Source organism: Sander lucioperca, chromosome 20 (genome assembly GCF_008315115.2).
Source record: "Sander lucioperca isolate FBNREF2018 chromosome 20, SLUC_FBN_1.2, whole genome shotgun sequence".
Classification (NCBI taxonomy): Eukaryota; Metazoa; Chordata; class Actinopteri; order Perciformes; family Percidae; genus Sander; species Sander lucioperca.
This window is the reverse complement of record NC_050192.1, coordinates 26716614-26788702: the sequence shown is the minus strand read 5'-3', so window position 1 is coordinate 26788702 and position 72089 is coordinate 26716614.

Genomic DNA, 72089 nt, shown 5'->3' with positions numbered 1-72089 from the left:
CACGTGTTACTGCGCGCTGCACGGAGAGAACATGCTGTGCGGAGAGCACATGCTGTGCGGAGAAGGCTGACATCAGATGCTTGTTTAAAGCATCAACAGCAAAAAGGTATTTATACAGTACATTTTGTCATATCATTATAAAGTTATTAATTTGTTGAATAGATGCTGCATTAGTAGAGAAAGAACAGCACAACAGTATGTTTGTTTGCTTTCGAGGCTGAGATGATGCTAAACATTAGTAGTAGGCTAACTTACCTCAAGCGGTTAAAACACGGACGTCCGACCCAAATGTCAGAATCAGAACCCTAAAGGCTCGTCCACGATCCCAAACGGCACCTCTGATTCATATTTAGATAATTTAATAACAGTTAAACGTAGAGACTTACTGATTGCTGCAGCTAAAAGCTAACGAGTTAGCCGTCACGGGGGTGTCTTTGGTGTCTTTCTAGCCTTTACAGGTGATTTTCTATCCAGCCTGGAACTTGTGCCTTTTTTCGGGGTTGTTGAGCATTAAATCCAAACTGTTACATCCAAGATTTATCCACTTGATGTCCATAATTCATCACGTTTTCGGTCATTTCTGCCGTAACTCCGTGCTACCCATAGCCGGTAGGTGCTACCGACAAGGGGATCTCCCATGATGCCTTTATTTATGTTTTCAACCAATGGGAAGGCAGGTCCGTCACACATTACGCCTTATATGGGCATCCAAGCAAGAACAAAGAGTATAAAGTGGGAAAGATAGATCCCTCCAGGTCAGAGATCATCTGTTACCGTTCTAAACCGTTCTACAGAGAAGAATGGCGTCACTGTTTTGAAATTTGGCATACATTTGGGCCTTTTTTGAAGAAATGTAAATAGTTTGTCCTTTATATGAATTATAATGCTCATTATGTTTATTTTTGCACTGGATGACTCCAAATATGTAGGAGAACTGTTTTAGACAACACACATGCTTGTGTAGCATTGCTGTACAGTTAAACAGTTACATGTTGAGTTTAACTGTTTTTATTTGTTATGTATTACTTTTTGTTTCAGTTTGAATGAATGTCTTATTGACTTCAATATTTATTTATATTTATATATTTATTTCATTTAGCATGTTTTCATGGTTCAATACAGTTTTTTTATTTTTATAATAAAGTTCAGCACTGTTTTACTTGGAGTGTCATGTTTGTTTTTATCCATTATCAATTCTAAATACTATCGGTCGATTAATCGGTTATCGGCAAATACGGCCCAACCTAGCTATCAGTATCGGTAAAATCCACTATCGGTCGACCTCTAATTAAGATCTTCTTATGTAAAAGTGTTTTAGAGAATCAATTTTAGACATTGCAATCTTTGCGTTTACATGCACACTAATAATGTAATTAGAATTGGATTAAGGCTTTTTTCCACCCATGAAAATTGTCATGTAAAAACTAGTCTGACTAAATCACTTAATTAAGCCTTAATTAGTATGTGCATAAGCCAGTTAACACACCTAGAGATTTGTGCATTCATGCAATTTTATTAAGGCATGGAAAAGCAAAGTTGAATTTCCTTTATCCATCTGTTCATTTTCTATATAGACTAATCCTGTGCAGGGTTGCAGAGGGATGGATCCTATATATCACGGCATACTTGGCACAGACAGATCACATGTCTCTTACAGGGCTGACACACAGACCACCACAAACCACCATCTTTTTCCTAAACTTAGTTTCTTAAACTAGTTGTTTTGGTGCCTAACCTTCACTAAACGCCATAGCTGTGGCCATAGCGGACATAGACTGTAGGCTTCATTCAGCCCACCTCTGCTCCATCCGCCCACTTTGAGAAACATATGGGTAATATGGATTTTATACAGTCTGTGAATGCATCAGAAAAATTGGGAGGCAAACTGGATGCAAGACAGTATTTCTATGCACCAACACCTTCATGTCTGTTATAAAATGGAGTAAGTGAAATGATCAATGAAATATTATCCACAACCAAATTTACCCTATTTTCCTTATCTTAGTTTGTGGGCCTAAAATAATGTCTCTTGTAGGCTATGATGCATCCTTCCAAATGTAAACCCAACTATGAAACACATCAAGTCAACTGAGATACTGTCAACTCATATATGATTTATTTCCAATATAAGTTATAGTGTGCATTGAATGTAGTCAGTGTTAGTTTAGAGCATTAGCCGGTTACTTGTTTTGCATTGTATGTTTCTCTGCAGTACAAAGGTATTAAAGAACTGTAAACGTTTTAAGGGTTTGTTTGCCAGATAAGATCAGTCCATACAGTGACATCCAAATTGAAGCAATTGAAAAACTGCATCTGAACCATGGCTGAACTGATCTAACTTGCCTCTTAAAAGCACAATGATGAAGCACCTCTGCTAGCCTGAAGTTGTTTCAAGTGGATTGGACTTGCCTCGCAGGGGCGTGTAGCTATATCCTGCCTTCCCTTTATCAGATTTTCCCCAGGTACCACAAGCTGACCTGTAGCTGAACCTGCCACCAATCAATAAGCATTAATCCTTCCTCTGGCTTCATTGTCCCATCTTCACAAGTCCTAACTTCATCCCCTGCAAGTCAAAACCTTATTAATTACCCTGGGAGAGTCCTCGCTTCAACATGTCCTCTGATTAATTCCTCTCTTTTTTCTTCACCCTGGGAGTCATTCATTTGAAAAGCTCAATCCCAGATCCTGCCAGTTTAGAAGCAAGACCTTGGGTAAACGGTTTGGTTTGAAAGTGGATTTTTGGAGTGATCCCAAGACTGGTGGTGAGAAGTCATCAGTCTTCTCCTCAGTGCAGTTCATTAGCAACAGAGCTTGTCAAGGTTAAAGCGTGATGTGGCAGTGAATAGACTTCGCCCTTACTCTTAATTACCTTGTCACATATATTAGTAAATCCATAGGAGTAGTTACTCCTCTGTGAGACATAGGATTAGTCCCAATAGTCAGCAAGTGTACTGTTGACCTGCATACGTGTCTTGTGGTCACATCCTTGTAAGGTCCACGTGTTGGAATGACTCAATAAAAGGATTATTTATGGACTATCCTCAAGTATGATAAGTAACAAGGTTGATCTGCGAGTTTATGTGCCAAATAGAGTCCTTGCAGTTACTATAGCTGGTACATTAAATTGGTCATTCGGACTGTTGGTCAGTCGATGTGTCGGGTCAGTATTAGAGATGCACCAAACTAATATGTAGGATTGGTACTGATGCGAATACTGACCTTATTAAGTGAATTGGGATTTGGTCAAGGCGTGACTGATCCATATTAAATACCTTCTTTTTCAATGTCATAAGAATTCCTCCCCCCAACAGTTAACATTAATTCAGTCACAGCGGGACACTGATTTCGTTTTAGTGCCACAGCAATCCCTGGACTCATGTTTTCTTACATGAAATGTATACCCATATAGTCTTTTGGGGAATTTGGGAAAGAAAACACCAGATACCCAGTTGAAGAATTGGAATCGTTATCAGGAGATAAATAGTTGGATCAGTGCATCCCTGTTTAGCACCTTGGTTTAGAGCAAGTCATCTCAACGATTACTGTCCACATTACCGTGACATTTAATGTAATATTCAGGGTCCCCAGAGGATGCCAAATATCCAGTTGTAAAAAAAACTAACTTTTTTTTCAATATCTTATGAGCAGAGCAACTGAAATGCCAAGCACACTTATGTATAGTGGATGAACCCTGGCCTTTCTGTGAAGAGAGAAATTACATTTTTAGCCCCCGAGCTAGTAAGGATCCAAGGACACTTGCTGGTTTTGTCTTACACTCTTTTACTATGGAAATAAATGGAAATTGTAGCCTGGTGCAACTGGATCTGAAGACTAGATGATTAGATTTGCTCTCGAGGTAAATATACATAGCTATTAGTGATGTATCTAGCACTTGTAATGGCCTTGGGTTAAGTGTTGGATTCAAAACATTGTCATTGAGAAAGAAATGGCTGCTTCTAGGGCTGCCATATTTGAAGGTTAACGTTATAAACCGTCATTCAGGAGGAATCCATCATAGAAGAAGAGATAGCAGCCTCAGCAGACCATACTTCTATGCCACATATGGAAATAGATGAAACCACTAAATCTGTGTTGGTGCCTGCTTTTCCTCTCGAGCGACACCAAACCTGATGGCAACGTACATTAACCATGATTTAGCATGACTGCATGCAACATGCCAGCTGACAACAAACACTTTGCAGCCTTTGCTGCAATCGGACTACTGGGTAGACTGACAGAGTATAGAAAATTGAAATGTGATTCAGCGTAGTGGATCGGATGGTGCGCCGAGGGACTGGCTGCTTCTGTCAGAATGAGTTTATGATGGCTTTTCTTCAGACAAAATGTCAAGTGCACATCACCTGTAGGCAGCATGAAGGTGAGCCACCTTGGCATTTACTCTATTTGTTGTGCTTGTGTGTAGTCATGTGTGCAGTGTGTGTCAGAGCAAAATAAAAAGGCACAAGTAGACATAGACAGAAAAGAGACGGTGGATAGATAGATAGACAGACCGACAGACGGATGCAAAAAGAAAGAAATTCAAGCCCAAGCCCACTAGGCTCAAAGTCTATTCCCTACACTGATGGCTATTCACTCCATGTCTCCCTCTGCCAGAGGGTGTCCATTGGTCCTTACAAAAACTGAAGCAGTAATTGAAAACATTCATTCATTTACTGAAATGTAAAAAAAACAGCTTGACTCATTATAGGACTTATTTCTTCACCATGCCATGAATCTTTCCTGTACAACTCCCACTGGCATTTGCGAGCTCATTTTAATAGTCTTAGCTGTTAAAGTGGCCTTAACTTCAATCCCTTGTGGCATTAAAAGTATTAACATGGCTCAGACATGGCTCCTTGAAACTTGAAGATACCCTGTGTCACAGAGGAGTTCATTCTCCATGTACAAGTGCCCCCCCCCCCTCCTCTCCTCGCTCCACCCTTGGACCAAATGAGAGTTAGTGGTTCTGACAGGGTCATTGCTTCCCCCTGGTTGCCCTGCTGTCTGCATCTCTTGATCTGTAGAGACAGGGCCAAAGTGAGACAAGCTCCTCACTTCAACCCCACCAACTCTTTATCTCTCACCCTGCTTTACCATCACATCACACCTATTCTGCCTAGTATGTCAAACACTGTAGACAATTACATTGTCGACTCAGAAGTAGAGATTTGGAGTTTGTGTGTGCATGCAGAGATGTGGGTTTTTATTAAAGAGTGTGTATGCAAAAGAGACACTGTGAGACTTCATTTAGATTTTAAGTTATTCTATCTGTGTGTGTGTGTGTGTGTGTGTGTGTGTGTGTGTGTACTTGGATTATTCATATTGTGGAGTTGTAAATATGTACACACTATCATTGCCATTTGGAGACAAAAAGCGGTTAAACCACTAAATGTCAGGGTTACGACTTGGTTTTTGTTTAGGGTTAAAGTTAGGGTTAGCCATGTAGCGGTTATTGTTTAGTTCAAGTTAAGTCTTTAGGGAATTCATGCACGTCAATGCATTGGCTCCAAAGTGACAATAACAAGTTTGTTTGTTTGTGTGTGAACATGCAGAGAGTGATTTGGATTTTCCTCGTAGATGTGGAAGCTTATTGCTATGTTGCAAAAGTGTTATACATACACATATGCACACTAAGTAAGCTGTTCTTCCTCTTTTGTATAATTTGACCTCTTCTTTTTTGACTCACATTTATTTCACACACATCGGTTGTCCGTTGTCTCTGTGTCTCTCAAAACTCCAGCCTCTCAATCCTCCATCCTTCCTTTACATCTCCTCCTCTCCAGTTTGTAATGAGTAAGTATCAACAGCTCCACTGACTCCCTGTTCTCTGATCTGATATGAGCTCGCTAAAGCCTCTCGCACGGCTGCTGTGAATGGTAGATTTGCTCGTTGTGACAAACACAGACACATTTACAAACGTAATGTAATTTTTTTACCCTCTCCCTGCTGTAGCCTGTAGGACAGCAGCTACCAGTTGATTCATCTAGCTGTCATACAGTACAAGTCCTTTGTTGGGGAAATTGTGTGTCGTACTATTGGTTGCTTTAAACCCATTGATTGGCGCTCACTGTGCCAGGGTTAGTGGTTTGATTCCTGTTGGGACCCATACATGTTTCCATTGTGTGTTCTTCTCACAGCCTCTTAAGCCTCAATGGAGGAATTTATTTTTTCATTTTTAAACATTCAGATGTCACTCCAAACCAGACATCTGTTATGTGATATATACGATATCTTTATGGGTTGTAATTTTCTTCTAATCACTCATCTGCTCTAGGTCAAATTTTTTTGTGATCTTTTGGGGGATTCAGTCCCAGGCCTTGAGGCTGACATTTGAGTCCAAGGGTCTGCCAAAGTTCTACAACATGTCTTGGCATGATGGGAACTAACACAAAGTAGAGACTAAAATGCTACTCACAATTGATAGATTGACAGATTTGATCGCTTTAGCTGCAGAGGCCATCAGGGTCAATCTAAAGGTGCCAGTCTTTATCTTAATCTTTCAGTGTCGCGTATGAAGCCAATCTTTTTTTTCAAAGATTCCATCAACCACTGTCTGCATTTTCTACATGGCATGCTGTTTTGCGAGAGAGACTTGGAGAATCTATGACAAGGAGCATTTAAGGCACGAGGTGAAACAGTATAGTATATAATTTAGTATAGTCAAGGTCACGTCGTCACTTGGTTTGATTGTGATGCACATTAGCAATTCTTTTGTCTAAGAGTGGGAAAATGTGTGGTTCTGCAGTTTTGACATGACATGTTTAATAGGGATGCACTGATCCAGCTTCTCGCCTTACCGATTCCACTAGCTCAACTCAGGTTATCCACCAATATGGACTCCTGATTTGATTCCTGTTTTCTTTTTACCATACCTCACTTCATGGAACTTTACTGTTATGTAAGGTAATATGAGGCCATGGATTTCTGTGGCACTAAAATCTGAGTCGGCAGCCTGCCTGAATGAATGCTATTGAGAGCGGAAACACTGAATGTTATAGTGTGATTCATGTGGATCCGTCACGTCAGACCAACATCTGTTCACTTCAGGTCAGGTCAGTATCGGTCCAAAATTGGTTTATCCCGAATCATCTTCTTCAAGTACCATGACAAGTGCCACCTGTCTTAGTCAGCAAAGTCAAACTGATCTGAACAGGCTGCAGAGATGCAGGTACACTATTGACTGATATTAGTCTCCATCAACCAGCAGATGTTGAATTGAAAATGAAGGTCCTGGCTGGCCACAGATTGTTTTGGCCATGGCAGATTCGGATGTTAGCCTAATTTGTATATGTTTGTGTGGATAACCAGAGGCGGCATGAGAGATAAGTGTATGCTTCATGCTGACGTGTCACTGAAATTGCTTGACAATTCTCTCTGAACAATTATTGGTCTGCAGTGTTTGAACTCGACCCTCTAGTATCGGCTCAGCTCGCTTGGAACCTTGACCAAGGTGGTACCAAAAAATGTAGGTACTATCCAAAACTTTGGCTAATGGAAAACCAAAACGGAGTGAGTCGAATCGAGTCGTATCATGCAGTGGATTAGCGGCATAAGTGGCTAAATGACTCATTCACACACACAGGACCCCATGTGCGCAAATACACTGTCCACAGACAGGCAACAATGTAGTAAATTGACATACAAATGCATACTGTAGGTACAAAAACACACTTGTTGTAACCTGACACACTCGGAAAGAAAGACAATATAATTCATTGCCAAGATTCACATTAGGTAATTTATCACACACACACACACACACACACACACACACACACACACACACACACACACACACACACACATACACACACACACACACACACATACACACACACACACACACACGCGCGCGCACACACACACACACACACACACACACACACACACACACACAGTGTCCCTCTGTTGGGGGTACACTCTCTGACAGCAGCATATTTCATGGAATGTAGCTTCAATGGGCCTTTTCAGTCCAGTCAGGGGCTGTGCAAACTGCCGCTGCAGGTATGCTGTCTGGGGAGGCAGCAATAAATAAGGCCACATAGTGTTTAATGAAACAATATGAAAATATTGTCTTACCGTTAATAGTCCTGCAGAAAGGAGAGAGGGATAAATCAGGGGTAGGACGGGGCTGCGGTCGGGCGTTTCCTGCAGCTCACTCCCTCTAACCTCCCACTTATTTTTGCCCCCTTTCCCCTCACGGGAACACAGTGTAAAACGATCAGTCATTCCTCATTTTCTGTCTCGCCGGACAAAGTCGGCGTGGATAATGGATACACTATTGGTGACCACTTGAACCTTGTACTTTATTTCTTGTCTTTGCAGCAAACCTGACATTGGAAAGATCTACTTTATGTTCCCAGCACATGAGTTAGTATCCCCACCTCAGATAAAATATCTCAAAGTGGACTTCAGTCTTTGCAGTTTGGGGAACACTTTCACAGTAGTTTATATCGGATAATCCTAACCAGCAAAACCAAATGAAATGAGTAAAATGAAACCTTGATACCTACCGTGATTTTTCCAGACCTGCTCTCAGGAATGAAGCTGCAGTTCACTGAGTCATACTGATACTGATGGATATATGCTGTGGGATGTGTTATTTCAACTTATTTCATCTGCAATCGTGGTGAATTAACAATGAAGACAACAACTCCTGTGATCCCACGCTACTTCACGACTTCATCGAAGTTCGTCGTTTGTTATTGTTTTGATTGAGAAACCCTTAGCGGCAGAAATGACATACTGTGCTTTTAAAGCTACTTCGTTATTTAGTTCCTGCTTCTCAGAGCTTGGACCCAATCTGGCTGCATCATGCATCCCTGTAAGGCCAGTGCAAAAATAGCCTGATGCTCATCCTGAATATAGATATCACTTTGATTAATTGTTCACCTCATCCCTTGGAAAAAAAGAGCTTTCAGTGGTGTTTGAACAGAAGGTGTTGTGTAAGTTGAAACCACATGCATTTTGGATGTTTGCTAACCATTTACAGAAGTTCAGACTTTGCTGCTACACAGAGGTTAGCTCTTTGTTTCTGAACATACTGATGTATTTTGTAACTGCATCGCTCTTCACATTCATTCTGTTAGTTGCTGGTCACTGATGAGCTCAGGTGGAGTAACTGCCTTCCTCAGGCACCTCAAGATGTCGCTTGAGGCAATTTTCTAGCTTGGTTGTCCTAGTTAGTTCCAGGATGCTTACCACCAACTACCATGCATGTATAACCTCTACAAAGTCAGCCACAGCTTTCTGATGATGTTTTCTTGAGGTTTTGTGTACCACTCGCTGCCATCTTCAGCCAGCACGTTGTCGGACACTGCAGCTTTGTGCAATATGAACTCGGGCACTTTGTGTGTGAAACGTCCGTTTCCCAAAAATAACGGCGTCGGAGGGAAATAAAGAGCCTCCATCCTGTACCTGACGTAATGTAGATCTGGAATCGATTCTCCCTGCAGCAATAATAAACTTGTAGCTGCAGTACAGTAGTTTCTTCAAGTGCATCTGTGTTAAGTTATACTGCTTTATTCTGCATGCGGTTCATAACAGAACCATGGTAGTGTAGTCTCTCAGCAGGCTATTTGTTCTCACTTCTAGCAGCAGAAAAGAACTATTGAGCTATAGTTATATGTGCTGTCCATATGAAAGATTTCTTATGAATGAATTAGAGATCCCTTCCCCTTCTATTGCAAAAATATCACGAGGTCAACATGAATCAATGAACTAAAGGAGTGTGCCAGCTCAATGGCATCCCATCTGTGCCACGCAGTGGGTGGCTTCTTTCTCAAGGTGGGTCCCGTGACAGGGCCCAGATTGGCAATGCCAGTTGCCAAATGATGGCGCCAAGCGTCACGTGGGGCGGCGGTCTGTCGCTTTCCCCTAAGGCAGTCTTTTTCTAGGAAATCGGAAGCAAGCAGGTTGGCGCTTGAGCAGAGGCACTGGAAACAAAAAGCGTATATCTGTCCCTCTGCTTGTGTTGAATTCAAAATGTGGATGCGGGTATACACAGCTGCTGAGGTAGCCTTGGTTCCATGCCTTCAGGCCATGGTCCAGCTCCAAACAGCAGACTGCTGTTCTCGGTGTTCTTTCACCACTTAGCTCTTCTTTCCTGCCATGTCCTGACATTTCAACTGGACTTCACTATTTTACTCCTTCCTTGTATTTGTGCAGCACTTTTCTCTTTAACAATCATTTCAATTGCCCAAGAATGGTGTCAAGCCTTTATGAAACTGATCCAGAGCAGGAATGAGAACTATGTAAATTATGATTGTGTTGAACACCATGGAGTACTTTTTGAAGATCATTCTTAAGCCTTGGATTTGTTCAGGCTATCAATCGGTCGGTTTTTAACACATCTGGATAGTCCAGATGTGTGCCAGGTACAGTGGTGGAATGTAACTAAGTACATTTACTCAAGTACTGTACTTAAGTACAAATGTTGAGGTACTTGTACTTTACTTGAGTCTTTTCTTTTCATGCCACTTTCTACTTCTACTCTGCTACATTTCAGAGAGAAATATTGTACTTTTTACTCCACTACATTCACCTGACAGCTTCAGTTACTAGTTACTCTACAAATTAAGATTGGTGCACACAAAACATGCACACATGCAGTTTGTAAAATACGATATATAGGCCTACAAGTCCAGCTGAAGTGATTAGACGATTAAAGACTAGAGTTGATTGGTACGCTGTCAGTCTGAAGCTAAACAGACGATGAAATAGACTCGTGAATACTAATTAACGGATACTTTGTTTGGACAGAAAAATGTGAATCTGTGTCAGCACTTTGCACATACTCATTTAAAGATACACAAGCAAAGTGAAACTCCCAGAAACACAAACAAACATACAGTAAAGCGAGTCTGAGAATAAGCGCTGCAGGAAGCGAGGCTGCCCTACACAAAGTAACCCGAGACGTCAGCGGTCACGAGGACCAAACGAGAGGATCTCCATGCCTCGGCCTGAGGTGGGCCTCCAGGCCAAACCAGAACAGGCCTCCCTGCACCTCCTCTATCCCAAATAATCACTGGGCCTCCAAAAACCAGAGAAAATAACTTAATTGGTATGCTATTTGAGATTTTTTTTTTTTCCAATGGCATGGAGCTGCTATAAATTATACTGTACATACTGAATTTCTCGTCTCTCCTACCAGGCAGCTCTATGCAATCTTAATCAAACTGCACTGTTCACAATTTTCCGCATTTCTTTCTTGATAGTAGCTGTGAAAGCCTCATAATATTGACAAGTTAACTATGTGTTTTCCTGGCTCTCCGTTGCAATAGAACTACTGAAATAACAGCAGAAAGAAAAGCTCAAAGCGATGCCAAACAGTAGGGGGAAAACACAGGGCCTGTCAAATTAGAGGCAACACAAAGGCCTGCTTGTTGAGAAGGGAGGGGGTCATGAACTTGGGACCACATAGTAAATTCTACTTGTGTAAACCCCCCCCCCCTCGCTGCCTCCACTACCACCTTCCTAAAACACCAAGACGTCAAAGAAAACCAGAGAAATTCACCTGGGTCTTTCCTCAGCCTGTCAGCGGCAATCCGTCTCTCTTATGTGTCCTTAATAGCATCTGACCACAGCAGCCAGAGGAGGAGCAGCAGCGGTTCAGCCGCAGGCTCACATCTGACCGGACTGGAAAACTCTGTATTACTTCTAACGCTTTCTGTCCCTTTTCTCCTCGGTCTCCCTCTGTGTAATACCTCCAGGGCAACGGGGATTCAGCCGTCAGTCTCCAGGCCGTCTGTAATGGAGCGACTCTTAAGCTATTGTAACCTCTGACCTCTCACCCAGCATGCAGCGAAACACTTTGCTGTAGGAGACGAGTGGAGCTGCGCTTTTTGTCATGCATTTGCGTTCATAACCTTGTGCGTCTCCTTGACGACGGAGAGGTCATCTGGTTGTGACCCTGGCGTAGCAGAGCAGTTAAAAGTCTCATTAGCAACATGAGTCAGATATGAGACATTCAGACCGCTCACCTCTCAGGGTTAATTACATGAAGGGTTCACTTTCAACCCTTTGTGCTCCTTTTCATTAGCAGTGTGTGTACATATGTATTATATTTATGATACCCTTCATGTGGAGGTTCGGTGTGTGTTGCAACAAGACATGATGTATGGGGATGTATGCCTGAGGATTATGAGCGAGTGTCTCTCTCTCTCTTCCCCACACACACACACACACACACACACACACACACACACACACACACACACACACACACAGTCATTAGCCTGGCTGCGCAGAAGATCTGGGAATATGTGAGGTCACTCTGAGCCTCCTGGGAGGCGGGGTCTGGCTCAAGGGGTCAGCATGGTTTAATGGCAGGTCTGTGCTCAGTGTACCCCCAATTAAAACAATTCAGCATGTGTTTTCCTTCGAGATTAAAAAAAAAGATCTAACTTTAGGCATGAAGGTTCTGGTTAGCGTAGGTGGAAACCAGTATGGCGACAGCCCTGGTTTGGCTTTCCCAGAGTGATGAAGGGTTTCAATTCATTTTGGGAACATGCGCCTTTCTCAAATTTGTCACTCAATACATCAAAACGTAGAGGGAGACAGAAGTGGAAAAGAGCATGTGATCGCTCCCAGTACCTTTTTTCCCTTGAAAAGGTTTTCAGACAATCTTGTGACTGACGTTGTGTGTTAGGGCTCCTCAATTCCTCTCCTTTCATTCTACTGTTTAGATGAGTTCACGAGATAGTAATTGCTCTCTCAATAATTAATTCATATCCAATTCATGTCCACAATGGGTTAACATGTAATCTGGGTTTAGGTGTCACATAAAGCTTTACACCTACACAATACTTAATTAAAACACTTTCCCAATTTCCAAGAGAAAAAGCTAACTGCCATTATTTGTTTGAAGTTACAATCTCAAAGATCTTTTCTTTTATTCTCTTTGGCTGCACCTATAGCAATAAATGGTAATGGCATTTGTGTTTTTGGATCTCACTTCCCAGAGCCAAACAGTAAACCGCTTATTCTCGACCTTCCTCCACAGCGCTGCGGTGGAGGGTCTGTCTAGTCCACACAGCATTCTGTGATGGGAGAAAAACGTGATCTGGTTTATTGGCATTTCTTTAAACCAATCACAATCGTCTTGGGTGGTGCTAAGCTCCGCACGGTGCCTCTGCAAAATATCCTCAGGAAGGAACTTGTTTTGGTGGAACAAGTACGTTCTAGGGCTGCACAATTAATCAAATTTTAATCACGATCACGATTTTGGCTTCCCACGATCAAATTCACGTGATCGAGCGATATTTAAAATGCTTCATTCGGTTCATAGAACGTTCCGTATCAAAGGTTTTTTCTTCCAAAGCTCTGTAAACCACTCTCTGATCACGTGCCTCCATGAGCCAATCAGAGTTGTTCCCTGCACTGCGCAGCTTAGTTTAGATGTAGACAATCACAGAGGACCGAGGACAGAGTAACGTGAGGAAAATTCCACAACAGATAGTAGTCGGTCATAAGTCGTCACGAGGTTTACCAGTTTACCATTAAACGCAACATGTAGTCCCGTCTGTGTTGTTTTTCAGACAGCAGCAGTGACCAGTGCTAGTTTGAGTCTTTTAGCTCATAGCTTTAGCGGCAGACTGTTGTACGTCCCGCTACACGCTCACACTACACCGTTTAGCTGTCAGTATTTTAGCCGTGTTTACCACTGTAGCTAATGGTAGGCTAACGTTAGCTGCTGTGTAACGTGTTATTAGTGTTTACTAGCGTGACGTGAGGCGATGTTTCTGTTGCCTCTAACGTCTGTTTTGGAGCATCAGAGCGCAACACAGACATTTAAGTGGCACCGTAATCCGCGTTGCTATTTCGTCCGGTAGATAACAGGCACCGGTGCCATATTGGTACCGGATTTTAACATGCACCGTTAATATGAACATAAAATTGCATTGCCTGTATCTTTTCACGGCAAACGCGCATGTTTGGAAAGCGGTTGCTTAACAGCTGAAATGGCATACTCCTTCATAGTATCCTTCAACAAAGGAGGAATGTAGCACAATGTGGATGTGAAAGCAGTTATAATTAGCCTATGTGACAATGAAATTGGTTTTGGTTAAAATCAACAAATAATCGTGATAATTAATCGTGATCAATATATTGATCAAAATAATCGTAATTATCATTTTGGCCATAATCGTGCAGCCCTAGTACGTTCAAAGGTTGTTTTAGTCGTGCAACAGAAAACTCAGATTGGACAGATAGTACAGGTACAGGTCTCTCTTGAGAATGAGACCATGTGTCTCAATGAGATTACCTGTATAAATAAAGGTTCAATAAAAAAATAATAGTCTAGCTAGCTGTCTGGATTTACCCTGCAGAGATCTGAGAAGCAGTTAACCATAGTCCTCAGAAATCCACCAGAGTTTAAAATGCCAAGACAATGAAAGAGGGAGGTGACGGACATCTGCTGAAATGAAAGACTTCCCGCAGAATTTCCGTCTGTACCTGAACAATCCCAGAAGTGGAACGTCGTGGATGTACTGTAGACTATACACCGCTTAACACACAAGTGATTTGAAGAGCGAGTGTGTTGCGTTAGCTCCGCCTACCCTCTCTGGCTGACCAACCACTGCTGGGTGATGGAAAACACGTCACTAACTGTGCGGCAAATATGATGTTTCTTGGGAATGTCGCCACAGACTCCTTAATACTGTAAATGGAAGGGCTTTCATTAGCAGGCCGTAGGCTCCATCACCATTTGGTGATTGATAGCGACTTAACAGACATTTGTTTATGAAAATCTCCGAGATTATTACTTTGAGTCACAATTTTGGGAAACGATGGATTCGGTAAAAAAGTATGTGTAGGGTACAAAAACACACGCATCAGTTGTCACATAAAGGGTCTGAGTAGTTATTTCCTTTTTCACACAGCGTCAGATTCATCCACCAATTGTATTCCCATATTTAGTGTTGGAAGCAGTCGCTGCTTTGCCTCAAAGTTAAGTCAACAATGCTCTTGTTAATGTTTTCTTATTGGACCATCATGTTTTAGTTTTGCTTAATTATAGTAATATACAGTAATTCAAAATATATTCCTGATTTTACCATTAGAAACTGTTTGTCGGCATCATCTCAGGAACATACAGTAAACATTTGCAACGAAAACATCTTTTGAAATATACTTTTCTTGCTCAATTTCCACCCATTCTCTAATGTTCAATTTAAGGAAGACACTTTAACTCAGTAGTTTGTAAAAAGTGTTATTTTCGTAAATGTCTAAATGACAAGCAGACATAAGCGAGATTTAATCACTTAAATCCCTGTCCAGTCATGCAACAGTCTTAACATGCTGATGTACTGAGACATAGACCCCAGCGTGTTTGCTTTCTAATCTGTTTTGATGGATGAGGTTATTTGTTGACCAAGTGAACACCCATCCACAGTAACATGCAGAGAAGAGCACAAGTGTCTCCTTCTCAGGCCCTTTCTCACCTTTTTATGACAGATGATAGTTATGAAATTGTTCCGAAATGGAAAGTCAGCAGAAAAGCTCTTAGAAAACTTAGTGCAAGCCACATTTTCTATGCCAAGGTTGGAGTGTGTGGTTTTGGCACGGGGAAGCTGAGCCACAAGGATACCCTATCATAAGCATTTTTCAGCATTATGTTATCTTATTGGGGGGACTGGACTGTGGTTACCCAAATATTTACTATCAGCTTTCAGTATGTGGTGAGTGGGTGCTGCTGATAGTGGGAGGTAATGTTAGTTTGAGCAGCAGGAGGAGAGCTAGTGAGTCGTGAAGGAGGATAAGGAAGTGCAGAGGAATGAGGTGTGCTCAGTAATTGATTCAAATGAGCTTAACTGCTCCAAAGGACACACTTTTTGTGAATAAATGGTGAATTATTCTTGCAAATGTATAATATAAAATTGAAATAAAACATTGTTGCGGAAAGTTTGCATTATCCCTTAAAGTTTTGTCTTGCCCCGAGAATCCTTCTGAACAAAAGCATCATACTGACAAAGCAGCATACCTGAAGTCTCACTTGTTGCCTGGCAACCTCACAGTGACGACAAGACTCCAGATGGTCACTGCGCCCAGTTAAACCTAATTGTTATTTTTACACTTCCATTTCTGTACGGATCAAACAAACAAGACTAAGTTTTAATTATTGACATTTAGAATTATACTAAAAGTCTCTACGTTAAGGGGAAGTGAACAGCTGTCACTCTCCGCCTTCATCTACGCCTTGCCTTTTCAGCTGTTTAATTATGTATAGTCTGTTAGTATTTAAATTGGTCGTACGTGAATTTGACTACCTGGCACCTGCAGATAACCCCTACCTAAAATCTGGAAAGGTAAGCACTGCTGAAGCACCAGCTGTCTGCACGCACGCACGCACGCACACACACACACACACACACACACACACACACACACACACACACACACACACACACACACACACACACACCCGCTCTCTCTGCTGAGTTACTCTGCTGTTTCCAGTTCTGCCCCACAGGAGCCCATTTATAGAGCCAGCGATGAAATGCTCGACATCTCAGTAAATAAAGACAAAAGGGGATTTATCCAGGCCACAGTTTCCCTCAGTTTATCAAGGAGAAGTGCTGAAGAGGCAGCTAACCTTTTCCCTGGCATTCCCAATCGTCCGCATCCTCCTCGCTTCTCCCTGTCTTTCTTTCTCTTCTGCTCCCATTTCCTCCTCATTTCCCCTCCTCTTTTTTTCTCCTGGCCCCTACCTCTTCACCCTCCCACCTCTGTTCTCTTTTCCTCAAAACCCTTCTTTTCCTCCCTCCTCTCTCGTTCATCTTCTCTCTTCCAGGAGCCACATGCAGAGATGTTAACAAGGTCAATTTGTGTTGCCTACTTATGAATAGATGAAATACGAGCAATGGACAAAAAACATAAAGTAGATGACTTACACAAACCAACTGCCAGCCAACTGTTTGCCACTGTCTGAGTGTGATGGTGTCCACATTTTTACTCTATTAGATGTTGAACTAGCAGCCGAAGCTTACCCTACTACACTTGTCATAGAGGATGAAAGTATCTGCTAAACGGTTGCAATATAAATGTAAAATGATGTTAATCTTCAGTTCTGTGGGGGGAAGGCTGCTCCGCCCAATTTCTACCTCGGCAGCTCATTTGCAGCCTAACAATCGTCTCCCAAGGTTAGAGGCATCATTACGGCAGCCTCCCTCTATGCAGGGGTCTGCTGTGCAGCTGCTGCCTGCCTCTCTTCCCCTCAGCATCACAGACAGAACACTGCCATCTGTTGATGGGTGGGGATATTACATGTCTGGGGTTACTTAGCAGATAAGTTTAGGCTGATGGACACAAGGCTTCTGAAAGAGACAAGAACTGTGTTTAAAGGGTCAGTTCACCCAAATTACTAAAACATATTTCTCATTTACTCATCACACTGTTTGCACTGCTCAACTCAACATGAGCGAAAGCAATGTCTCTTTTACCCGAGATATACCACAGACCCTCCACCGACATTCTTTATAAGCAACGTTTCTTTGGTGGAAGGTAGTTCAGATTTTTTCTACGTCCACTTGACATTTTTTCTTTACAACCCCAAAACATCCATTTATTGCCCTTATTTCCCCTTAACTAGCAGTAACAGTAAGTAAAAGTTGTGTAATGTCTTCAGTGGCTTTGGCGGGAACTTTCCAAAGCTTGAAAAAAATGCCCTTGGTGATGTCATCAGGGCTATCTCATCTTGGGTTTGGGCGTGCTAAACTGGGGGTGTGGAGACACTATTAAGTTACATTATGGCAATCGTAAGATCTAACATTTGGAGCTTGACCCATACCAGGGACTAAAAGTCAGGATATCTCTGCCTCTGCTGCAACGGCGGTCACAAAGCGATCCTGCTCCTCTACACTCTACAGAACATCTCTCTCTCTCTCTCTCTCTCTCTCTCTCTCTCTCTCTCTCTCTCTCTCTCTCTCTCTCTCTCTCTCTCCCGTAAAAGCAATGGAAATGAAAATTGCGATACTCTATTGTGGGCTTAAAAGTAACCTCTTGTAGTGACTTATGGCTGGATAATGCTAGAAAAGAGTTTCCCATTTTCTAACGGTCTCCCCCTGGAAGGCATTCATAGTGTTTCACACTTCAGTTGTAAACAGGAAATGTGACAGCAGTTGTTGTGCAACAAATAAAAAAGAGAGAGAGAGAAGCCCTGCTTACTTGTTTTGTAGGTTTCGGAAAGGTGTGGGGTGGTTCTCTCCTCTAAGACTCACAGCAAATGCGTTGCATATGTTTTTCAGGCAGTGTGAGTCATAACTCCTCTTAGTCTGACTTCTTATGCCTCGTCTACTCTAAGAATCTTTGCAAGTTGCTGTGAATAAGCGCGTCAGCGAAATCCTTTCATGTAAACCATGGGCTGTTGATATTAAAAGACTTTGGCAGGAGACAAATGTTGTAATTCCAGGCTGATAATGGGCTGCGAGCAGCTTTGGCAGCCCTGCGGCCTCTGTTTGATGGTCCCTGGTGCTTTGTCCTGGGTGCTGCTCAGGCCACACAGAGGTAGGGCGGGTGGGTGGGTGTATCAGTTTGGCCGGTGCCGAGCCGATCAGTCAGACACCTCGTTAAAGACCCGGCTTCCGAACCCACACACCGTCCCCTGCTGAGCTGCTGCTTCAGCTGCCGATCCGGTTTCACTCAGCCTCCACCGCAGCGCAAGCGTTCAGGGTTTTTTTCATGCCATGGCTAGAGGAATAAAGCTCCAGAGAGGCTTGACTCACAAGTTTTATTTATTCTACCCAAGTTTTTTAAAACTCGTAGCTCCAGAGTGATGCCACCACTGACGTACAATCCAGCCTTTTTATTCAGTGGCCCTGACCTTCCTGCTTGTCGGTTTGTGTGCCGACATATGAGAGAGTGTGTGTGTGTGTGTGTTTTAGCTTTTACTTTAGTAAAGTGCTGTATATTCACACAGAGAGATAATTCGCATCCCTGTCTGCCTACACTTGTTCTGTTCTGGATCTCGTCACTCTCACTGGCCATGGCTACCATTCATGCCTCTCTCTCTCTCTCTCTCTCTCTCTCTCTCTCTCTCTCTCTCTCTCTCTCTCTCTCTCCCTGCCTCTCCATTTGTCTCTCTACCTCGCTCTACCACCCCGCACTCCCTGCTCTTCTGTTTTCCCTCACATGAAGCCTTGATCCGTCTCTTTTCCCCTGACTGTGGCCTCTGGTGATCTCTCACTGGTTACGTCCCTACCTCTCCTGCTCTCCCAGCCCTGACGGTGGCCCCAGCCATGTTCGGGTCAGGTTAGGTTCACCCACGGTAGGCTGGCACTTTGTCAAGTCCGTTATAGACTATACCTCTGGTGTGCAGGGAAACCAGCATCACTGCTGAATAAGTATTATGGCAGTTAGTTGAAGCTTTAGCAAATTTCCAAATGCATGTCTCTGTTTTTTAGTCTCAGTACAATAATGGTACATCAGATCATTAGTTAATCTGAGTTTTTCAAGTTGATATGGTTTGTTTTAAGACATTTTTCCTTGAGCCTTCCCAGTGTTTTCCATCTGGGTAGATGGGACAAATTTAAAATTAGTGTTCTGTGACAATAAAAAATGTCAAACGTATAAGTTTTCCTGACAGTTGGATGGAAACACAGCTCCTGTCTTAGTTTCACTCTGTCTCTGTTTCCCCTTGTTTCTCCTCCTTACGCTTTGTTATCCTGTCACTCTTCACACAGAACAAAATGCATGCTTGATAATACTCTCTCCTTCCCTCTGTGCATTTACCTCCTTTGTTCAATGTTATTTTATTTCGGGTCACACCGACTGAGAGTAGTATTACAAAGAGGGCAGAGGGGCTATCGTAATCTTTGGTCATCTGAGAACCGGAGCGATTGCTGTGCTCTTTGATCCCAACTCTTGCGACATTGATGTTATTAGCACTGATGTTTCAATATTCAGAATTCAGAATCAGATTTATTGCCAAAGTATTTTTTTTTCAGTTGAATGGAATTTGCCTTGGTGTATTTAGTGCATACAATAAACATATGTAAAAGACACGCAACTATGTACAATATAACATAGTATAATAGTTTTAAGGCTGTACGCTTTTGTGCAGGGTGTGCATAATATTAATGGATGTGCAAACGTTCACATTATATAAAATATGCCTGTGATGTGATGGTTTATAGACAATGTCATACTTTGCAGGTACATTGATACATTTAAAAATGAGCAAAGTTGGATGGCCTCTGTGACCAAACTTTTATCAAACTGGGATCTGTGTCTTACGCATCTTCACATGGGGCTGCAAAGGTTTGTCAGCCCCTGCTTTAGGAAGCCCTGTGGGCTGCATTAAGGTACACAAGTTATTGAGGCTTGTGAGCAGACAGCAGTCTAGCTTAATGTTTACCTCCAGCATTGGGGTCAAATGCAGGTCTGGAAAACGCTTTTTTGCTGTGTTTGCAATGAATTGTTGGATTAACTGGGGCTTCAGACAGTTAAAGTGTAGCCATTTTTGACCCGTCTGGGAGTGTTTGGAGAGTGGTGAGCATGGGTTACATAGGACATGGCACCATGTTGGAAGAGTGTCAACCTAAGAACTGACTGCAGAGTTATCACAGTTACCCCTGATCTTTTCCTTCTCTGGCAGTATAATTTGAAAAACCTGCCTGTGTACATGAATCAAAAGAAGACAGTGAAAAATGTCTCAAATGCTGCAATTATTGTCACTCTTTCAAGGAGCTGGCATAGCGTAACCATTGGTAACCGCTCTACAAACAGATAGGCCAAAATCGGCTTCGTGCCATCTGAGAGAGAGAGAGAGAGAGAGAGAGAGAGACGTCCCAGTGGACCAACACCTGTCGGAAAGAATCTGTCCACAGATCGCAACAAAATGAAAAACAGCAACTCTCCTAGAAATGTATCCTGATAGGTATTCCCATAATGGGGGAAATGTCCAAGAAAGCTTCATTCATAAAGTAGTAACAGTTTTACAAGTCCCCCTCCATGCATTTCTCTTGCTCATACTTTCGTTTAATACTGTTGACATTTTTTATGCTTCCCATTAGAACCAAATTAGTATATCAGAACAGCACTGCTGATTTATAAAAACCTAATAGACCCCTTCTAGTACTCGGTTGTTGCTTTTAAATAAGGCTGTGGAACAATGTTTCCACTACAAAATACAGAACATAACAGTGGGTTGTATTGGACTTAGTAGGAGTAGGAATCACAAGCAAGGTTCCAAATTAACTTTTTTTGTCCACCAGCCAAATGACTAGTGAATGTTCAAATTTTACCAGCCACTCAATAGACTACCATTGTTTTTTTTGGCCAGTGTGTGAAGCAAATCTACAAGCCAATTGCATATTTTACCAGCATTTGGATGGTGCTAATTTTGGGGCTTTGCTGCCACTGGTGCCACCCAAGCATTGATGGTTCTACATTAGCTTGGGCCTAATGCAACAATGCCGTTGAACCTTATTTATTGTGATTTATTAGGCATGCAATTTTTTGCTTTCTTCACTGAGTTGTCAAAACATTCATGACTGCAGGCCAATGTAGGTAATTTATAGAAGTCTCTGACCGGACTTTTCTTCCTGGTGTTTTCTGGATTAAGCATGGAATTGTACAGTACAGTAGTACTGCAATGTAGACTTTGCATGCAAGTTGAACTTAAATGTATTAGTCCAACCCTATTGCCAGACAATTTTTTACATCCAATGTCGAGTTTTTTGAAGTTCCTGCTTTCTGCTATATCTGCACAAAGCACCAGATGGTTGGTTCACAATGGTTGAGATATGGAAATATTGTGGTCATGGCTTACACACTACAAGACCGGTCAAGATCACAACTGCAGGGATTTCGCTAAATTGCCTGTGCATTGTCTGATTTATGCGTATAGTGTTAAAACTTAATCGGCACCGATAGTTGATTGGTGGAACTATCGTTATCGGCAAAAATCCATACCGATGGTTGCGTCCGTTGCTGGAGCGGCTGAGAAGCACGCGCTGTCATTCATTACACAGTACGCGAGAGCTGAGAAGGGTCTGTTGGCATCATGCATTACAATAGCGGCCTCTAGAGGCGAAATAAAAACTATCACTGATGCCTCGTGTTGTTTATTTTCGACACGTGTTACTGCGCGCTGCACGGAGAGCACATGCTGTGCGGAGAAGGCTGACATCAGATGCTCGTTTAAATCATCAACAGCAAAAAGGTATGTATACAGTACATATTAATTTGTTGAATAGATGTTGCATTAGTAGAGAAAGAACAGCACAACAGTATATTTGTTTGCTTTCGAGGCTGAGATGACGCTAAACATTAGTAGTAGGCTAACTTACCTCAAGCGGTTAAAACACGGACAAAAATAAACGCAAGTCCGACCCAAATGTCAGAATCAGAACCCTAAAGGATCGTCCACGATCCCAAACGGCACCTCTGATTCATATTTAGATCATTTAATAACAGTTAAACGTAGAGACTTACTGATTGCTGCAGCTAAAAGCTAACGAGTTAGCCGTCACGGGGGTGTCTTTGGTGTCTTTCTAGCCTTTACAGGTGATTTTCTATCCAGCCTGGAACTTGTGCCTTTTTTCGGGGTTGTTGAGCATTAAATCCAAACTGTTACATCCAAGATTTATCCACTTGATGTCCATAATTCATCACGTTTTCGGTCATTTCTGCCGCTAACTCCGTGCTACCCATAGACAGTAGGTGCTACCGACAAGGGGATCTCCCATGATGCCTTTGTTTATGTTTTCAACCAATGGAAAGGCAGGTCCGTCACACATTACGCCTTATATGGGCATCCAAGCGAGAACAAATATATATATAGTATAAAGTGGGAAAGATAGATCCCTCCAGGTCAGAGATTGTCTGTTACCGTTCTAAACGGTTCTACAGAGAAGAATGGCGTCACTGTTTTGAGATTGTTTGTCCTTTATATGAATTATAATGCTCATTATGTTTATTTTTGCACTGGATGACTCCAAATATGTAGGAGAACTGTTTTAGACAACACACATGCTTGTGTAGCATTGCTGTGGGTGTAATATCAATAAATATGACATTATTATTTTGATTATTGGCAAAAGCGTCTGGACTTTTTTTTGAAACAATGTATGTATTTTGTCAACTGTATAAGTTATAAATACTATCGGTCGATTAATCGGTTATCGGCAAATACGGCCCAACCTAGCTATCGGTATCGGTAAAATCCACTATCGGTCGACCTCTAAATGCAACCAATAACTTGACTTACATCTAATTTGAAATTTGTTACCGTAAACCCTCCTCTCCCTGCCCCCTTTACGCACACTCCCAAGAAAGTGAATGTGGGAGACAGGAGAAGCAGCTCTGGCTGTCTAACCCAAATCTGGTCTTGGTCTTGACTTGGTCTCGCCCTGCCTTGGTCTTGGTCTTGGTCTTGGTCTTGGTCTCAAACCCTCAAAATCTTGGTCCCGATACACTGGTGGTGGTGATGACTTGGTCTTGGTTTAGGTGGTCTTGACTACAACACTGTGTTCTGTTACAAGCATCAGCCATAATTTGCATGCAAGCTTGCAATTTGAAAAAACGACTATTCTCTTAATGTCCGAAAATGGATCACCACTATTTACAACTCAAACTCCATGACAGCAGGTTGCACTACCAAGGGGAAATAAAGAATTTCTTCATCTGAAGACGACATTACCTAAAATAGTAAATGGCACCATGCAGCCCACAGGATCACAAAATCTGTAAATCTGAGATCCATGGGGCAGAAGGCTAATTTCTTAAACATGTTAGCACTTAACATGAGGCTAACACCTTCCAGGTGATTGCATAGTGCATTAAGCGCTATCTGTACATCTCCATTCATTTGGGTTTTTTTCCACTGCATTTTTTTACCTGAGCGTTGTGTTCTCAGTAGGAACACATGTCAGACCCTCGGGATGTTTCCTGTCCACACAAGTTACCTTGCCTGCTGCTATCGTATGATGTCAACCAAACCCTGAAGGCAAACACAACCCCTTCTTTTTTCCTTCCATTGCCCCTATAAGACCCCCTTCCCCTCATGCCATCCCCTTGCCCTTCAATCCTCACCTATGTTTCTCTCTATCTGCTAATATATGATCTCATCTCAACTTAACGCACACATTCAGGTGTGTGAAAGACTCTTTGTTCGCACTCTATGGAGCCATTGTCCTCCATTAAACCAAGTCAGTTTACTCTTCTCTCTCTCAGCTCCGTCTTCAATCTATATTCCAATCTCAGAGCCGCTCAGAGGAAGGGGGACCTGAGACTCACCTCTTACAAATCTCCACAAATCTTCCGCTCATTTTACCAGCAGATGGTTTGGCTCTTATTCCGTTCGACTTCTCTCCGTCCTCGCATGCTGGGAATCTTCACGCTTGCAGCTCAGGAGGAAATCCTGTCTTGACTTTTGTCTCACAGTAGGAGTTCACCCATCAATTACTCTGTTGTAAATCCAATCGGCACTGAACTATGCCAGACACGGACGCTATTAATCACAGGGGCTTGGAAAGAAGGCCTGAACTATAGTAATTTTTTTCTCTCACATAATTACTGCCTTTTTGGAATTGCAGGCAAGGTCAATCTGTACTACTGCTTAACACATGTATTAGACGGATGAAACCTAGCATTAGAGGACAAGTGCTACTGTCATGATGACACTTTTATTTGCGTTCAGGTGAATAACAAAGAAAATTGATGGTATATTTTACGAGTTGTTTGTTTTACTCTTGTGACAGTGACTCACTGAGGCTTTCCTGCAAGGTGTCCTCTGTCAAAAGCCGCTGCCTCAGGGCGTGCGCTGCTTGTGGGTCATGTGTATACATTTTGGAATGAGTCCATGCGGTCAGATTGGGGAGGACCAACATGCCACCAGTGTGCTTGCAGATTTTTATCCGCCTCGTGTTGAAATGAGACACGGTGCTGTGTTCAGCCTGTTTGAACTGATGAGATAACACACGAGCTGCGCCGCAAACGCGCCTCCGAGTCCTCACCCCGCTGAGGTTTGTTAGCTCTGAGCCCCGTCTGATCTGGTCAGAAGGAACGGAGTGAAAAATGACGGGCTCGGTTCTATCGAGCTTTTTCTATCAAGCGCTTTTTTGTTTTCAATCAAAATCAAATTAGTCATTCTTTCAGAAGCATTTATCAGCATTCACTGATCGGACTTTCAGTTCAGTTAATTGGATTGGAGGCACAGCAAAAAGGGAGAGAGAGACGCATGAGGGAACACAAAACAAAAAAAAGCAAAGATAGGTAGGAAATTAAATTGGAGATTCAGGTTTATTATCTCCAGTGTGATGGAATGGGCCTTGAACTGTAAACTAATTCAGTGAAGTGTGCCAGAAGGAAGTCCCTGGGAGATAAACCTTCAATATCTATATGTGTGTGTGTGTGTGTGTGTGTGTGTGTGTGTGTGTGTGTGTGTGTGTGTGTGTGTGTGTGTGTGTGTGTGTATACACCTGGGATGGGTTACAACCCTTTCCCTATCTATCAGATTTCCTCCCCTCTCACCGCATGCATGCCACTCAGCGAGCAGCGCTCCATGTCCCAAGCGCTGTCGTCTTGTCAGGGACCCTGGCTGGAGAATGAAGGATTATCTCCTCACCCAGACTTGTTACTGATATTGGCAATGTAAGCTTGGAGAAATACAAGATCTGATTTTGATTTAGAAGAGGTTGTGCAGCATAATCCAGATGATCCTGTATTGAGACTGTTATGAAAAATGCAGTGCAATTTTTGTCCAGGCTTTAGGTGATGATTGATGAACAGGCTGACATCTTGGATGGGATATCATAGAAAATAATGTGCTCCAAGTCCCTCTTAATTTTTTTCCTACCATATTATATTGCATGTTTCTAAACCGTTGAAGTAGATGCTTGGATGAGTATAGCAATGACATTTTCTGGAGTCACTTTATGTTGGTTTGTTCCTTTAATTTGATTGAAATGTTTTGATATTCATTTTAGCCATATCGCCCAACTCTATCTTGCAAATCAAGCCAAAATGCAGCAGTAGCTCACCAACGTTACCTGATAAAAGTGAGACTGATAACTGCAACATTGGTACAAAATCACAGCCGAAAGCTTGAGCCATACCATTTAATTCTCTCCTGCATAAAGTTTAGAGTCTGCTCCTCATATCTTCTACTGTATTATCTCGCTTTTAAGCTTTGGTTGGCAACATTTATTCTGTTTTGACACTTCCTCTTCACCTGCCTCAAGTTAATTCCCCCAAGCTTTCCTCTCCATCGAACAAATATTCTCCATCTGCAGTTCTGGCTGCTTTTTCTTATATCTTCTTCTTCTTCTTCTTCTTCTTCTTCTTCTTCTTCTTCTTCTTCTTCTTCTTCTTTTTTTTGGTCTCTGCTATCTGGCTGTGGAAGAGGCAGCTGAGCTGGAGCGGGACAGCAGCCTAGGAGCTATTTTCTCAGGAGCAGAGCAACCAAAGCCTTGTAATCTCTTTTTTTTATAATAGTGTGTGTGGCTGATTTTCATGCAAACTTCTCAGAAGTGTGAACAGACAGCTGTAGTTGTTCCCCTCTCTTCACATTAATTCTTCATGGGTGGCGTACATGCTGATCAAGTCTGGCTAATTCTTAAAACTTAAGTAAAAAAGCAACATATGATTTTTCAAACTTAATGTAATCAAATCCTAAATTTGACATCGTCCAGCAGCCAGAATGGCACAAATGTGATTGTACCAAGACTGAAACCCTAGAGAAAGATGACACGCTGTATGACAAATGACCTCCAGTAGATTGACTGTGTGTAGCTCCGCTGGGATTAAACCCTTCTGTAGTGTCACAGCCCTCTCAGTGAGGACCAGGCTATACAGCAGGCCATGGATCACTTTAATAATTCAGGTTACACGGTGCAGGAAGGAAGCTTATCTCCAGCCAGCACGCACTGCCAACCTGACCTCAAACACCATGTAACCACGAGAGGGGAGTGCATGTGGAGAGTGGCAGTGGTCAGTCTGGGTGGGAGACAGTCACGCTGTGTGTGTGTGTGTGTGTGTGTGTGTGTGTGTGTGTGTGTGTGTGTGTGTGTGTGTGTGTAGAATAAAGGGATTAGTGCTGTTTGACAGGGGCTGTGATTTCAGTTAACCTTTTGCACTGCGCTATTAGCAGCAGCTGCAGGATTAGAACACAGCAGATCTCCACTTTCTTTCTATGTCTATAGACTATATAGAGTATAGTGTATATATATATAGGTGAGCTACGGTCTCAGCGTATTCTCATGAACAGGGTTGCACGATATAGTAGAGCTGGGCAATATATCGATATTATATCGATATCGTGATATGAGACTAGATATTGTCTTAGATTTTGGATATCGTAATATGGCATGAGTGGTGTCTTTTCCTGGTTTTAAACACCGCATTACAGCAAAGTGATGTCATTTTCTGAACTCACCAGACTGTTGTAGCTGTTCTATTATTTGCCTTTACCCACTTAGTCATTATATCCACATTACTGATGATTATTTATCAAAAATCTCATTGTGTAAATATTTTGTGAAAGCACCAATAGTCAACACTACAATATCGTTGCGGTATCGATATCGAGTTATTTGGTCAAAAATATTGTGATATTTGATTTTCTCCATATGGCCCAGCCCTACGATATAGTATGAAAATGTATGCACACCAACCGGCTGGTCACGTGACGCCGGCTACAGAGCTCTATGAGCTGTCTGTCGTGTCAGCGGCAGTTGCTAGATGAGTTTAGCTGACAAAAGGTGATCGCCATGCGGCTGCGACAGTTGAGTTTAGGCACCAAAATGACTACTTAAGTTTAGCGGGGAAAAAAATGTGATTTTTGGATTAAAACATGAACACAAACACAGGAACGAACACACGCTTCCTGGGTGAAAGTCTTTCGTTTTCGCCAGAAAGCGAACGCTGCTCTCCGCCTTAAAAAGCACGGTCCAAAGCGTTCTTCTTATACAGTAGCAGTCTTGGTGTTGCATACAACGAAAAATACGTGGAATGCTTACGAATTACAGTGCTTTACTTTTCATAGCTATATGTACGATTGGTTCATAAGAACAGCCTGACGGTCTTGACAAGCATAGCAAGTTTTCTGTCTAGGTCCAAAATGAAAAATTAAGTTCATTTTTCTAAGAGTAAATTATAATACTTTATAATGTGACAATTCTTCAAACCTCAAAAATTAAGAGCCATTGGTGAATACTCTAATAGTAGCCTTCTTGAAAATAAAATCCCATCTGCGTATTTGGAATTATGACAGAGTCCTGTTTCATTGTTTACAGAAAATCCTTCATCTGAATCATTCCAAAAATATGGAAATAAATCAAAGTGGGAATCTAAACGAGTTGCAGGCCTCTTTCATTTGGTGCACATGTGACAAAAGTCACAGCTGCATTTCTTCAGACACATTCCAAATGTGAGACAGTAAGTTTAGACCGTTCTTTGGTTTTGTTTAGTGTTGTGTGCTTGATAAGTCCTATTAAACTGATACTGGTGAACGTGCAAGATCACAATGTCCTCCATCCCAGTTAGGCAGACATTAGTTTCATATTTAACTTTCTCAGCGAAAAACACACGGTACGGGAGGTGTTGTTAAACTCGCCATATTCTATATCCACGACGTTCCACTTCCGGGATTGTTCAGGTGCCGCCGGAAATTCCGCCAGATGTCCCTCATTTTGGCTGGATGTCCGTCACCTTCCTCTTTCTTTGTGTTGGCGTTCTAAACTCTGGTGGATTTATGAGGACTATGGTTAACTGCTCCTCAGATCTCTGCAGGGTAAACCAGACAGCTAGCTAGACTATCTGTCCAATCTGAGTTTTCTGTTGCACGACTAAAACAACTTCTGAACGTACACATGTTCCACCAAAACAAGTTCCTTCCACAGGCTATTTTGCAGAGGCACTGTTTCTCCCTTTCATGACGATTGTGATTGGTTTAAAGACATGCCAATAAACCAGAGCATGTTTTTCTCCCATCCCAGAATGCTGTGTGAATTAGCCAGACCTTCCTGGAAGATCTGGCTATGCCAGACTAAACTCGTCATGACCAGAGATGAATTAAACCAATTGTGTGTTTTGTGCGACCGGTGGAGTAATTTATGAGGTTCACATCTGAGTGTTTCAGGGAAAGCGCGGTGATATTTCTTTCTGAAGGAGACCAGGCAGACTGCTGCAGTGAGAGTTGATTTGGAGCTTCACAGTTTGCTGCTGGCCACGATGAACAAAGAGTGGCCAGTGCAGAATGTAGGTCAGGTCGATGCGTGTGTGTGTGTGTGTGTGTGTGTGTGTGTGAGAGAGAGAGAGAGAGACTTTGACTCATGAAGTTTTTTTTAATGAAATGTAACAAAACTAAGGGAATAGTAATAAAAAACCTTCAGAACTCTCCCAAGTCAAATTGAAGTAGTCAGACCATGTTTTCTTACTGCAGGTACAGTTCTACATTTCAGCCTGAAGCTTTGTTATCTTTTGACATGACAGAATATACGAACTTTCAGAACTTTTCACCATGTTGAAAAGTTCATGGCTTGAGTTGAACAATAGAACAACCAGCATGAGAGATGCAACAAGAGCAATAGATTGGCAGCCTTCCTGATGTATTTCCTCAATGTGGCTAGCAGCAATATTTGTATAATAACAATGACTCAAATGACATTGTGTAATGTGAAAAGAAATCCAGCAACTCTGTTTTTGTCAAAGCAAATCCTTAATTTACCAAGGAAGAAATTGAAAAATATTTGTATGTGAAGGAAGCTATCGAGCTGTGCTTGGGTTTCTCTGTTTGCCTCGAGAGTTTTCCATCCGTTACTGACTTTGAATACGTGGAACTGGTTAACCCCACAGCAGTAATTTCTTTCAGCATTGTTAAAAGTGCTTGCAGGATAAAGGGGTATAGGCTTTCCTTGTGTTATTGAAGCCAGGGCTGCATACTGTTCTTTCATCTCCCTGACCAGTCACTTTGTGAATCTCAGGTCTGGATGAGATCTGTTGAGATCTGGCCTTGGCTATCGATAAATATAACATTTGGACCTTGATGCCAATTTATTACATAATGCCAGAGACCTCAGGGCAGCTGCAGGCTGCTGGGAGACTTCACATCTCACATCTCCCCCCCCCCCCGGGCTGGCTGCCATGAAGCGTGTGGCAGTCTGGCTCACTAACTGGTTGAGCCCTGAATGTAAAACAGCCGTGTGTGTGTGTGTGTGTGTGTGTGTGTGTGTGTGTGTGTGCGCGTGTGTGTGTGTGTGTGTGTGTGTGTGTGACAATGTCAAACTCTTGTTTATTTTGTAAGGTATGAGGCTGCTTAGGGCAAATACACACACACACACACAGGCCTGTTGCAATCAATAAATGGATTTATCGCACGATATATGGAAATGAGCTCGGTAGCTTTTGGTGACACAATATATTGCAAGTGATCATTTGTATAATTGAAAATAAAGAATATATTCATTTTGACATACAAATGAATGTTACCAACATTTTAGTCGATCGCGCCGCCTCTGTCATGTCTGCTTTCTGTGTCAGAGGCAGGGCTCAGGCAGCGTCTCCACGCACGTGCACACACACACACACACACACACACACACACACACACACACACACACACACACACACAGACACAGAGCAGATAGCGACAGGTCAAGAGAAGACATGAACCCACTGCTTTATAGGCCCTATAGTGTTTTGTGACATCTACAGCCAGTTAGGAAGAATAAGTCCCAATGGACTTGGTTTCAAAGCCACAATCTTCAGCTCTGGTGTGGGAACATTTTGGCTTTAAGCCGAATGAGAGAGGAGAGCCAATTAACGTGAACGAGCCTATATGTCGACTTTGTTTAAAAACAGTGGCAGCGAAAAGAGGAAACACAACTAACCTAAAATGGTTATGTTTTAGGTGTAAAACATAACCATCCCACCCAGTTTTTTAACCTGGGAACAACAACCACAGGAGGTGGAGAGGGGTCTTCCAGACAGTTATCTCTTACAGATGCTTTTTCCCGGCAGTGCAAATATAAACGTGACAGTACGAAATGGTGCACGCTCACAGATTGCGTAACTCGCTATATAGCCAAAGAGATGCAGCCATTAAACACGGCCGAAAAACCAGCATTTAAAAATATGCTGCTAACTTTTGACAAACAATACGACTTGCCAAAGAAAACCTACATCTCCCAAACTGCCATTCCATCTTTGTACAACAAAGTAAAAGACGACATTCTGAAGGAGATAAGAGACATCTCCTTTACTCTGCCACTACAGCACTTTCTGTTAACAAAGGTGTATTTATTATTTCTTTATGTTTTATTTATTTAGGATATATTTTTTGACATTCCGATTCCAATGTCTAAATATTCTTAAAAATTAAACATTCTTTGATCTCTGAAAGAGTGTACTTGCATTATTATGCTATAATATTGTAATTATGTAATCAGTGGCATAAAATGGTCTTAAAATGACAATAATATCGTTTATCGCAATTCATTTTGGGACAATATATCGCACAACAAAAATGAGTTATTGTGACAGCCCTACACACACACACACACACACACACACACACACACACACAGAGCAGACAGGCCTTGGCATCCTGAAAATGAAAAGATGTCGAAAGTGAGCTAAATATTGTAATAACTGATAGAAACAAATTGTGACTAATGACCAACAAAACTGTATCCAAAGCCATAGCTGTAAGTAGGGCTGGGGGTAAATGATTATTTATTAAACGATTAATCGGGCGATTATTTTATCGATTAGTCGACTAATCTAACGACTAATTGGATGATTAATATAACGATTATTTTTCTGTTGCTCGATTAATAAAAACCATAATGTATCTCAAATAAATACCAAAAAATTCTAACCCTGTAAAATGTTTTGTACTCAAATGAGCCCTATCACACTTGGATGTGGTGCTTATTTTAATGTTTTCAGTGCTCATAAAAACATCCATTCATTCATGAGCACTGCGCACCAGCTTATGTGCAGCCCTGGCCTGGACATTGCTTGGCTCCGTTAGTTGACATTGGTGAACTAGTGTACTGAATCATGATACTATAAGCTGGCTAACGTTAGTCTAATGTTATGTATTTGACTCGTAAACGACCACAGCATGAGTTAACGCTAACTAACGTTAAGTCGTGACTCGTGAGTTAGCTAACGTTAGACAGATAACGTTAAAAGCTACTTTAATCTGCTTGCTACCGTTAGCTAGATCTAGCAGCTGTGCACTTTGGTGGTGCTAGGCTAACCAACGCATCTTAGCTCTCTGTGCAGTTTGTTCGTGCTATGTTAGTAGCTAACGTTCACGTTAGCTAACGTTAGCTACTATAGATAGCTGTGTTCTGCAGCCGTAAGCTAGCTACCATTCAAGCCAACATTAGATGATAACTAACATTAGCTAAATAGAGCTGTCTAGGCGCCAGTAGCTAGCTAACGTTAACATTAGCTACTAACCTAGCACGAACAAACTGCACAGAGAGCTAAGATAGTTAGCTAGCACCACCGAAGTGCTCAAGCTACACAACACACTACACAAACATGAAATTAATTTAGCCAACGTTAGTACTAAATTAACACTTGTTATTGTCTCCTTCACGAGTGACAATGGGGTGCCTCCATTTCAGATGCTCCCACATTGCTGTTGTGCTGGTGTGGTATGCCAACTCCATTTGGCAAAGAGCGCAAATAACGACACCTTTACGTTTGGGACTAAATTTGAAGTATTCCCATACCTTCGATGATTTAGGGCGAGCTGTTTTTGACTTTTTCTTTTATTGGGGCTTTTTGCAGGGCTTTGTTGAGAATTCTGTGAGGAGGTTGCTGTTTCATCCTCCATTCTACAATGTTTTGGTCTCCCACGTGTGTGTGGCGAGCTGTGGCAAAGCGTCGACGCAAAAATATGACGTTGACGTAATTTTGACGTCGACGCATGCAATCCTACTTTTTTTTTTATAGACATGCATTTATTGAATTTTAACAGTTTACAAAATACATGTTGATACATTTAACAAAGCATATAACAATCAAACTATAAAAGAATCCACTCCCCCCACCCCAAAGGAAAAAATAAATAAATAAATGGGTAACGACATTATATAATCATACACAGCTTGGCATCACATGGTTAAGGAGGTATCGATAGTTAGGAACATATCACCTTCAAGTTTCCAGAGTTTCCTTAATTTCACAGTTCTCCAAGAATGAAAGAAAGGGATTCCAGATCTCTTTGAATTCGGCAGATTTCTTTTTCATTGTGTATGTTAACTTTTCAAGGACAAGGCATGTTGATAGTTCTTTCAGCCAGCGACCAACAGAGGGGCTCTTGACATCTTTCCAACAGAGAGAAATCAAGCGTCTAGCTTGTACTAAACATAAGTCTGTAATTTTCCTCTCTTTGCTGTTTAACATACAGTCCTTGGGATACAAATTAAGAATGCAAAGTGCAGGATTGTCAGGTACTGGATTTAAGGTCATCTGAGAAATACATTTTATAACTTCATTCCAGAACTTTTGTATCTCAGGGCAGTCCCACAGACAATGAAATAAAGTGCCCTTTTCAACATTGCATTTAACACAGATATCAGGAATATTTGGATTCATCTTATTCAGTCTTTCCGGAGTAACATAAGTTCTCATAAATTTCTCTTATTAAATTTAAATAAGTGTGTCCGAGGTATATCATATTCTTTTCTAAGTTCCTCAAATGAAGCTAGTTTGCTTTCCTTATATAGATCCATAACTTTACAGATGCCCTTTGTTGCTCACATTTTAAAACCTTGGTCTTTTTTTCCAGGAGAGAAGTTATCATTCCCCCATATTGGTGAAAAGCCTGAAAACAAAGTAGATTCACCAAGAAGTGATTGTACATTGTTCCAAACATTAATTGTGTTTCTCACAAAGGGGTTATCAGTAAGCCGCTTCAGTTTTTTGACAGATGCAAAGTATAAATAAGTGTCAAGTCGCTGGCCTTTAGTGCACATACTTTCAATTTGCACCCATGGTAAGTAAGGTTCAGGCGAAAACCAGTACATTGCAGCTCTAATTTGAGCAGCCCAAAAGTACCATTGTAAATTGGGTAATTGTAACCCTCCTCTCTCATAAGGCAGGTAAAGGAGTGACAGTCTCAACCTTGACCTCTTGTTATTCCAAATAAACTTAGTAGTTGCTTCATTTTGGAGAAGAACTGTGGCGGCGGAGGTAAAGGGATGGATTGAAATAGGTATAAAAACTTTGGTAGTATATTCATCTTGATTATATTTATACGTCCTAATAGGGGGATTGGCATTGATGACCAGCTATTCATGGATTCAGTTACTGTAGAAATCATAGGATCATAGTTACAGGATACTAAATCTTTAATGGTTGGGGTAATGGTGATACCGAGATATTTAAATCCATTTACCGCATTATTGAAAGGGTGGTTTATCACCGAATTTATATGCTCCCGCTCATTCAAGAACATAATAGAGGATTTTGTTTCGTTTACTTTAAAGCCTGAAAATTTCACGAATGTGTCAATTAAATTAGTCAGATTAAGAATTGAGTTACTTAGGTCTGTTAGAAGTAAAAGGGTGTCATCAGCATACATTACAATGCGATGTTCAGTATCCGATACTTTTATACCTGAAATTGAGGGGTGCGATCTCACCGCAATTGCAAGCGGTTCCATTGCCAAAACAAATAGCATTGGCGAAAGAGGGCACCCCTGACGAGTACCTCTTGTGAGTTTGAAAGGAGATGATATTATATAGTTGGTGGAGACCTCTGCCATTGGGTTAGTATAAAGTGTCTCAATCCATTTTCGAAAGTAGTTACCAAAGGCAAAGCGAGATAACACATCAAATAAATAGCTCCACTCCACTCTGTCGAATGCTTTTTCAGCATCTAAAGACAGAATAGCGGTGTCAGGGGTTCCCTCCCTCGCATGTATCAAATTCAACACCCTTCTGACATTATGGAAAGCTTGACGGTTTTTCACAAAACCATTCTGATCCGGATTGATCACCGTCGGGAGCACCGGTTCCAGTCTTCTAGCCATTACTTTAGCGATAATCTTAGCATCCGTGTTAAGCAGTGAAATAGGTCTATATGACGTGCAATTGGTAGGGGACTTATTGGGTTTCAGAATAAGTGTTATCAACGCGCTCCTCAGAGAATCTGGAAGACAACCCTGTTGAAAGGCCTCCTCATACATAGCTAAAAGGGGTTCAATTAATTTATCTTTAAATATCTTGTAGATATCAACTGGAAGACCGTCAGGGCCTGCGGCTTTACCTCCTCTCATATTAGTAATGGTGCCAGCAATTTCTGAGGCATCTAGTTTCCTATCCATTTGTTCTTTAAAATTGTCTGATATGGAAGGAATATAAAGATCGTCCAGGAACTCAGATTGTGTTTCCAGACTTTCTGGGGATTCGGATGAATATAATATTTTATAGTAGTTGGAAAAAGTATCATTCATTTCCTGTGGGTCTGTTGTTATTGCTCCACTCTGAGTTTGAATTGCAGTAATCGCCCTGTCTGCATCTAATTTCTTTATTCGCCAGGCTAACAATCTCCCCGGTTTTTCACCTTGATCATAGTAACTCTTTTTGTTGTTTGAGCCGGATTAAACTATTTTCTGCTTTCGATGTTGAAATTTCCTCGTAATGGGCTTTAAGTAACTTTAATTCTTGTTTTATTTTTGTGGAGCCGTCCAAAAAGGCCTCTCTTTCCAATTGTCTAATTTTGTGGTCAAGCTCATTCATTTTCAGCTTGAGTTTGTTTGTTTTTGAACTGGTGTAAGATATGATCATGCCTCTGATATATGCCTTAAAGGCCTCCCATCTGACAATAGCAGAGGTCTCATCTGTATTTGTATTGAAGAACGACTCAATTTGGGCATCTAAAAATTGCAGGAAATTCGAATCAGAAAGCCATCTGGGATGAAATCTCCATCTAGGAGTCCCTTTAACTACCCCTTGGGCTCTATATACAAGTGAAGTAGGGGAGTGGTCTGACAGCAGTATGCTGTTATAGTTACATTCTATCACAGAGGAGAACATAGAGCTGGAAATCAGGAAATAATCTATTCGTGAGTATGACTTAAATCGGGGAGAATAACAGGAGAATTCTAATTTATCTGAGTTCAGTCTCCTCCAGGGGTCACACAAATTCCGATCATTTATATACTGTAACAGTTTCTTCCTACTTTGTATATGAGAGGAATCCATCCCAGTTGACCGATCCAATTTAGGATCTAAAGTGCAGTTGAAATCACCTGCTATAAGAGCCTTGCCTGGGAGAGAAGCAATTAATAAAAATAAATTTTCAAAGAATTTGGGATTATCTTCGTTTGGGGCATATACATTGATCATGTTTATCTTCTCATTTATCAGTGTACCCTGGACAATCAGGTACCTACCCCCCATGTCACGGATGACGTTGTCCACTTTAAAGGGTATCAATTTATGGATCAGGATCATCACCCCTCGGGTGTGTGATAAGTAGGAGGCTGATATTACTTGCCCTGGCCATCTCCTTTTTATCTTTATCACTTCATCTGACAATAAGTGGGTTTCCTGGAGATATACAACTAACGATTTAAGTTGTTTAATCCTACTAAGGACTTGCTTAATTTTAGCCAACTTCACCATACCTCTAACATTCCAGGATGTAAACTTCAAATTTAGATTAGAAGACATATAAAATAAAATCAAGCATAAACAATTTTAACCAGGCCACATATGTAATAGGAAGGAATGATGTAAACTGTAATCTCGTTCTTAAAACAATTGGATTGTATGCCGTTATCCCGAATTGCAAAATAAAATGTACATTTATAACCCCTAAACTTAATCCCAGCACTGTCTCCCCAAACGAGACGGCTTACCTTCCCTGGTAGCATTAAGAGCGAGATAGGCGCTCAACTGATCCACTAACAACGAGGAGCAGTTATGAACAGATAAATCACACATAACCCCCCCTCACAATCGGCTTAATGCAGTAAGCGAACAAAATATGTATATGCGCATCTGTCTGTGTGGAGTTAAAACCACGTCAGCGTATAGTGACAATCAGGTGCATCCTGGTAGAGCATCATTACAGCGTGTATGAGACAGACAGTACCTTTTCTTAATAGGTGGAAAAACAAAGTTCAGGTTAAGTGATGCCATCGTCTGCTGGGGTTGAAAAGTCCCGTCACTGACAGAGGTCCTCACAGTGTAATCCCGTTAGCTAGCCATGGCTAACTTACTAGGTGTCCAATTCTTTAATAAACGACTCCACACCTGCAGGATCAGCAAACACGCGAAGTTTCCCTCTGTGGAGCAGCTTGAGTTTAGCAGGGTAAATTATACCGTAGTCTACCTTCAGGTCCCGTAGTCGTTGTTTCACATCATCAAATCGCTTTCTTTTCTTGTGCAGTTCAGTGGATATGTCTTGGAAAAGCATGACATGGTGGCCTTCATACATGATCTTGCCCTTCTTTCTAGCTGTCTGCATGACTCGGATCTTGTCTTGGAAGTTTAAAAACTTCAGTATCATGACTCGCGGCGCACCTGGTAGTCTATGAGCTCTTTCGATAATCGGCGGGGCAGGAAAAGTCTCGGGTCCCAGGATGTTGGGTAGCCACTTTTCCAGAAAAGCAGTTGCATTGCCTTTTTCAACTTTCTCCGGGAGATTCACCAGTCTGAGATTTGAACGGCGGCTTCTGTTTTCCAGGTCATCCACTTTAGAGGTGAGCTCAAACACCTGCTTCTCCAGTATCGTGATTCTAGTTTTCTCATTAGCAATATCATCCTCCATGTCACCAATACGGTTCTCTGCTTGTTCCAGTCTCCCTGAGAAGTCTTTAAAGTCTGACTTAATCTCGTTAATTGCGGTCAGAACTCTGTCAAATTTGGAGCTGAAGTCATTTTTCAGGGCTGCAATAGCCTCTAAACTCCCTGCTGCCCCGGAAGCGTGCACATCGGTGGTTAGCATGCTAGCATCCTCTCCTGTTTCTTCAAGCCGGTCGGTCTTATTCTGCGCCTTTTTTTGATGGCCCGGGTTAGTTTTAGATTGTTTAGTCTAGGGCTGAACGATTTTTGAAAATAATCTAATTGCGATTTCTTTCCCAAATATTGCGATTCGATTTTTTTTTTTTAAGCTTTGTCTTCTGTATTATTCAACAAAGACAAACAAATCATTTTATAGTATGAACAACACACAATTACACACTAGACAGTTAAAAAAGTAAAAATATAGTATACACACACACACACACACACACACACACACACACACACACACACACACGTGTAATTTTTTACAGTGCACAGAGAGGAGCTGCCTCCAGCCCCTCCCCCTCGTGAAGTTGAGTGCTGCCGTGTGCACTTGTTCAGAGAGGCTATCGTTGCGTTAGCATGTTGCTGGTGTTCTTGCCGTGGGATTAACTGTATTAATAAAACCGTTGAAACTCCGCGGCCACGCTGCTGTGAAAGCTCCCCGAACGTCATTTATCAGAGTCTGGTTGTTACCCCTCTCAGTGGCAGCTCCTCCACTCCATATCTTTATAACGGAGCTAACCGCTAACCGGAGCTAACAGCTAATCAGAGCTAGTTGCTAACCGAGCCTTGAGTTCTGTGTGCCTGTATCCATTAACTGCACGTATGGACTCGAACCAGAATAAAACCCTTCATTTTATTAAAATGGCTGTAAAAGTTTTAAACTACAACTCAGAGTTGTTTGAATGACAGAAATCAGCTCAAGGTACGAGTAGTGTTAGCGTGCTAGTTGATGCTTTCTCTGCGGAGTGCAGACTGATTGGCTCTCGCGAGTCATGTGACCAAATCGCAGCCTTTGCGATTAGGAAATCGCGTTTTAACATATCGCGATATTATCGCAAATGCAATTAATCGTTCAGCCCTAGTTTAGTCGACATATCTTAGATTACAGATGCACTGTACTTAAGTTTAGTGAAGGAGTGCGTTTGCTTTTAACTCAGGATATGTAAATTTAGCCGATTCCTACGGAGAGATCAAAAATGCGACCGCTCAGCTCCGCACCATAGCCACTCCCTTATGCAATCCTACTTTGAAGTGTGATGCCAAAGCTCTGAACCATGTTTTTTAAATCCGTGACCATCCACCTGCAGCAGTTAGTTTGCCCTACTCTCCTTCATCAAACATTCAGACAGCTCTCTCTCCCTGAGCTCAGGAGCAAACAGCAGAGTCACGGCCTCCTGCTGTGTTGGTCTGAGTAATGTGGCTGCCTAATGATGGTATCACAGAGAATGTCAGAGGAAGTTACATCAATGGGAATCTTAGTGTCAACAGGCTGACCACAGAGTCTGTGAGATGACAGTTCAAGTGTATCACTTACAATGCCATCTCCCACCCTGCATCTGTCCTGCAACTGTCCTCTCCTGCATGGCAGGGGACATGCTGACAGCTCCAATTGAACATAAGTGGGATTCTAGATACTCATACACACACACACACACACACACACACAGACTATAGTTTGAACCCAAGAACCAAGAACAAGGGCACAGTAAACGAGTCAAAGTCATGTTGACCAACCCTATAGATCTGTGATTAGAGCTGAACAATTAATCGATAAGTTGTCAACTATTAAATGAATCGCCAACTATTTTGATAATTGATTAATCAGTTTGAATCAATTTTTTATGGGAAACATGATTCCAGCTTCTTAAATGTGAATATTATTCTAGTTTCTTCTCTCCTCTGTGACAGTAAACTGAATATCTTTGAGTTGTGGACAAAACAAGACATTTGAAGACGTCATATTGGGCTTTCGGGAAACCCTGATCATTGATTGATTGAGGAAAAATAATCAAATGAATGAATGACAGTGAAAATAATCGTTTTAAAAGTTTTAGCCCTATCGGCGATGCATCAAACCAAATTGACTTAACGGTTCGCTGTAAAGTTATGGACCTCTGGAAGTGCTATGGAGCTGTTTTTCTATGAGTAGGACCCCTTTTTGTATCTCGTTTCTCGTGCGGACACACACACGAGTACACGCTGGTGATGTGATACAAAGTCCTGCCGATGGTTGGTTTCGCACTGTACCACTGATCAACAGGTGGCGGTGACATGCCAAGATATGCTGCAATGCACCAGTAAAGACAGGGAAGAAGGAGACCTTTATGGTTATGTATCATTTAAACAATGTTGGATTTTGGGCTTTTTGGGACAGCAGCACAAGCTGTTAACACAGCATTGATATATGATCATCATTAGCCTACCTAATAAAGTTGTTACAGGGAACATGAGCAAACACATCCAGCAGACAGAGAGAAAAATTAGCATTTCTGTCCACCTGGCAAATGTAAGTCCAATATTTACTGTTCTTTTAGCTCTGGTTTGGGAAATGCAACACTGTCTTCTCTGCCAACTTTGTCTGTTTTCCGTTTTGTGCTGGGCAGGAATTGGGGTCAATGAAAACGGTGAGAGTGAACCAGAACAGTAACCATGACAATGAGCTGAAAGTGCTCCGTGAACTAAGGCGAACTGCAGACATGGTAATAATTCTTTGCGGGTTCATCACTACAAGCGACACCTCTCAAATTTTTGTTTTTTTTCCTTTCACATAAAATTATTGATTAGAGCAGCTTTAATTTTTGAAATAGGCAAATTAACATCTTATTATTCACTCAGCCTTTCATGGTGATTTAATATTGTAGTGAATATTCAAAAGACTGGATTTTCTGTGTTTTTCTCCATTTTCAGGGGGATGTAAATCACTTTGTAAGAGATTCCACTGAGAGCTAAAACAATTAGTTTCACTTCAGCACATATACTTGATTTGTAGGAGGAAGATAAACAAAAGAAGTGACGACACTAATGAGAAATTACAACGAAAGAATATGCTCCATTCTTTCTTCACTAATTCCCCGGCCCACTCTCCTAATAACCTCTTAAATGTCTTCAGTTTTTCAAATCATGGAGTCTGGCTTTGCTGCCACATAGTGTTTTGGTACTGTAAGTGATTAAATGATAGAATGGAATGTGGAGAAGGCTCTTTTTGCTTCTTAGTGCAAATACGCTATTTAACACAATTACTCAGAAGCATTGCTGCTGTGCGACTGGTTCCTTGAGATGACTGCAGCTAGACAGGCAGTGGCACGTTGTTTTAAAAATAGTGCAGTCACCAGGGTTTGACCATAATTCCTACGTAGTGAATTTTTCTAAACTCTGGTTCTGAAGATGCCCAAAGGACTAATGAGTCAAAGAAAACTCAAACAAAAGTGACTTCTTGTGGTTGATTTCTCAGAAGGCAATTCTTTTTTCTCTGGTCAGCCTTTTCCCCTGCCGTTGCACAACTAAACCCAACAGGAAAGACTCTGGTCAGTGATTTGTTGACGTTCTCACTGCCCTTCATTAAGACCAAAGCCAGTCGGGTCCAAACAGCAGCTTAGCAAAGCAGCCCAGCGACAAACAGCTGCCAAATGAGCAAGTAACAAACCACAGCTACCAACTGGAGGACCTCTCCTACCTGAAGCACTGAGAAAAGAAACAGAGGAAGCTGGAGGGGATGTGGGACGATGTAAATTGTTCATTGGACGGAGGCTCTCAGACGTGTGTCAAACCGCCGGTGGCCAAAAGAGAACTGTAAACATGTAGGCTCCCCTGTGGCTTTTCCATCTCTGTTTCTGTGTTGCCGAGGAAGTGTTTTGGTGTCCGGGTTAAGTATTTTTGAGGATATGAGTGTGTGTGTGTGTGTGTGTGTGTGTGTGTGTGTGTGTGTGTGTGTGTGTGTGTGTGTGTGTGTGTGTGTGTGTGTGTGTAATTTTTGGCCAAAAAAAAGCCCAGATGGCCCATTTTCAAGGCACCTCAGGGTCACAATCCTTTTCTTCCTCTCCTCCAATCCTCCCATTAAACATCACCATGAAAGCACCAAGGAACTGTATAAGCTGAAACATGTGGGCATTGTAGTAGCTGAGTGATACAAACAGAACAAGAGTAAATATATGGAGAAAAATCAGCAACAACAGTATTCACATTACAGGGGGAGGTAGGGAATTAAATATTCACTGTGCTCCTCAGTAATTTAGCTGATTGTCCCAGACAACATTTTAACCATCGGGAAATTACAGGATAATAGACATGGGCATTCCACAAGACAAAGCCAAAAGCCTCCTTAGGGGGTTGCGGCGGACATACTGCATCAGGTGGCACGTCTGGGCAGGACCGCACTTTCTGTGTGGAGTTTGCATATTCTCCCCGTGATTGGGTGCTCCGGTTTCCTCCCACCACCAAAAACATGTATGTGTGTCAGTGCCCCCTGACGAAAAAGAACTGCTCCTATGTATAGGCTAGATAGATATGGGGCAGTGGTGGCCTAAAGGTTAGAGATGCGAGCTTGTGACCGGGAGGTCGTCGGTTCAATCCCCAGACTGACAGGATAAAATCTGGGTGGGGAAAGTGAAAGAACAGCGCTTGTCCCTCCCCCATTACCATCACTGAGGTGCACTTGAGCAAGGCACTTAACCCCAACCGCTCCAGTGGAGCTGCTCAGTGGCCAGCAGATCAGACTGTGGTTGTACTGGGCAGCTTCCAGGTATGAATGTGGAACTGTGTGAATGTGATCAGGGTGTTCCTGCAAAAAGAGAGGCTGCCTCTCAGTGAACCTTCCCTGAATAAATAAAGGTTAAAAAAAATAAATAAATAAATAAATAAATGCAGAGGGCAAATGCATAGAAATTATGTCATTTTAACATTTAGGTGAATTTGACTCAAAAGTAGCTCTCCTTCCCTGAGTCATAACTCGGTCACATCAGTACACACAGTTAGATTCACTGTCTTACACTTCTGAAACAATAAATAAATGCCCGTAAATCTACTTAGAAATCATAGGAATCATTGTCATCAGTGGGTACACTGCTAACAGGAGCTGCTAATTGTTAATTTGGCATACTTTTAATGGTGCCAATTTGCCCAAATGAAAACAGATATATAGGCTACATACAAACAGGGAATACTAGTACTTACCTGTAGCTGACTTTATAAAAGCTTATTTTATAAACTTTTACAATGCTTTCTTTGTGAAGTGCAGTCATGAACACAGCCAAAATCCAAATGCTGGCCAAATGTGCTATATAGTGAACCCAAACACTCGAGTTTGACCCACTCATGCTAGAAAGTCAGCCTGCCTTCACATCTCAGATGTTCCTGCAAATATTACAGCATAAAGAATTCCTCTTTCCTGCTGCAGCCCAACAAGATGAATGTTTGTCCTGGTATTCAGCAGGTACTAGCTGTAGCTACTGAATTATTCAACTTGTTTACTGAAGTTATTAGAAAAAGCGACAGAGGGAGGAAGATGGGTTGTACGCTCCCTCTCAGGTAGGCAGAGGCAGTTTGGGGTTTTTCCAAAACCTCTGCTTGTGTGTAGTGTTTTTACGACCAAATATGATCTATGCGTTTATGAATAGCATTCATTCCTTCCTAGCAATTGTCATTTATAGCATGGAGGTCTATGGTTGCTTGGCATTCAAGGAAAATCCACTCCCTGTCACTGCTAATGAAATTTAACACAGTCATAACCAAGAACTCTCTCCATGCCCCAGAATTGAACATATTGATCTGTGGTTGTCAGCTAATCCATAAATGTGTCTCAGAGTGTATCACACAGCGGTCAGTCACTCAGTCAGTGTAGATCAGTGGACTGTAGTGATTACTTCAGGCTTAAACTCAGTGGTGGCTCATGTAGTCCTTCACCCCAACACATCATATTTTGTGAAATGAGCATGAACTCTTAAGCAGACTGCATTTTCTGGACATGAATCAGGGGACCATTATGAAAGTAATATTTGCTATCGCTGTGATTTGAAGAACAAGTTAGGTATAGGTAGGTAAATGCTGTCACTTTCGCTTCACAATGCTTTGTATGAACAATGTAACCCTTACACCACCCAGACATACTTTTCACTCTTATCACCTGAGATTAATCCAATTTGTATCAATATGTGATATGTTTCATAAATAAAACAATTTTTTGATTTATTTGATTAATGTAACCAAACACATTAGTTGAGGCTTTTTTTGTGCGTGAATTAAACAACAGAACGGGTCGTTTGCCAATGACTCTCAAAACGACATATGACCGTTCTATTTAACGCTGTGAAATGGAACTGCTTTGTTAATTTCAGGCAGCAAAACTATTATTTTTGGTTTCACACGGGACACGAACAGCGACCTCATGGGTGAAAGTCCTGTATTGTGACCCATCCATCGTCCCATTCCTCCTCCCCGTGCTGTCACTCTTTATACTTTGTCACCTCACTTCCTTCTTTGTTCCCGTCATAACTACTAAGGCCACTAGAGGTCACTGCCTAACAACAAACTGAAAATGGGTCGTAATAAGCCGCTTGCAGAGGCAACCTATATAGCTGTTTTTTTTGGTGCGGATGGTGTGGTTCGTGCTTTATCCGCCACAGCTCTTGTAATGTTTTTGTCTCTTTTTATAGCACAGAACACACAGTATTTACATTTGCTCATTGGTCATTTAGGATGCTTTGAGGAAAAATTCATTTCTAGGGTGTTATAATGGACTGGTGTGGAAAGTAACTCTTGACTACCCACTGCTGTCTCCCTGTAGCCCTTTACAGCAAATTACAAGTTACAAGTTCTTTGTGAGGAGACTAACATAGCGGATAGCCTGCAGAATGCCAACCCGGTGTTAGTGACACCAGATAACCGCTCAGCCTCGTGCAGCATTAGCATGTCATTCTGGGAATGAGGGATGGAGAGCTACTCCTGCTTGGGGATAGGATTTTTTGCTGCTGTCTTGTTGTTCCCATAATACAGCATGAGGATGGAGGCAGCAGCGTGCCCGGGATTCAGCTCTGCTTTCCAGCTCTCGGCTTCGCCTGCTGCACTGCCAAAACCAGAACCTTTCACGTCGTGCCCTGTCCTAACAAGTGGAGCTGTTTGGGGGGTGGTAGCTTTCCCAGTGAGGCTGTGTGCTTCTTTCAACTGCCAAACATGATTGTTCGGCAAATTACTAAAGCCTAACTTTTATATGACGCAGCAAATTCTTTGGTCGCACATAATTGCTATATTTGACTTGTTATGGCGTGTACTAATGTATTTTATACACTAGTTATTCTCAACCAAACAGTCTGGTCACAGATTAGTTCCAACTGTGTTGATAATTCCCATGAAGCCCAATTAGTCATGCTTTTTTACTGTTTCTGTTCTCGTGTATGCACACTACTTTGAAGAAAACATTTCGTGCAGTTGTAACTGTTGAAGAAGAGCCTTAATACCAGTGAGGATGTTCTCTCAAGGGATAATTGGTGCGGGTGTGCTGCTTTTTTATTGCCTACCTGTCACAATAATATCATAGCCATAATAGCAAAGATCTTATTTTGAATGACATTTGAAGTACATGTCAATGTTTCCTCTGTTCTTTATTAAGTATTGTGATTCCATTTCTGCAATTTAAGCGGATCCAGAGATGTGCAATGTTTTAGGGCTCAGTTGGGGATCAGCTTCAGGTTAAGAGCAGTCCATCCACCAAGCAGTAAACTTAAGTTAGCTGTGCCTCCTCTTAAATGTTTTTTTTTTTCTTAGAACACATTTCTACTATCCCGGCGCTAGCTTCCCTGCTCAAGTGGCCAAGACACTAAATGTGAACCACCTCCATGGGTGGCTGATCCTGACCTTTGACCTCCCCGTTGTGGGAATAAAAAAGCAGCTTCATCACCACATTTTAGACTTTGCCAAAGAAAGTGTATTAAAGGAGGCCAGTATGTATGTGTGAGCAGATGACTGCTGACAGTGAAAAATGCAGATTGACCACATGTTTCCTGTGAACGTCTTCATTGGGACATGATGGATGGTGCTTGCCTGTTTCCCAGACGTGACCCTGCGAATGGTGCTTTAATGCCATTCCAATCAGCAGCCCTAAGCTATACTGTTGAGCTGGTGGCTCCAGCCCACAGCTGGGAAGCTTCCACAGCAGTTTTGCTGCGAAACCAAAATTCTGAGTTTGACCTCAGCGCTGCTAAAATTTGATACTATCTCAATACAAATAAGAAAAACCACCAAGCAGTGTTGCAAAACAACAGATGCTTGCCTTGGTTCCCACATTTGGGCAGCTTTTACTAACTTTAGTGCAGTGGTTTTAATGGAAGTTGTTCGTTCCTGTCAAGTGTGTGACCTCATGACACACATTTGTCAAGTAGTTGAAGAAGACTGAGATCAACTTCAAAACATGGCCGACTCTTGCTGTGTTTTCAGTTTTTTGACCCTGATTGCTTTAGTCTCAGAAGAGCCAAACTTAGCTCTGTCTATTTCAATTATTTCTTTCCCTATCTAACTGTACTATTGAACAGAAGAAGAAGAAGAAACTGTCTTTTATAATAGTATTGATCCCTCTTACATTACAGTGGGCCGCATCATGTCACAGCCTTCCAATTAATCGGAAAGGCCAAACCCACATCCCCAAGAGAATACCTCACGTGCTCTAATTCTTTGGACTTGCTCATCCCTTGATATCAGTTTGACACGTTGGAGCTTTCAAATGCCAAGACTTTTGACTACTTTGCGTGTTTTCCTCCTTTCCAGAACTGCAGATACGGCAGACATAATGATGGTATCCAGTTTCCTCAGTTGGAAGAATTATAAGGCCTACGTTCCCGTGGATTAGCCCCGTCGATAGCTGTCCTCTAGTTGCCTCGGAGCACCATCTAATTTCCATCTGAGAGTGTTTCTGTACAGCCAGCAGATTTTGTTTACCCCGATTATTATTATGATTTTTTTCCCCCTCTTGTTTTCTATCCTAGCACTGAGTGCGGTCTTTTTATGGTTCTTATAAAAGGTTGGAGTTTTCTTTAAAGCCGTCTTGGTGCTGGCTTGCCAAAGCCACAGCAGATGTGCCGCTTTTGTTCTTCATTACCGATTGGCAGCTGCCCGGTACTCAGAGCTGCCTAAATGTTTCAGAGACACAATGCGTGAGTTAAGGCTCACCCCTCTAATTAAGTAAATGGTATGGATTTTGTTCCTCAAAAACTAAAAATGATGTTTGGAATAAAAATAATGTATTTCTGCTGTTCTGGTGATATCAACAGTTTAATACCTCAATGTTTGTTCCAGGAACAATGGCTTGATTAAGTCTCGGTGCACTCACACACAAAGCCAAAGGACGCACAGACACACAGATACATACCGGAGAGTCACATCCAAAACAAAATGCATGCACTGACTCAAACACTCTCTCATTCACTCAAATTCCTGCCGTGTGTGGAGCTCAGTCTGAGGTTTTGCATGCTGGGACAGGACCTTGCTGCTTGTTTGTCCCACAAAGTCACCAGAGCCACTTAAAAACTCATTCAGTGCTGCGGACGCCTGCTTTACCCAGAAGGAAAACAGCAACACACAAAGGAAGTCAACTGAGGACCACACATGCTTGTGTATCAGGCTATATTGGTGTCTGTTTGTGTCCATGCCAAGGGAAAATCATTATGTCTGCCAGTATGAGACCTGTGTCCCTTTTTGGTATGGTGTTACAGAAGAGGGCCTGTGTGATCAAAGATTACTGGTAAAGGATGGTTTGGATAAAGGGTTGAGAATGTCCCTCAGTCTTGGGACAGCTGGGGGATTTAGGTACTGAACCCTTGTCTGGTGCTCTTCGGCTGCTTGGGGGCTCCAGAAGTGTACGGAAGTAGAAGTGAAATCTAATAGTTCCAACTTCAAATTTTCAAATAGAGGATTAGTAGTTTACAGGTTACAGAAGGGCTTCAAACCCTTCTGGGGGTGACCGACAAATCTTGTTTAGGAAGGGCTTTTGAGCAAGGCACTTTACTTCCAAAGATCCAAGTGCAGTTTCTCATTGTCCATATTATTATTACACTATTCTAAATAGTGTTCGTCCGATATGGTTTCATTTCAATTCAATTGAAAACACCAATGAAAAATGTAGTTTTCAAAGCATTCCCTTGTCGTGTGGACGGCCACTAAAAGGCTTTGCAGTTACACTTGCTTACGGTCCCACAACCATCCCAAATGACAAATCTGATCAGGAGAAGGGGCTGGGGACGCCCAAGTAATATTTTTCTGAGCCCTGTAAGCTAGTTTAGCGGTTTGAAAGCTTGCTACCATGATGCTGGCGTCTGCCCATAGAATGGTGAAATTGACACATGGTGAAGCGCTAAATTCATTCTACACCTGCCACACTGAAAAGGATGTCCTTTTTTTGTTAATTGGCCTTGTAAGTGCAGGCATCGCACAATGCCGATTCTCTAAAAATGGTATTAATTGGCCCAAATCGGTCTATCACTAATTTCAAATTATTTGCATCATGCATGCTTCTTTCTCCTTGCTAGAAACTGGAAAATGGCCTTTCAGAGGAATATGGTTTTGTCTTCCTCCCTTTGTCCCAGTTCATCTTTCACCCATTGGTTATTGGTGAATTTTGTTTTTGACATTGGTTTCTTCATTTTTTGGTGATGTAGTGGTTTTGTTCTTTTGCTGGCTTCTTGCATGGCTCCAACTACTGCTTGAGGCTGCATATTTATCTTATCTGATTTAAAAGAATCCACTAAATTGTTCTCACCCACAACACAATGGAAAGAGCCCCAGGTCATATGCTTCCAACAAATAACATCTGGTGGTTTGTGGGTGACGAGTTGTATTCATGTTTGAATAAACAGGGCATTGCTGAAAAGAGCATTCATGTCAACTTAAAAACAAGGTACACCTTTTCACAACAACCAATCAGACAAGGATGCAGAGGTTTCTGGAACAAACAGGCGGATGAAGAGACAAGCTTAACAATGATTGAATTGTCAGACTGCACGATGATGAATTAGGTTGCAATGCACGGTAGAGGGATAGGTCGGTTGTCTAATCCCTGTGCTGTACTATATCATAAAAAAAACAAAAACATAACCCAGTTAGTGTAGAGGAGATACATGAGCTGCAAGAACAACCTTCAAGAACCAACAAAACAAGATGCCAATCAAAGCAACAACTTTATTGGATACCAACATTTAAATAACAGAATAGCTAACTTGGTGAATAATGGTAGAATAAAACTATTTTTGAAATGAAATGTTTGATAGAGTTGGAGACAAGTGGGAGAGGAATAAAACAATTTACATGTTACTTTTCTTGAATGTTTTTGATTTATATATATATATATATATATATATATATATATATATATATATATATATATATATATATATATATATATATATATATTTTAGTTTTCATAACAGGGTCACACATTTAATAGGCTTAACAGTTTATTGTTCAAATAAACTCGTGTGACAGGGTTTCCATGAAATTGTCATTAGAAATTATTCATTGATTTAAAGCCAAGAGTGACAATGCTTCTTTAATAACAATACAGGTTCAAAGTACGTAGTGCCTTAACAATTTCTAATCTGGAACATACTATTAATTGCACAGAATAGTAAGGACGACTAACCTCAAGGCAAAAAAGAAGAAAACAAACTAACGGCTACCCACAGTGGCCGCTGATTCCCCGTACAACTGTTAAGAGGGCTCGGTTGCTCTCTTTTTTCTCTTTTGTGTTTTGATGGTAACCCAAGATTTGCAAAACTGTAAAAAAGATGTTGGAGTTCAGTTTTAACCTCGATTGGTTAAGGGTCAGATGATTGAGGTTAGACATTGACCTCGAATGGTTAAGGTTAGGATAGATTGTCAGGCAGAGAGTGCGAGAGTTTTCTCAAATCTAGGGTCACCATCTAGACACAACCTCTTATCCCTGCCTCAGATAGGTCAAAGGTCGAGGGCTAAAAGGGTCAACAACAGAAGCACTCTTGATTCTGGTAGCTAGTAGCGCTTCAGTTGGGTAAATGCTTGCCAGCGATTACGAATCTGAACTTTTGAACCTGAAAGTCGATTAGTTTCCCACTCTTATCACATTTCAATCACAGGGGAAGAAGTTTCATGTTTGTCGTGACAAACTGATACCAGCTGATTGTCACAATGCATTTTTTCTATCATTTCCGCAGTACGACGAGAGGGCAGACCTGTTTGACGAGGTGTTGCCTTCAGAATTAGACAAGATGTACTCAAAGCATTGTGGGTGTTACACATGGCGCCAGTCCAAGTTGGCAATGAAACAATGCAGTAGTGTTGTCCGTCTTCTGTTTTGACACATCTCTTTCGGTTGCCAGTCACCGAGTCGCCTACAGCTCCAATAGTAACCTACTCCTGTGTGTGTGTGTGTGTGTTTGTTTCTGAATGCAATTAATTCATATCTCTTGTTGGCTTTTGGAACATCTGCCAACACACACCTAAAGTACAAACCGTACAGTGTCAGTCATTTCAGAGGCACACTTGTAGGGCCCGTTGTCCGCTGATGCACCTCGTGACCTCCTCCCTCCCTTTCCCTATCGTGTCATAAACCAGACATCTGGTTGCCAACATGCCAGGCAGCATTTCTACCCTGTAATGCCCACTTATTATCTTTTTTCAAACACACATATTAAAGAGCTCATGTTTACTAGAGATTTTATTTTTGGCAGAAACTTCCCAGCCTTATTCTAGGGAAAAGTAGGGATAAATTATTCAGGCAGCGTGGGGAGTCGTTACCCAGAATCTATTCTGGGACTGTGTTGTGCTCAGCAACCACTTAAGGAGATGAAAGAAATCTGCCTTTTTTGTATTTTGGATATTCAGGGAATGTTGACCAAGTACGTATAAGTCAGGCAAGGCACTTCACAGCCACAGTGAGTTGCCCTGTACAACTATAGTGTTTTGCTGGTTTAACTGGCAACCTGCTGGCAACAAGCCTGTTTATCTAACCTTCAGGTTTTCACTGATCCCAAAGGTCTATTGCTGTATGAATATTATATCGTGGATGATAGGCTTAACTGCATTTTATATCCAAGTTTATGGATATGTTGAGGTGTATCACAGGTGGTCACATTTCCTTCTGTCCTTAAAGTCCCTCTCTCTCCTCTCCTACACTCCTTTCTTTTCACTTCTTTCATGTTCTCTCTCTTTGCCCTCAAGGCAATCCCTCTCCTCAAGTTAAAGGACAGAAGAAAGATTTACTGTTGGATCAAGTTGGGAAATCATCTGACCTGTCCTCCTGGAACCCCTCTGTTTTTCCACAAATGCTAGATTTTCCGCCTGTGACATTCTCAACTGAGGTCCTCAGTTCTTTTTCCCCTTTGATTGACACAATCCCCTATGTGAAGAGAAACCGCTGATGGGGGGGCTCAAAGGCGCGCAGCAGTGCTATTCTGACCGAGCCAGGATCTTTGGGCTACACAGTTGAAGAGGGGATGTGAAGGGGCTCCTTTCCCTCTTATTTAAAAAAAGCATCTCTGCTTTTGCTTGTGTGTCAATTAATGCCTAACATCAATGCACCAAACTCTGGAGATGAAATTCAGCTAATCCCCCTCTGTTTCCTCCCCGTCATGAGCATTTTGCTCAGTAATTGTTTACATCTGCCTCATTCCAAAAAAACTGTTACTGGGAAAACCCCCCTCCAAAAATGTCTCAAGTCCCCACTGGCCCCTGGATCCTTTGGCAGAGGATAAGAGAGGCCGTTCCAAACTACAGCCAAGCTGCACTGCACTGCAGCAACACCAGTCCTCTCCCTCTCTAAATGAAGTCGTCTAATCAAGGTCACCACGTATTTTCTTAACCTCTTCTACTTCACCGTATCAATATTCATGTGCAGTAAAACAATGGCCCATTCTGACCCTGCTGTATGTCATCCTCTAATTAGTCCCACCTGTGCTGCCGTACTTTCAACCAGTCACGCTGCTTTGTAAGCCGAGGGTTGTTTGTCAGCACTCCATTTCAGACATCATTATACAGTAGGCGTGTGGAAGATGCAACCGGTTGCATTTTACTTCAGGTGACTTGGGTGATTTATTGCCCATCAAAGCAACTGGGAAATGGGAGGGAGATGCTGTTTACCCTTGCAATTGCAGCCATGGTACACAGATGATGAATGACTCTCTGAAAACACAGACAGACACAAGATAAGAGTCAGAAACAACATCCAGCCCAAACATCTAACCTTACTTTAGTTCTATGCTAGTTTCTATGCAGTCTAACTTTAGTCTGCTCGGTGTGCATCTAAATTCACAATGTCATGGAATTGTCTTCAATTATGTATCATACCAACACGACTAGAGTTATCATACCAGATTACAGTAAGAGTGAAAACAGCCTCAACAATAGAAACAACAAGCACAGAGACCTCACAAGAGGGAAGCTGGGCATTGAGGCAGACTTAGCAGCTCTCTGTATCCCAGCCCCCTCTGGGATTTCCTGACTTTGTTCTTTCTGCGTCGTCTTAGCTCCGCCGTGTAAGTGTGGCTGCATCACAGCCTGACAGCTACTTAATAGCAACAGTCTGCAAGGAGGATACATCTTCTTATTTATAGGTATTTGTGCTCAGCAGGGGTGTGACACATCTTGTCATTACAAGTTCTAAAACACATTTAGATGTCGCTGAGTCAACTATCATTTGAAATCTGACAACATCATGATGGTTGGTTGATTCCCTATACATTCAATTCACTCCTGTTCCACATGTGCAAAGTTTTGGATTATTATTATGTTATTATTATTATGTAAGTGTTGAGTCTTTTCACATCTTTGTTTTTGCACCAAATTATGAAGATTAGCATTGATAAAAGTATCCATAAGTATCGGTGTCAATATAATTCTGACGATGCCCATCCCTAACTGCCTGCTGTAGAAAAGCCTGTTTCTGTCTTCAGGGAATTAGTTTTAATGTCTCTCTCACGCCGAGACATTTACAGCCCTCTTGATTTTCTCCCCGGCTGCTTGGAGCTGGATGAAAGCAGCCGTATCCGCTGGGGCATTTCAGCACGGAGTGAGTGCTGAAAACGTGGGAGGGATGTGGGAGCAGGAAGGAATGTGGAGGAGTTCCAAAGCTCGCCGTTCAAACGCTCACCACTCCGCCTCTCCTTCCCTCCCTCTTTCTTTGCATCTTTCACTCTCACTTTCAGTTGAATTAGCCTTATTGGCCCCCAAATGAAAGGCCGTTATTGCCAAAACATCAAGATACAACATTATTTTGAAAATGATTTGTTTCTTGTGAGTGCCTGTCCTTACCTCAGTATCCTTTCCCCTTCCATCCTCCTCCTCGGCCCCCTGTTGTGGCAGGGAGTGTGGTTTACATTGAAGCTTGATGTTTATAAGTTTGGAACAAAGTTGTAGCCCTCTGTTCTGTAGTCCGGCTTTTTGGTGGCTGATAAAGTGTTTTTGTAAAAGATGAAATGCAGCTTTCAGTCTGTTGTCGACTGAAGTTAGCTGCAGGTTGGGCTTTTTTTAAGAGCTAAAGCTCCTTTTGATTTGGAAGGCGTATATAATCACCTCTTAAGATAAGTCCAAGTACCACTTTGATTAAACACACACACACACACAGACACACACACACACACACACACACACACTGCAGTTTCAGTTTGAGTTAATAACTAAAATGTCTCTCAAAAGTGTCCTCTTAAATGTCCAGCTGTCATAGTACAGATTAGAGAAGCTCTGAGTTGATACCAATGTTAATACACTCATCCACATGTAGGTCGCCTTCCCTTATTACAGTGCGCTTCCTGCAATAAGCTTTAAAAGCGAATGGATTTCATTTGCCCTGGCTTTTGTCTTTCAGGCTACACATAGGCTGCCTTATCCCTGCAGACCCTGCTAGGTACTTAAAAAAAAAACATCCCCGGCATGTTTTGATGACAATAATGACATTATAGTTAATTATGCAGTTGGGGATTTTGTGTTTCAGCAAGTACAGTACAAGAGGAAAAGGATGTAGGTGTTGTGGTGGATGGTTCACTTGAATTCCACTCACACATTTCTGAAAAAGTAAAAAAAAAAAAAAAAAAAAAAAAAAAAAGCAACATCTATGATTGCAATAATTAAAGGAACTTTTCAAAATCTACACAAGGATATAGTTTTACCATTGTATAACTCTATCTCTGGTAAGATCCCATCTTGAATATGCTAGCTCAGTCTAGTGTTCATATAAATTAAAATATATTTATGTAACTTATTTATGAAATGTAAGTCATTTTTAATCATGAAATGAATGTGATTTACAAAATCAACAAATTAGTTTATATCAATTTTGTTTTTGTGTTGTTTGAGTCTGAAATATAGAGGATTTTATATCCTGTACCAGACAACTTTTCAATAAATTTCAGTTCATTTGATTTACACTTGCCGGTGTATAAATATACTATTTTCCAAAAAAGAATATCAAATCAGTTAGTCTCAAATCCTTAATTTGTACCCATGGTTTTTCCTGCACACAGGCATAGGCTGCTCAAAAGCTGCTGACGCTAATCATATCAGGGCTCGAAACACTGACGCTCCTCTGCATGTTTTTCAGGAAGAAGCGTCTAATTGACTGTATATTTTGAATTACAGATGTCAATGTACAAAAATGATATTCTCATGGAAATACTCTAGAATTGAACATTAATCAAAGCCAAGTATCAAGTCTGTATCAATGGAACTAAATGTGATTCTAAGCAGGGTTAGTGCATCAATAACACAGCAACTTGCTTGGTATTTCTTAATCTTTTGTTAGACATTATTATGCAAACTACCAAAAAACAATTTCATCAAAATATCTTATTTGCTATTTTATGTCTGTTGGAAAAAAAAAAAAGTGACTTAATCTTATGAATGTGCAACATGTGTGCTTTTTAGTCTCCATTCATTATTATTATTATATTATAGTCTTCATTCACAAACCACAACTGACACTGGCTTTATTTCCCATTCCTCCGCCCACCGAAACAGCCACACCACTTGTTGTGCTTCGCTCTGCCTCCGGCTGTATTTATGTCAGAGCCATCGTTGGGTTTTGCTTCATCTGAGGTTTAATTGTAGCCCTCCCCACTGTAATACTGAACTCATTACAGCGACAGGGAAGTTTCATTACGAATCCAGGCATGAAAGCAGAGTGCATTGCAGATGAGGCTGTACGCACAATGGCTCAGTGACATGTTTTGCATGATTCAGTGTTTGTTACTTGAAATGTCTCGCAGTCGGAGATTAGACAGAGTTGATGTCTCCCTAAAGGCAAAGTTTCTTGTTTGGAGATAGACACATGCACACACAGATGCATACACACACACACACACACACACACACACACACACACACTGTCATGATTCACCAGTCAGCAGAAGTAGGGTATGCCTGTCACTTCAGATCTCTGTATCCACTTTGAATGTATTAATTTGCCTTCCTCTTTCACAAACTCTCTCGCTTTTGTGTTGAGACTCAAAGTGCGGTCAATTGCAATGTTTCTGTCTCCCCCCAGCCACACCGGGCCATACGCGATGCCACACTGAGACAGGGGGATTAAGAGATGAATTAAGTCGAAGCTTGGGCCATATCCTCACCAGTATCACACAGACGCCAGCAGAGACGAACGCCCGGCCTCCACATATGGCCATGTATCCTCCCAGCCAGGGCATGAGGCCGAGCTGGACACACACTAACACACATCCACAATTGGATGCACACAGCCACACACTTCCCCCCTCTATGTTTCGTCTGGAGGGTGTCTTCCAGCCAGCAATAATACCGCCCAACCCCTTGTAAAGCCTGCAGGGGATTATCCTCTTTCAAAAATGTACAACACTGACATTTGTTACCATGCGCTGCTATTCTGATCTGTCGGTCTGTCACTTCAAAAACATGAAGCGCTGTCTTGTGGGATCAGATTGTAGTTTTCTTAAAGACCCAGTCATATGGGCTTAAATAAGTGCATAGTTAACTCCAAGCAATCGCTCAGACATGCATTCCATTCGTTGTGATTGTTCCCATTGCTTCCTATATCAAATCCTATGTAAACCAGAGAGCTGTTTTTTCTTCTTTCCTCCTGTTTCTATTCTTGTACACATGTGCTTCTTGGCAAGACATCTACTTATCCTGTACACATGCATTTGTAAGTACTGTATAAAACCCCAGCTATCTGGATGAACATTTTTCACCATTATTGCGGTTACTTTGATGAAGCCACATCACTGATGCAGCCATACCCAGCATCATGAGAAACACCCCGTGAGTCTTGATTCATATCCTCACTGCCTGCCTGTGTAGGGCCTAAAAAAACTACTTGTTCAGTTATACTTGATGGTTGTTGACCTGTATTTTGGTAGTATCAAGTAGAAATATATATATATATATATATATATATATATATATTTTTTTTTTTTAAGTTAAAGGTACTATTAGGAGGCTTTGACCATAGAGACATTATGGTGAAATGTTTTGATGTGGCTTTTGCTCTACAGGCACGCGAACAAGGACGCACAAATACTTGCACAAGCATTAAAGTGACAAATTCATGATATTCCAATACTTGACAGTTGGTTGGCATTACACACCAAGAAAAGTTTCAGTGAGCCATCAAAAGCCAGGAAAGGAGACTTCCTCTTTTGCTCTCCACACCACATGAAACCAAAGCCCACTCAAACGTGAGGTCAATACTACTCAGTACTAAACTTTGTCGCTCTTTAGACTACGTCACCTGACTTCCTCCTTTGCTCCTGTCACAAATATTATTGCAACTAGAGGTCGCCGCCTAACACGTATCATTTTGGACCTCCCTGCGGTGATTAAGCTTACCAACAGATGGATTTGTTGGTTTGTAGTAACCATCAATCCCTTCATCTGTCCATCACTCATTCCATCACAGATGCATGTACATCTCAACCTGCATATGAGTGTGTGTGTGTGTGTGTGTGTGTGTGTGTGTGTGTGTGTGTGTGTGTGTGTGTGTGTGTGTGTGTCAGTGGGGGAGAAGAATGCAAGTCAGGGATAAAGTACTGTGGCTGGAGAGGAGGGAGAAACAGGGAAAGTGACAGATGGTGATAGGGTGATGGGGGAAGGATTGTGTGTTACTAGGGTGTGTGTGGGGAGGGGGGGCATGTATCCATGTGTACATGTTTGTAGGATTAGTGTGTGTTTGTATGCTAGTATAAACTGTAAGAGTGTGCACGCTTGCCCGTTGGATCTGTGTGTGTGTGTGTGTGTGTGTGTGTGTGTGTGTGTGTGTGTTAGGGGGATCTGTGAGACTGAATGGGCTGTGTGAGGCGGCGGCAGACCGGTCACACCCCTCACCCAAGCCTCTGTGATGCTTTTTAGACGGAAAACTAGTACACGCTGGACGTACTCTCCACGTGGTTCTCTCCATCTACCTCCAGGCTCTGTTTGACTCTTGTATCCCCATTCGGAGACTTTTTCTGGGGCACGTCAGGGTGAAATCCCCCCGCCTCACCATCATGAAGTGGCTAGCATCTGTGCGCGCAATGTTGGCCAGGGGCAGCCGTAGTGCCCCCGTGACCCCTGCTGCCAGCCCTAACATGCCCTCCAAGGCAGATCTGCACGCCAAGCGGGTAAGCTGCAAACAGAATCACGACAGGATGCCTGTCCTGAAAAGCAGAATGTTCATGGTGATGGTTGAAAACTGATAAGATGTGTGGTGATTTTGGCTACTTGCAGTTGTAAGAATGAATTTTCTTCTTAGATGTTCTGCTTGCTTGAGGGTTTCCCAACCAATTCTGTCAGCTAAATGCTGTTTTCATGTGTCTCACACGGCTTTTAGTCTTTTCCTGGATTGCCTGTTTTATTGATTTTTATGATCCGTCTAATTGCCCTTGGATTTCAATCAGATGAAAATGAGTGCTGTGGTGTATAGACGAGACAGTACGCTCATGTGTATGTGTGTATGCAACCTGCACAAAATCACTGTCCAGGAATGCATACAAGAAGCCATGAATGAGATTGAGTTTATTTTGCTTGGACGTCCTGCTTCCCTTTGCTTACAGTGAGTCTGAATCAGTGCTTCACTGTGCTATTGTATGGAAATAGCTATACCCTCCCTCCTGTACCAAGTCTCCCATTATGTCCAAGCATAATAAAAAATACAATCAGCTACATGTTCTCAAGGTCTACTCGTAAATCCGCGGATATTTTGTTGGAAAGGAAGTGCGCAGCAAAGTTGGAGAATAATAGGTCTGTGTATTTGTGTTTGTGTGTGGAACCACAGTATTAATCCCTCACCCTGACCCCGCTGCACTGATCCTGCAACTATCCTCCAATATTACAATGCAAGCCCCTGCTGCCTGATCCTTCACTAACGGAGACTCAAATTGAATATTGTTGAATGAGCAATGTTCAAATCAAAAAAAAAGATGGGGGGGGGGGCATGCAGTGGTCTCTGCAGTGGTCTCGTTAATAGCTCATGCTTGTTCTTTTTAATAAAAACAAATATCTGTTAAAACAGAACAAAAGCTTGCAGGTAATCAATGTGATCTGCCGCCTTGCTAATACTGCTTACTTCCTTCATAGGGATGCAACGATAATATTATATTATAACCAATTTTGTTGGTACGATTATAGTGTGAAAAATAATCAGTTTCACGATTATTATGCATTCATTAATTTCACTGCTAATGTATTAAATTACATGAACACTCTAGATTTGAATGTGTTATGGATTGCTGCCTTTTAAATGTTTTGAAAATGATTATATTCAATCATCAACCTTTTTATTTAAATTCATCTGAAAAGATTAGAGACTAGAGGTGAATCAGTCACACCACAAACAAAGGCCAAGTTGGCAACAACAGTGCTTTCCTTCGGGCCCTCAAAAAGCTAAAAACGGCCCTGCTAGCTGGTGTGTCTAAAAGTCGGAGGAGCTGCTAGACAAGATGCACCTGTCACAGGAAGACGCGCAGCATGTTGCCAAGGAATGTTAATTAACAAAGTCGCTAGGAAGCTTACCAACTTGGGTTGAATTCCCCGTTGCAGCTGCAGCTGTTCTGAGTTCGGGGGCTGGCTCTGCTCCGCGTTTTCCTGCTGTTTGCTAACTTTATGTAACATTAAATAATTGCAGCAGCAATTTATCCCACCATGGTGAGCCGTTGTACATCACTCTGACAGTCGATACTCGCGGTGACCAGACTGGCTTCTGATGTGCCGTTTGTGTGTGTGCGCGCAAACGCAAATGTTTATGTTGTCAAGGAGGTTTAATAAGAACTGCAGACACTGCTACACACAACATGCAGTCAGTTAACACTCACAGTGTAGTGGAGCCTTAACGATGAATTAACCGTGACGTTTTAAAGCGCGGTTAATGGTGAAATTTGGTTAACCGCTGCATCCCTATGTGCAACACCCTCTGTTGATGACACATCCTTATTTACAATGGTTCCACTCCAAACTGGTGGAAATGTAGGGTGGGTGGCTAGATAACACCAAGGTTCCAATAATCCTGAATGGAACCGGTTCCAGAACCAGAGCTAATTTGGTGGTAAAGGTCTATCAGGTGAAGCAGTAGTTCAGCAGGGGTGCAGCAGGAAATAATTGCTACATGTGTGAGTTCCTTTAGCCGTCTCTCTAGAGCATACACAGACACACGCACACACTGAGGCTACAACCATCCAAAATTTGTCATAAATATTAACGAGTGAGGACTGCTTCATTCCGAAAGCACCGGGGGGCGGCGCTGCAAACTTATTACACAAACCGATGAATGACCCCCAAGCGTGACTTCTTCAGTGTTTGTGTGGTGGCTGCGAGCTTGATCATGATGCACAAGTCCTTTTCAAACCTAAAGTGTATTGCAAGTCATTCCTACTGCACCAGCGCCCAAGTACAACTCTGTGGTTGGTTTCACTGTATTCTATCTCACAGCTGCTTCTGGTACCGTTCCATTCATTTGATATGACCTGATCTGAACCGGACTACACTGAAACATGTTTGTAGTCTGGGAATGTGTTTCATACCAAGAATATTTATTTACCTCTGGAGCAGTCACACCTTTAATTTGTTCCAGTTGGCCATGTTAGAATGATTTATTTAAAGCCCAAGTGGCACCAAATTACTTGAGATACTTTAAATACAAGTCTCAGTCCTCTTCACAGTGAACCGGGGTGCCCTTTGTTGGAAAAATAAACTACAGGCAAAAGAACTCAAAGTGCAAGCATTTGTGTTTAAAGATGTGTATATTATAGCCAGCCGATTCTTAGAAAGTTCAGAATATCAAAGAAGACTGATGGCAAACTGTAGTCTAAATCGATGCTTACACAAACGTAGATATTTGAAATAAGTGTGTCTACTCATCTGTAATGATTCCAGTTCCTTTGGATGGTACAAAGGCATGAGAACAGCTGAAAGCAACTATCAAACTCAAATGACTTTGCCCAAACCATTAATTCCTTTTCATTCTGGTGCGGCTTTGGCGGTTAGCTGCCCTCACTTGTATCGAAAATGTTCAGACGATGTTGTGGAGTGATTACTTCCTCATCTATGGCCCAGACAGGAATTGGGGGCCACAAAGTCAGAATTTGTGTGTTCCTTCCCAGCCTAATAGCAGATAATGAGGGCAGAGTAATATTGAATCACCTAATATTTACAGCAGGAATGTCTCTGACCGAGGCCTGGTGATTGATGAGCGGGCTGCGCCCCAATCATCCAGTCTTACGAAATCACCGAGAGCCAGTGAGTCGGGTTGCAATGTTGTGTCTTTTCTCAAACAGCCGCAGACGGTGACAGATAGAGGAAGCTGAGGAGATGAAGAGAGAGTGCCAGGTAGAAACTGAAACATTTTCTGTCCACATTTTAGCTATTCAACTGATTCTCTCTAGATTCATACACAAAGAGTGCTGCGGGGCAGTATACTGTAGGATCACTACAGTAATGCTGCGTTCCATTTACCTCGGAAGTCGGAAGCCGGAGCTGGGAATGAAGTCACAACCGAGTTGACCATTGACCATTACAACAAGTATAAATGAATGTTTGAACAAATGTTTGCCCTACCCAGGTTAGCCGTTGTTAGCAATACCAGTTGATAACAATGCATTACGCTGTATTTTTTTGCATACAAACACCGCAGCAACATTTTTTGACAAATACAGGTTGGACAGTACTGTGTGTATGATTGGATTAATGAGACACAAATAAGACAGAAGTACTATTAAACTGTATATTGCTAAAGCTTTGACTACTGTTGATGCACGGAGCAGCCATGTTGGATTTTGAGGTCGGCTTTGCTCAGGGTATTGTGAGGTTCTCGACTTTCCGATTCCAATTGAAATTTCCGACTTGAAACTCGGAAATTCCGACTTCCAAGGACAAATGGAATGCACCATAACATTTTGGAGTTAGATTCTGCACCTTGGAACTATATGATAGAGGTTAAAGAGGATAAAGGTAAGAGGGAATGGAAAAGAGAGGAACAAAACAAGGTGAAAACTGAAATTAAGAAGTGAAAACAGAGTATAGAGAGCACACGACTTTAGTTGGCTCAAAGAGAAGAATGTGATTTCAATGAAAGCCACACTAAACAGATGGAAACAAATGAAAACCACCCATCAAGCAAAAGGGTAAAGCGTTCTTGAAGCTAAACTTTCATCCCCACTGAAACACTCCTCTTGATTAAGGACCAAGGGAAAAAGAGAGAGAGAGGTTTTAGGTGAGTGGGGAAGAGAGGAAAGCTTTTGTTTTATCAGTGGATAAATGTACCATGAATCACTTACCGCTGTCAGCATTGTCCAGTCTACCTTTGCTTAATCCTCCTCTCAGCCTTCTCTTTGGCCTTTCAGATCAATACAGTATGGTAACCCCCTTATTATGGTTGTAAGCGCTGAGGTTCTTACAGTTTATTTTGTGTCTGTGAGGTGTTCCCGAATGCATGTACTTTGACCTCTTGGATTAAATCTTAATTGTTTCTGAAGGTGGTGCCCTTTTCTGTCTATTCATACATGTTGGGCAACACTGCTCATGCTATGTAGTCCTTCCTCTTTTTTGTTAATAGTGATATTTTCTACTTAAAAAATATGTCATTTGCAGCATGTAATTTAGTTAAACCAGCAATCTGTTTCTGGTGAAGTCAAAGTTTAGTTTGTCTACATTTGAATTCAGTTATTTCATCCCATAGACATCCAGCATTTCAACAAAGCCAGGCTCCCTTTAAACTGAATGAAGAGGCATAAAAAAGAGTATGCATGTTTGACTGACTGTGGTATTCCATTATTAAAATAGCACTATAACATGTGATAAGGCCACTAGCTTCTAGGGCTGTTCGCTCTTAGTCGTTTAGTCGACTAATCGGTCGTTTTGGTGGTAGTCAACTTAGATTTCTTTAGTCGATTAGTCATGTTTTATGCTTTTTTCATGCTGAATGACTTATTTCCAAGAGATGTACGAGCACATCTCTGGCAAACACAAGAATTAAAGTGGTGCTTTTGCATGACTCTTTGCGGAGAAACTCAGATTTACAGATCTGTCGATTAAATCAACTAATCGCTTAGTCGATACAATTGAATGAGCTTCAGATGGACATGTATGACCAACCAATGGAAGGATGACCTGTCTTCCTCTGTGCAGCGGCAGTTCTTGTCACTTTTTCAGTAATTGCTTAAATCACCCTGAACTAATGTTTCCATTTCCTCGGCTCAGACAGACCAGGGTGCTCTTGCTCTCGCTCTGTCCCTCTCGCCCCTCTGTCTTTTTTCACTTCATCGAGTGTAGCTGCTTCTGCAACCCATTGCTCAATTTGCTGTCTCAATTCCCCTCTTCCTATTTCCCGCACTTGCTTCCTCCTGTCCAGTAATGTAATAGTGAATGTAAAAAATGGATTATGCTAAAGGCTGAATAATGCAACATTAAGATTGATTTCCCTAATAGATAGGAGGCTCATCTAGTTGTGTTTATCCTCTATACATCCTGGCTCCCTCTCTCCGGATGTGACTGGCCTCTCTCTGGCTTCCACAAGTGCTATAACGCTAACAGCTCATTAACTGTCTGACTTTCTATCTCAGTCAGTTTTTCTCACTCTGCCTCAACTGTTACGCTAATAAATCCCCATTTACTCTCTCTGTCTTTGTCTGTGAAGTGACTGTGCTGGCACTGTGAAGCCCCATTGACTTGTCCATTGACTTCTCTCTCTCTCTCTCTCTCTCTCTCTCTCTCTCTCTCTCTCTCTCTCTATCTCTCTGTCTCTCTCTCTGTCTGTCTGTGTGTCTCTCTCTCTCTCTCTCTCTCTTTATTTCTATCATCCCTTTCCTCTTTAATTTTCTCCTTGTTTTCTTTTTCTCCCTCTATCTCTCTGTCACAGGATCAGCTACTCTCGATCCTAAAACAAGCATGAAGACGTGAGCTCACAGGAATACACACTCACCGACACAAACGCACACGCTCTTTTCTCTTTAGCCCTGACGACACACATTTCTTAACGTTGCAATGTTAGCGTGACCTTAATTGAGTACAGCATTGCCGAGTTGCTCAAGGTTTAAATGCAAGTGTAAAAATTTTAAATGTAAGAAAAAAACAATAAATGCATGTTTGTAACGTTATACACAACCTTCAACCTACACTATACTACATCGTAGAAAAATCATTAAAAGGGCTGTATTCGACTTTCACAACATTAATATAGCAGCAAACTAATATTTGCTATGTAAAGATGTAGTGGAGTAATGGCGTCCTGAGCAGATAATGAAGTCACACTCCCTCTGTGTGTGTTGTAATCTGAGTCCGGCTGTGCGTGCACGATAGTGCATGCGGCCGTCAAAAAAACGTTGATATATCACGCATTGTTCCACGGTCTGTGAGAGCCATGTGGAGGCAATCCCAGCCCGCTGTTTTTTCAGAATTTCGAGTAAAGCCCCTTTAAAGCTGCACTTATCAATATTGTTATATTAACAATGGATCAAATGAGTGTGTGTAATGTGAAAAAGGGGTCGCTCCCGCACTATTTGCTAACACATCAGGAATATTAACTTCAGAAGGGGATACTATGTTAATGTTTTGTGCACAAAATATTGACATATTATCCAGGGGTCAGAACTGTTAATGCAGGTTTGAAAATAATAAAGAATGGTTAATGTATCAGTTAATTATAATAGTTGTGAAAGTAAGAAAAAAATGAAAGGAGGAGTCAGATTTCGAAGGTCAGTAGAGTTGTTGTTCCTCAGGCTCGTGATCTCTAGTGTTTTGCTGCTACCATGGTAATGTCAGACCTTTCCCCAAGGACAGGTTTGATTTAGTTTGCTATGACACTATGTGGAATTCTCTGCATTTGCGTTTTGTTTTTGGTAAAGAAGTGGGTTCTTCTGGCTGCAGTGCAGCAGGAAGTGTTCAGTACTCAGTCTCCACCTCTTGTTGCTGGCAGAACTGACAGTCTGTCTCACCAGGATTGCCAGGTTTGTCTGTGTCCACCAGTGCCACTGGCACGTAGGGCTGCGGAGGAAAATATCTAATTGCGATTATTTTGACTGATATTGCGATTGAAAATTATTAACATTGAAACAAATTAAAATGATTATAGTGTGATTTTTGCGAGGATCTGTACCAAACAAAAACATTTTTTTCTTTAGTCTTAGGATACGATTCGTAGGCCGGGACATCTCTGCAGCACCACAATACTTCATTCAGAAGAAGCAATTTGGATATTGCACTAGTCCATATTGCGATTTCAATACAATTGCGATTAATTGTGCAGCCCTACTGGCACGGTTGTAGTACCTCAGTTTATATTTAGTTAAAGCAGCTACGAGGAACTTTTAGTTTGTGTTGATTCTAGCGGCCCCTTTGGACAAAAGCGGTAGAGTTTTTACCACACCTGCTGTCGTAAAGGTCTTCTCTAGCTGTCACGAGCCAAAGCATTACAAAGAGTTTGTTGTAGCAACAACATAAATGGAAGGGGGATGTAATTCCATGTAGGCTGCTAATGTACAACCACGTCTCACATTATAAAGTTATTTTATGAATGAAATAGACATATTACATACTTGTCTAGGAGAAGGAGGGCCAATTCAGGGTCGGTTTTGAATCCTTTCCAATCCCGTAATTGTCTCCATATGTCGAAAGCCGACCGAGATTGACTCGGGTTTTCGCCCATCGTCTGTCACTCTCCCTTTTAGCTTTTAGTTGTTCTTTGTTTAATTTCCTTTTTTTCTGTGATGGCCATGCCCTGCCCCAGCTTTAACCATGACTGCAACAGAAAATTAGGCTCATATAAAGAAATCTCCTGCTACCCTTTACCTGGCTGGATACACTAACAAGGGCTTTTCCGGCGTTACGCCGAAATCCGTGACCCGTCAGAATGTGTTGCTGTGGCGCCGTCTACCTGCCGTAAATCATTTTGTGACTTTGCGGGAAAAATCATACTATATAAAACTAGTGTTCTTTTCACGGTTAGTCTCGTTTGCTGTTACAGATGGAAAATCAAAGAGTTTCAGAAACATTTAAAAGTTCCACGAGCTACTTTAATGTGTGGTCAGTGCAGCTCAGATAACACTCAGTGTGGTCTCTTCAGTGCTGAGGAGCATTGAGAAAGAGAGACCAGTGGATGTCTAGTACAAACAGTGAACTACTGTTTGTACTAGACATCCACTGGTCTCTCTTTCTCTATGGTTTCTCTCCTCAATAACCTGTCCTCTCCATCTTGGCTGAATGCAAAAAAAAAAAAAGTAGCACTTCCAAATTTCATCAAAAGCCAGGACACAGCACATCTCACCTACAGTCTCTTTTATGTGGGAGAAATGTATAAAGTGAAGGAGCGAGGGAGACTGAGAGCAACATATTATAGAAAAGGAGCAGGAGGGAAAGTGTTACGCAATGTGTTATTTTTGGGATTGCACGATGTGTTACTACGATGCTGCAAGCCTGTGAGAGAGCCGCATGTGTGCGGTATCTCCCATCTCGACTTGATTGGTAGACCAGTGTGTGTGTGTGTGTGTGTGTGTGTGTGTATCTCTGAGAGAACGGCTGAAAACTTTATGCTGTTCCTCACATCTCCCTCTCACTGCTGAATCATATCTCTCCTCTCCATATTCTCCTCCTGTGCTGCATGGCCTTAGTTTGCTCATAACCTTAAGAAAGACCTTCTACCTCTCTGTTAACTCATTTTTCCACATTGGTCTTCACCTGGCTGTTTAAAACTTCCTGATGATTTAGTGAAGTTATTTACTCAAACTAGCTCTAATTCCCTTAAGTTCTGGCCATCATCTGTTAGTTGTAATTACATTGTACCCAGTAAGTTAATTGCTGCAGAGACATGCAGAGAGGACAGATAAATTGCGCTTACGCGCTCTCAGGTACCGAAATTTGGCACCGTTTGATTTTACGTGAACCACTACTCGACGTATTATACCGACGTGATTTGGTCGGTACCGATAAAAGTACAGGGTTCGGTACCCAACCCTAGTCTTATCATCACTCCCTGCTGTCCTGAGCTTAGTGTTTCCTTGTGGCGACGAGGTCAGAGCCTAGAAACCAGTTGTCAACGCTGTAAGTGTTTTACATTCACATATAATCTATTCCATGTGAGTTGGCTGACTGAATTGATGGGAAAAAATAGGACTCAAGCTGTAATAAACCGTAATTCTCCTTTTAATTTAGTAGTATCTAATTATTGTAAAGTGCTCTGAGGAAGCCTGTTAGCCAAACACTCAAATATAAAAATGTACATTTAAGAAGGACGATGTCCAAAGGAAGAGAAAAAAAAAAAGAACGGCAGGAGACACATCAGTCAAAGGCGGGCTGCAATGCTGGCCATTCTCATGTTGTGTTATTCAACCAGAGTGGACGTTATTTAAGCTGGCATACACAGGTTTGGCCTGGATAAACAGCAAAACACAGAGCGGCGACCAAGCACCATAATCAGAATCATATACAAGTTGGCCAACTGGTCATTATAAGATACTTAGAACAGAGTGTCCTGGGCAGAGCCAAAGAATAATCACTTAAAACGTTGTCTCCTGCTCTGACAGATTTGCTGAGGAGCAAAAGTGAACTGTCTATCATTTAAAAGCATTTGCGAGTATATATTTTTGTTGATGTCAAATCTGAACCCTGCTCGTGACCTTTGACCTTACATTTTTGGCCAGAGCATTGGGTGGATGAATAATTACAGGAGTAGGAACTACAAAGTAATAGTCTTTTTGTTCTATAAAGCAGGGGTATTCAACATTTTTTATGCCAAGGACCCCTTAAATGAGAGAGACGGATCAGGGACCCACTATTACATATATTGTATAAAATGAAGTTGCAATAACGGTTAGGGCGGCCTAAAGCCTTAGCCATAGAATGCTAAGCTATTAAAATAATAATTGTTGGCATGATTTTATAAATCATGTTAATGTTAAACATACTTGTAGCACAGTGAATCCTTAGGATGAACTGTATCTGTGGATGGCTACCTTAGTGACTACCTTACCTACTGTATAGGCCAGTAAGCCTATCATCAATGTGTTTTTTCACAAATATATATAGCATATATTTGCTAATAATATGTTGGATTCATGTTAAGAAATTTTAGTTATTGAAAAAAAAGTTAAAAAAATGACTGAGGACCCCCTGTTAAAGATCTCCGCTATAAAGGATTTGTCTGTTTTTTCATCCACTCTCTATGTGCAGAGAGGACTATGTGACTTGGAGCTGATCAGTCAAAGCTTACCTCACATATTTATTCCCCTTTTGGGAATGACAGAATCAGTTCACCATTGATGCACTGTAAATTAGAATTTCTAAATGATTTCAATGAATCAATAAACTGACCGGGGTGACCAGGGTGATCACCTTCCTGTCAAAGAAACATATTCATATCTTTGGGAATAATCCAGAGTCAGGGGCCAAACTAGCACAACACACACATACAGTATGCTCCTATTCACACACTCTGTCCTCACGCCTGCAGTAATGAATTTTATGGCTGAGTGATTTATGCATTTAAAATGTGGCCACGTTGTCCTTTAACCGTCCATAATGAGATAACAGAAAACACATCAGCTGCCTAACAGACAGAGACCCGCTCTGCACTGCTGCAGAAAGATCACTCGCCTCCTCCCCTTCCCAGTCAATGGTAATTACTTGGCTTGGAGAGTGAGGAAAAAAAAATGTATGTATAAAATAAAATTGTACGCGTGTGATCGAAATGTAAATGAATGAGGAAGGAGGATGCAGTAGGCATCAAAATGAATCCCTAATTAGTTTTTGGCTCTTTACCGTAGATCCTCGCACACACACACACACACACACACACACACACACACACACACACACACACACACATACAGTCCTATGACTAGATTAGAAATAAGTTGCGTGACCAGTGAACCACAATATAGGCTATAATCACTGTTAGACATGCTGTAGGATAAATTATATTTATTAAATTCCATGCCAATCCCAAAGCATGCAGTTAACACTTCTCCATTTACTCCCTCCCCATCACTAAAGCTGAGTCTGCCTGCAACACCTGCCCTCTTCTGGGACAGGATGGGAAACATCAGCAAGTACACTTGTGATGTTTTCATTTGAGCTCTCTAATCTTTCTTTAATCTCACGCAGATTTTTCTTCTTAATATTTAGCTTTTAGAATAGAGCTCAGCTCAGGCACTTTCAGCTCACGTATGGTGATGTAGAAAGAGAGAGTAGACAGGCAAACAGGTTGGCATTCACATTATTATTTTGTATATTGTTAAATATTTGATAGTAATTCACATAGTTTTACTCATGCTAGGAGTATTGATGCTCCATACCCACTTTCCTTAAAGGGTAATTACCGTTTTTTTCAACCTGGACCCTGTTTTCCTATGTTTTTGTGTCTAAGTGACTGATGGGAACAACAGTCTTCGACATTGGTCCAGTATTAAGCAAGATCGCTGCAGTCGGCAGCGGCGAAACAAGCTACAATGTAAGTTAACAGGGCAATTGTCCAGCTTGTATTTACCTTCACAAAAGTGCTCGTTTTGCCGCTGACAGACTCAGATTAATATTCTAAGTCTCTGACAACATTATGGAAAGGACCCCTACAGAGATAGACCTTTAAAACCTCTTTGAGACCTTTCTGTTTAACCAGAAACAGCTCTGAAGTCGCTAGCGCTAACGGCTTTTTATAGTTTTATTTGGTTTCTGTCAACTTTGAATGAAGTGTATTTTACGATGCTAAAATTACTGTTTATTTACATGGAGTCTGGTGGGTTTAGCGAACGCAATTTCGCAGATGTTTTTGTGTTTAAAAAAAGGATACTCTTACTTTTTAACAGAAAGGTTGACCTCCTTAGAAATCCTTTCCATAATGTTGTCAGACACTTTTAATGAATTTAATTTAATTAATTAATTAATCTGAGCCTGTCAGTGGCAAAACAAGCACTTTTGTGAAGGTAAATACCAGCTGGACAATAGCCCCATAACTTACATTGTAGCTTGTTTCGCCGCTGCCAACTGCAGCGATCTTGCTGGAGCAATTTCAAAGATTGTTGTTCCCATCAGTCACTTAGACATAAAAACATAGGAAAATAGGGTCCAGGTTGGAAAAAAACAGTAGTTACCCTTTAAGTTCTACAGTACGTGGCAGTATCATTTTCTTGCTGGAGACTAGAGCTGCTGACCTTAAAGGAATTGACTTGCTCTGGATTGAATGAGTTGTAATGACCAATGATGGTCTGAATGCTGTTCCAACATGACGCTGCCGAAAAGACAATTTTTCCCTATGAATAATGGACATTTAAAAACAAGACTTGCCCTAATCCAAGCAAACTGTTATGTATATCCTTTGGGACTGCCTTTATCTCTTTTGCCGTCTTTTCATTGATCCGCTGCCGTGCCTGAAGCTTCTTTTTCATGTTCTCCTCCCTCTTACTCCCTTCTTGTTCTTCATCTTTGGGTCAAATAGAAAGGGAGGGCAAAGAAAGGCAGTAGTGAAGAACAAAAGCCACGGCGTCCGGGGGAGCGGGAGGACAGTCTAAGCAGCTTACGGCAGCACTACTTTGATGTGTGGACTTGACTGCGGGTCCCACCGGACGGCCCCTGGCTTCGAGCTGCAGCTCTCTGCGACACCTCGGCAGGCCACTGAGAGCCGCTAACACAGACCCCAGAGAGTTGTGTGTTTTTCCATGCAGCCTGTAGTTATTTCATTCCAAGCACTGGTAGTTCAAGTGTGCTGTGCTTGTGCCTGACTTCCAGATGGTGTAGACTTTCAACTTGTGTGTGAGAATTTCTGCTTTTGCCCCCAGTTGTCACATACAGCGGCGCCACATGAATTACTTCATTTCAGTTACCTTATGAGATCATGGTCAAACGGATTCGTAGCCTTCATCAGTCTTCCTTCTAATTCAACTTTGCATTTGTTTTTTTTTCTTTCTTAAAATACTCTTAAAGCTGTCTAATGAGCTTCAAACTTTAAAGGGATATTTTTTCATGCATCAAAAAGATTTGTGAAAAAGTCATTTCAGCCAGACAATCCAACAGATTTAAAGATCACATATTGTAAAAAGTGAAATCCCCATGTCTGTTTTGATTGTAAAGCAAGTTGAGGTACTACATAAATACTGTGGAAGTATCAAAACGCTCAATCCACAGAGAAATGCACACAGCCTGTATTCAGAAACTGTGCCTTTAAACAAACGGTCAGGACTTCTGTAGAGTTGTGATGTCACACCTATACTATATATAGGTAAGTCATGTAAACATGTTCTAGCAGAAATCCCCAAAATACAAGGATGAACCTAAAATGAGCATAATATGGGACCTTTAAGATGCATTACAACTAGTGAAATGATTATTGATAAGCAATTGACAGTAAAGTGATTCTGAAAATTGATTAGAAGATTAGTTGATTGACAGAAAATTAATCGGCAACTATTTCAATAATCTGAATCATCATTTGTGCCATATTTCAAGCAGAAATGCCAAATATTTGACAGTTCCAGGTACTCAAATGTGAGAATTTGCTGTTTTTCTTGCTCTTATATTATAGTAAATATTAAATATATGAAATATTTTTTAGGTTTTGGATTGCTGCTCAGACGGCACACATTTGATGAAGTGACCATGGGCTCCAGAATATGTTATTGTATGGGCATTTTTTTACCACTGTTTTATGGAATTAAGAAAATGATCAGCATTACGCGATGATGAAGATAATTGTTAGTTGCAGCCCTATTTAAGTTATTTTAATCATTTCAAAAGTGACAAACATTCTTTGGTTCCATTTTTTCAAGTGTGAGGATGTGCTGCTTGTATCTGCTTTATGACTGACTGTTGCTCTGAAAAGTTTGAAGATTTCCCCTTGGGCTCCTGGAACTGGTGATCATGGCTTTTAACTATTTTCTAAAATTGTCTTAACAAAAAGACTGATGCTTAGTAATACACTGCATGTGCATTCTTTGGTAATAGACCCCCCCCTCTTTGGTAATACTGCAATGATGAGAAAGATGGAAGACAAGAAAAGAAGCTGATTTCATTCTTATTCATGGCTGTAGACCTGCTGCCAGACTCATCCCGCTCAGGTAAACAAAATGAGCGCCAACGTAATCTCTGTAAACCGGGTGATTGCAAAATTGTTTTATGGGACGAAGGAAGGAATCAGGGGGAAATCAAAATGAGTGCTACGGAATAAAGAGGTCGTACCAGGACACGCAGAAGATTCCTTGATCCTGCATACTGACGTACTCGCTGATCTTCGCCCGGCCCAGCGCTGTTTCACCACAGCCATTTGTCCGTATGTCAGCCTCTATGGCTATTACCATAATGAGTAGGTGGGCTCCAGACCCATTTGTGCAAATATTCGGAAGCCTATCGCCTGCTGCTTTAGACCAATAGCATTCACTCTTCTTATCCGCATGCCCCCCACCCCCATCTGGGTGATGAGGCCTATTTTAGAGTGGGTATTAGCCCTGAGAAAAGAGATGGTTTCCCACCGTCCCCACAGCGAACGCTCAGCCAATCTGGCCTCTCTCACTGCCTGACCTCACACTCAAGTGGCCGTGCAAAGAATATGTCTTGGATGGAGCACGCAGAAAAAAAACGTTAAAACAAACCCAAAGCAGGAATAAAACTCCTTATGTGCATTTAATTACAGCTACTGTGTCAGTTTTCAACTTGCAGTTGTCCACAGTTTATTCCACACAGTTCTACTTAATGACAAACTGCATTATCATTTATTCATCGCCTTCTGTTTTTTTTTTTTTTTTTTTTATGTTCTGATCGACAGCTTCTGGCTCTGCCAGAAGCTTCCTCACACCTTTCCCACCTCGCTTCCCTGCCTCTGGCATCTCCACCAGGCTTCAGTTGTGTTTTCTAATTGGCCTCTCTGACTCATTTTTCAAGAGCAGGGAGTTTATTTGTCTTCTG